The sequence below is a fragment of the Staurois parvus genome, unplaced genomic scaffold (genome assembly GCF_062004578.1).
Source record: "Staurois parvus isolate SC_StPar_1 unplaced genomic scaffold, SC_StPar_1.0 ptg000637l, whole genome shotgun sequence".
Classification (NCBI taxonomy): Eukaryota; Metazoa; Chordata; class Amphibia; order Anura; family Ranidae; genus Staurois; species Staurois parvus.
This window is the reverse complement of record NW_028318433.1, coordinates 415,966-488,054: the sequence shown is the minus strand read 5'-3', so window position 1 is coordinate 488,054 and position 72,089 is coordinate 415,966. Positions and strand designations below refer to the sequence as shown.

At 46.2% G+C, this 72,089-nt stretch overlaps 1 pseudogene; it reads right to left on the bottom strand.

Annotated features, from left to right (window-relative positions):
- Positions 1–14,584: 14,584 nt before the first annotated feature.
- LOC149449080 (uncharacterized) lies at positions 14,585–71,790 on the bottom strand (annotated as a pseudogene).
- Positions 71,791–72,089: the final 299 nt, after the last annotated feature.

Sequence of the window (72,089 nt, the reverse complement as noted above, 5' to 3'; positions counted from 1 at the left end):
ATCCTGAGGTAATACATGACCAACACTGCCTCAGTACCAGAGACTAGGATGGGATCTATTATCTTACCAAGTCTCTTAAGCCTCAGTGGGAGAGTCCATTCCAGGTTCTTCTGACTATTGATACATCATCAGCCAGGCTTGAGGTCTCCAGCTAAGCCCACCTTGTCCACTCTTCCCATTACATGTTCCATCTCCTCTCCCATTATCAATGCCTTCTTTCCACATTTCATCTTCTCTCATTATTATTATTATACAGGATTTATAGTGCCAACAGTTTGCTCAGCACTTTACAATACAACGGGAGACAATACAGCAACAATAATGTTAAATACAAGAGGGATAGGAGGGCCCTGCTCCTCGGAGCTTACAGTCTAGGAGGAAGGGGCTAGTGGTACAAAAGGTAGTAACTGTGGAGGATGGACTGGTTGGAAGAGTAGAAGATTCCATTATTAGCTGAGGGCAGGATAGGCTTCCCTGAAGAGAGAGGTTTTCATAGATCGCCTAAAAGTGAGCAGAGTAGGCGATAGTCTGATAAATTGGGGTAGAGCATTCCAGAGGATGGGGGAAGCTCTGGAGAAGTCCTGGAGATGAGCATGGGAGGAGGAGACAAGGGAGCTAGAGAGCAGGAGGTTGTGAGAGGAGCGGAGAGTACGGTTTGGGGGATATTTGGAGACAATATTGGTGATGTAATTTGGATCAGAGTTATAAATGACTTTATATGTTATTGTTAATGTTTTGAATTTTATCCGTTGGGCAATGGGAAGCCAGTAAAGGGATTGGCAGAGGGGGGTGGAGGACACTGAATGGAGGCCAGTGGATGGATTGGCAGAGGGGGGTGGAGGACACTGAATGGAGGCCAGTGGAGGGATTGGCAGAGAGGGGTGGCTAATACAGAATGGTTAGTAAGGTGGATGAGTCTGGCAGCAGCATTCATGATAGACTGAAGAGGGAATAGCCTGCGATGTGGTCGGCCAATGAGGAGGGAGTTACAATAGTCAAGGCGAGATATAACAAGGGAGTGAATAAGTTGCTTAGTGGTTTCCGAGGTTAAGAACGGCCGTATCTTGGAGCTGTTGCGGAGGTGAAGTCTACAAGATTTGGACAGTGATTGTATTTGGGACTGAAAGGACAGATGGGAGTCTAGGATTACACCTAGTACCCTGGCATGAGGGGAGGGACTGATGATTGTGTTATTGATCTTGATGGAGAAGTCAGGGAAGAGGGCACAGGCTGGAGGGAATACTAAGAGCTCAGTTTTGGAAAGATTGAGTTTGAGGAAGTGGAGTGACATTCATGCCGATATGTTGCTTAGTAGGGTAGTAATGCGAGAGGAGACTGAAGGGGCGAGGAGAGGAGGAGACTGAAGGGGTGAGGTGAGGAGGAGACTGAAGGGGTGAGGTGAGGGATAGAAAGATAGATTTGTGTGTCATTAGCATAGAGGTGGTACTTAAAGCCATGGGAGTTTATCAAGTGACAAAGGGAGGAGGTGTAGATGGAGAAGAGTAGGGGTCCAAGGACGGAACCTTGAGGGACCCCTACAGAAAGAGGGAGTGAAGAGGAGGAGGCAGAGTTATAGGTAACGCTGATGGAGCGCTGCGATAGATAGGAGGAGAACCAGGAGAGAGCAGAGATTTGGAGGCCAAAAGAGTTGAGTTTTTTGAGAAGGAGGGGATGGTCAACTGTATCAAAAGCTGCAGAGAGGTCAAGTAGTAAGAGTACTAAGTAGTGGCCATTGGTTGGGATGAGTACGGAGTAGTGACCATTGGTTGGGATGAGTATGGAGTAGTGACCATTGGTTGGGATGAGTATGGAGTAGTGGCCATTGGTTGGGATGAGTACGGAATAGTGGCCATTGGTTGGGATGAGTATGGAGTAGTGGCCATTGGTTGGGATGAGTACGGAGTAGTGACCATTGGTTGGGATGAGTATGGAGTAGTGGCCATTGGTTGGGATGAGTACGGAATAGTGGCCATTGGTTGGGATGAGTATGGAGTAGTGGCCATTGGTTTTAGCAGTTAGTAGATCATTAGTGAGTTTTAGTAGGGTAGTTTCAGTGGAGTGTAGTGAGGGAAAGCCAGACTGTAAAGGGTCAAGAAGGTTGTTGTCGGTGAGGTGGGAGCTCAGGCGATTGTAGACTAAGAGTTCTAGGTGTTTAGAGGTAAATGGCAGCAGGGAGATGGGTCTTAAGTTGTTCAGGTTGGTGGGGTCCAGGGAGGGCTTTTTACGCATGGGAGTGATGTGCGCATGCTTTAGAGAGGAGGGGAAGGGACCAGTAAAGAGTGAAAGATTGAAGATGTGAGTGAGGAAGCATAGGATGGAAGAAGAGGGTGACCGTAGTAGTTGTGAGGGGACAGGATCCAGGGGGCAGGTAGTGAGACGGGCTTCTGAGAAAACCTTAGTGAGCTCTTTGGTAGTAGCAAGGTCAGAAGAGGAAAGTGTTGAGGGAGGTTTAGTATAAGGTATGCTGAGTGGGATGGATGTCTGTGCAGTGGAGTTGCTCCTACAAATTGCATCAATCTTGTTTTTGAAATGATTTGCAATCTCGTGAGCAGTGAGTGAGGTACTGGGTGGAGGTGGAGAAAGTTGAGAGTTAGAAGTAGAGAAGAGACGACGAGGACTGGATGACTAGGTATTGATGAGAGTGACAAAGTAGGCTTGTCTGGCAGCATGGAGGGAGGAATTGTATGTGAAGAAAGCAGATTTATATCGGGTGAATGCTTGGTGGGATTTGGTTTTACGCCACATTCACTCCAGCGCACGTCTATGTAGTTTAACCATTAGCCACCCGGCCAATGGCCGTTTGGCGGCTTCAAAACAGTCTCTGCATTCCGGGTGTACGCCATTTGGCGTGCTCCCGCACATGCGCCGTTTGCGCTAATGCAGAGTGGCGCAGCAGTGCGATCTGTCACCGGCCGTGCACCTCGGACACGACCGATGACAGATCCGAGTACCGGCTCCTGTTGCTGGTACCATGTGAGCTGCTGTGACCAATCACAGCAGGCCACATGACAGTTGTATACAATGGATGGCTTCATTCATGATGCCATCCATTGTATACTAGTGCCTAGCTGTGAATGGTCACAGCTAATCACATGCACATGTCATGTGATTAGCTGTGACCAAATCACAGCTAAGCACAAAAAAAAAAAGAAGCTGAATGAATCGATTTCATTCAGGTAAATGCTTGTTTATAGCAAAGTAATTCTTTGCTATAAGCAAATTGTGTAAAAAAAAAAAATACTGATCACTTCCCCAAAGTAGTAAAATGTTACTATGGTAACATTGTACTACTTTGGTCATAGTAAAATATGAAAAAAAATCTTAAAAAAAATAAAAAAAAATGTAATAAAAAATTAAATATAATAAAAAAATTAAAAAAAATGTCAGTGTCCCTGTTCACTGCCATGCCAGTTATATGATGACGCTGTACTGCACTGGTGACAGTATGTAAAAAAAAAAAATAGTGAAAATAATTTTTTTAATTTTTTCATTTTCCGAAAAATTATGACAAAAAAATACAACTTCAAAAAACTCGCCGTGCCTCTTATGAAGTACGTCGGACTGTCTACTCTGCAAAAAGGGGTCATTTGGGGATATCTGTACTGTTCTGACATTTGGGGGATATCTGTACCGTTCTGACATTCTTGGACCTCAAGAAATTAGATTGGCTGTCAGTACTTCAGGATTGATCAATATTCAGATCTATCCCATAGTTTGTGAACTCTGTAACTTTCCTACAAACTAAAAAATACATCCTAATTTGGGTTATTTTCACCAAAGACATGTAGCAGAATACATCTCGGCCTAAATTTATGAAGAACAATTACTTATTTGTAAACTTTTTTAACAGAAAGAAAAAAAAACGTGTTTTTTTCAAAAATTTTGGTCTTTTTTTGTTAATTTAGCAAAAAATAAAAACCCCAGCGGTGATTAAATACCACCAAAAGAAAGCTCTAGTTGTGTGAAGAAAATGATAAAATTTTAGTTTGGGTACAATGTTGTATGACCGCGCAATTGTCAATCAAAGTGTGAGAGCGCTGAAACCTGAAAAATGGCCGGGGCAGGAAGGTGTAAAATTGCCCGGTATTGAAACGGTTAAGATCTTTAGTGTTGTCAGTCTGCCAAGGTTGTAATGGGCGGGGCCTGATGATTCATGTTAGAGGAGCAAGTGAGTCTAATGTGGATGAAAGTGAACTGTTGTAGACAGCAGTGGCCAGGTCAGGGCAGGACAGGGGAGAGATTCTGTCATAGAGTTGGTCAGTTGCAGAGTGGAAAGGAGCCGGGTTCAAGTTGTGAAGGTTTCTGCAGGTGATTGCTGATTGGAGGGATAAGTGTTTGAAGATGAGGAGACTGTGAAGGTGATGAGATTGTGATCATAGAGAGGAAAGGGGGTGTTTGTGAGGTTGTAGGATATCCTCTCATGGGTGACAACCTTTCAGGCAGGTCTGTGTCTGTGACACCAGCTAGAAAGAAGTCTCTGTTCAGTGAGAAAACAACATCCCAAGCTGATGCAGGCCTTCCAATACTGAGTTACTGCTGATTTAGGGGATGTATTCAGCAGTAAAACGTAAGCCCAGCTGGCCACTTGTGTTCCATGTGGTTCTGCCAAATGGGATTCCATCAGGTGAAGATCAGAAATCCTTGTTCCATGTTTTCTCTTTCCAGCTATTACTCCTCTCCATAGACTAATCACACAATACAACTGCCAGAGATCTGAACTTACAAAGTGCTGAGTGTGCGGTCATATTCCTACCACTTCTTCCGGGGGACTGACATTCCTCTGATTGGGGTTCACAATAATCACTCTGAGTGCACACATCTCTTTTTGGTGGAAAGTTTGTAAAGAAAACTTCTTCTCCCTGGAAATATTACAACGTTGGCACCAAAGTGTAACTATGGGCAAAATCAATAATGACATTAATAATGAAATCTGTCATTAGCAGAGCAGGCTTTGTTTTTCTGAGTCTCTTTTTGTTTTATTTTTTGTTGTCCCTCCCAGTAGATATTTTTTGTCTACTTCCTGTAGAAGACCAAGTCTTTTGGGAAAAATGGCAGTTGGAGGGGTTGGGGCAAATCCTATAACACTGCTGGGGGTGCTCACAACTGTCAGTTGTCATTCATATGGGGGGTTGGACCTTATAGAGAACCTGTTGCTGTAACTGCTGTAGAAGCGTTAGCTGAAGTTGGGCTTTACTTGTTGTGTGTCTTATAATCTATCTAAGACTTCCCTGTACAGGGTGACAACGCTGCTGTGTAATGTTCCTGCAGAATGATCAGGGTTGTCACCCTGTTACAGAAGGTGGGAAAATAACAGATCTACAGACAGGACCAACAGCTGATACAACTATGTTGCAGAGGGAACTCTGGGAATGCTAATGACAGATTGCATTACACATTCAGTTAGCAGACTTCCTGCTGTTGGTCTGATGTTTGAATTGTGTTCTGATATTTACTGTCCTGCTGTAAAAGGTGTAAATGATCGCCCGCATGTTTCCTGTAGTAGCAGGGACTACAAACTCATATCAGGAATAGTAGGATGGGTACCTACCTGAGGGGGTCACCTTTTTGGATTTGGGGGAAACATTTCACATAGTTTCTTTCCATTAATGACACCGACAAGGGGAGTCTCACTTCACTAACAATAGGAGAGCCAATCACAGGCCAGTAACATTTCATGGTGTCTCAATGTATTGCAGAATGTTTAATCCCCATTGGTCCAATGGATTCCTAGTCCTTCCATATACATTGCTTCATGTGTGGAAGGAGCACCCTAAAATGGCTTCCCTTCAATTCCACCCATAGCTGTACTTTAGGTGATGTTGCCCCTCCCCCATATCTGTAAGGGAAAGCCTCAATTTCTCCCAATACTCCCCTGGCCTTCCAGTGAGAAGAAACATTTTCTCTGGAGTGGAGATGTTTTATGCAGTGAGCCCTTCATAGACGGGATGGGGAATCTAAGTAATCTAAGATGAGTAAGATGAACCGGTGTACTGGAGTCATGGATCAGATAACCAATGACACCATTGATGGTATAGCAGAGCTGACAGCAGAAGTGACTCCATCACCTAAGGTGGTGTCACAGAACTGCATGGCGGCTGACTATCTCTCAGAAGATCAAGGCGGAGCCTACAATCTGGTGTCAGAGAGTGTTGTACATTTATATTAGATCATGAGGATCTCAGAAGGGGATATCTACACAAGGTAAAGGAGTTCCAACAGTCACCTGGGTGGGGGGAAGTGGGATCCATTTTCTTGGATGGGTTTAGCTGGAACTTGGTTGAGTAATATGGTGGCTTTGCTTCTTAGGCCATTAGTTGCCTCTATAGATTTGATAATAATCGTATACATTGTTGCTGTTGTGTGTTTTGCTGCCAGTTGATTTTGCTTGTTTATGCACATGATTACATTCACATTGTTAGAACAGAAGATTATTTAAAGCCCCCTTTTATTTTCTGAAAGCAGAGACCCTGGAGAATAAAATGGTGGTGGTTACAATTTTTTATCACACAATATTAGCGCAGCTGTCTATGAAATGCATATTTTCAGTAAAAAACACTAACAATAATTCCAGTGCAGAAAAACACAATATATGACCCAATTTGATGAAAAATGAAAGATGAGGTTGGCATCAAGTATATAGATACCAAACATGTCAAGCTTTAAAATTGGCATGTGCTTGTGAAATGGTGACAAACTTCAGTACCAGATATTGTCCATAGGGGACGCTTTAAAAGCCTTTACAGTCATCAGTTTATATAGTGAACCATGAATGATGGCCCTAGAGTTATTCCTCTCCCTCTGGTGTGTGCAGAGATATGTACAATGTGTAGTGTGATTGATGGTTACATAAGTGGGCGGGGCTGGTGTTAATGAGGGGTGTGGCATATGTTCATCAGTTTCTTAGCATCCATGATATAAATAGATCCTTGAAATGTAAACAATCTATCTCTTTCCTTCTGTTGTTAAAGTGTCACATGTATATGATGAATAAAGTTGGGTGATATTTTCACCGCACAATACCGTGGTCTGGGTTCTTCTACAACACCCCCCCCAAAAATGTCCTCTTCCAGTTCTAGGAGTCTGGTGGAATTGGACACAAGCTGATGGTATCTCTAGGGCCCCTTGTACATGGGGGGTCCGACCCCTGTGGGTGCAATGCTGGCATTATAATACACCTGGTAGGCACAGGTACAGCGTCCAGCCCCGCTGCCTGCAGCCTGTCAAAGTCTTCACTACAGCTGGACGGGGCTCAATGCTGCACCACGTTTACCTCGTGTTTAGGGCGCTCTGTGTTCAGGGAGAAATGGCCGCCATCCTGATCAGACAAAGCATAGAGCAGATGTAGGCCGGTGCAGTCTGCTTCTTCCCCTGTAGGTGGCGCCTGACCAGAGTGACATCCCAACCTGGAGAGGAAGTCGGGGGACACTTGGCTTCTCTGGGGTTTCCCGGTTCCTGGAGACGGCGTGGAATGAAGGGGTCCATGGAGTCCTGGAGACATTTTTTGTTCTTTGTTTACACCTTTTAAAAATCATTTTATTCCTGAAGATCACTAAACCCCAAATCTGATGTATTCTTTGATAGCAGACACCCTATATAATCCAATGTTGGGAGTTGTCATTTTCTATGTTACATGATATTAGCACAACAGTTTATGAAAGGCAACATTTCAGGAACAATATAGTAACGTTTATTTCTGAGCACATAAATGCAATTCATGACCTATTTTCTGGTGAAATATAAAAGATGAGGTTGTGCCGAGGAAATGGGATTCCCAACATGTCAAGCCGTAACACTGTGTGCACTTGGAACGCTTTAATAGCCCCTCCAGGTCATCAGTATAGAGTTACACAGGAGCACTGGTGCTCCAATCATTGCTCTCCCTCCGGCGTGTGCGCTGATATGTAACGTGTGTGGGGGTCACTGTGTTCCTATGTAGGCACCCCAATGTACATGTCACGTCCTGGTCTGTGTATAGGAGGTCCGCTGAGCTCCCTCTGTCCTTCCCAGTGACACCCACCATGACAGCACCAGGCTCTGCTGTCCCACATGGTGTCAGGGGGAGGGGCATATCTTAATGGTGGGTGTGGGAATGATAGGCGACTTCACAGCCACTTGTATCACTTCCACATGACAGCCGACATTCGGATTTACTGAAGTCCACACACTCCCGGCTGTATAGCGGTGGGCAGTGTGGGGGGAAATAACACGTCTGCAGCATTGTTAACAATCCAAATCCCCAGCAAGTGTCTGAAGGTTCATATTTTACCACCCCCCATCCTGGCACCCTAAGATGGTTGCCTAAGCCTCCTTAAGGTGGTCATTGGATTTTGGGACCTGTATGTGGCAAGGCTGCCAGAAAGTCTCTCACTTGTGGTGTCCTCATACTGGGGAGAAGTAGCAGAATGTGTTTTGGGGTGTAATTCCACATCTCCCCATGGCGTGTGCCAGAAATAGCTCATTAAATGACAACTTGGTGTAAATAGATTTTGTTTTTCATTTTCCAATAACTTATGGCAAACACTGTAAATGTTCCATGGACACAACATGCCTCTCAGCACATACCTTGGGATGTATCCTTCCCATAAAGGGGACATTTGGGGATGTTTGTAAGGTCCGGGCATTTTACTGCCTCAAGAAATGTGATCGGCAGTCAGAAAGTAACAGCGACGTAAAAGCTGCATAAATTCCATTCTATATCCCATAGTTTGTAGACGCCATAACTTCACACAGACCAATCAATATCCACGGATTCAGCTATGCTTCTACCAAAGACACGGAGCAGAATACACGTTGTACTACATGTATGAAGAAATCTGATTTTATGGGATATGTTTTATAACAAAGTAGAAGATATCATTTGTTTTCAATATTAAAAAAATACCCCCCCCCCCCAGTGGTGATCAAATACCACTAAAGAAAGCTCTTATGTCAATATAATTTGTGTGTAGTGCTGCATGACCGCACAATTGCCAGTTAAAGTAGTGCAGTGCTGAACAGCAAAAAATACCACGGTCATGAAGGGGGTAAAATGTTCTGGAGCTGAAGAAGGTAATAAATCTTGCTGTCAGCCTACGCAGTTTGGTTTCATTTTCTTACATTTCTCAGGCTGCAGTTCTTCAAGGTGGTGATCACACATATACAGAGACAGGAAGTGAAGTCAGGTACAGACAGGAAGTGATGTCAAGCACAGACGGGAAGTGAGGTAAGCACAGACAGGAAGTAATGTCAAACACAGACAGGAAGTGATGTCAGGCAGAGGTGGGAAGTGATGTCAGGTACGGACAGGAAGTGATGTCAGGCACAGGAAGTGATGTCAGGCACAGCCAGGAATTTATGTCGGGCACAGATGGGAAGTGATGTCAGGTAAAGACAGGAAGAGAGATCAGACACTGCCAGGAAGTGAGGTCAGGCACAGCCAGGAAATGATGTTGGGCACAGACAGGAAGAGATGTCGGCACAGACATGGAGTGATCTCGGGCACAGACAGGAAGAGATGTCCGGCACAGACAGGAAGTGATGTCAGGCACAGACAGGAAGTGACCTCAGGCACAGACAGGAAGTGAGGTCTGGCACAGACAGGAAGTGATGTCAGGCACACACTGGAAGTGACGTCAGGCACAGACAGGAAGTGACATCAGGCACAGAGAGGAAGTGACGTCAGGCACAGACAGGAAGCTCCATGTGGGAGGAATTATAGAGGAGACGTTGCTGGAAGTGTGAGCAGAGGAGGTAATGAGATTGTATTTGATCATATCTCCCATCACTCTCCCTTGTGTGACACCATATTTCTCTGTCCCTCTTTGCCCTGTAAATGTCCCTCTTTTCGGTGTGATGTACACACAGACATATGAACAGACAATAGAACGGCCCAAAGTCTTCATATGGCTCTCAGATTTCCCTCAGATTTCACATTATTTCCCGTATTGAAGTGAAAACTCGGATAGAAAAGTAATAGTGAGATCAGACATAAGTGGGTGTCACTGATCACATTGTCCCCAAACGTCACCCCAGATAAACGTTTTCCCGGTCAGGCTCCGGTCACACCAGGAACTGCACGTGTCTCATGACTCCCCACAGCCGGTTTCCTCCTGCTCATGGGCCAATCGCACTGCACTTTGTGAATGGGCCGCCGTCCTCTGGGACCTGGGGGAAGAGAGGGAGGAGGACAGTACGGGGCCCCAAGTACTCATCAGTGAGGGACACTCACTTCCAGAGACTCTCCGCTCTCATCCCGGACTTCACTTCTATAGAAGAAAGGAGGAAACTCCAAATTCTACTGGGAGAAGAGGAGCCAATGGGGGAAAGAGCTGCACCACATGTGACACCATGCCACAGACTGAGAGGGACATGAAACACTGAGGACTTCATCATCCTTCCCATGGACCCCTCCCCCTTTATATTTCCCCTCTTCTCATACAAACTGCTTTGGCAATGCTACAATGTCCTTTGTTCCTGCCAATAAAGCTCATTGAATTGAGAGGGAAAGAGAAAGAAGGAAAGATGGTGTCACTAATCATGGTGGGACACCTCATTTGCGGAGTTCCCGGTTTTGTCCTCTAACCACCCGGTCACATCCAGCTTACAGTGAAGTCGTACGATTTCCAAGTCGGGGGAAATACCGATTTCAGGAGTGACACCGATGTCTATGCCAATCCCACCAATAGTAGTGCAGGGACGACTTTAGAAATTGCTGCGACTCCCACCAAGTCACACCCCCCGATATGACCCGTCATTGTGGGCAGTAGGGGGGCGACTTGTGATCTGCAAGAAGCATAGCATGGAAATGGCATGCCGAGTGACACCCCATGTGACCGGGGACTAAACACTGAAAGAAGCGGAGTTCTCTCTCAGCCCACCTCTCTCTGTATTTGTTTCTTCCATAGAGAAAACCCCGAGAGTCCTGGATGGGAATGATTGGTTTCCACAGAGAGACAACCAACAGAAAGAAATGTCCCGTTTTGGTGGTGTCACTGGAAGGAAAGAATGTCCTGTGTTGGTGTCACTGGAAGGAAAGAAATGTCCTGTGTTGGTGGTTTCACTGGAAGGAAAGAAATGTCCTGTGTTGGTGGTGTCACTGGAAGGATAGAAATGTCCTGTGTTGGTGGTGTCACTGGAAGAAAAGACATGTCCTGTGGTAAGTAGTACCGCCTGCTGGACGCCCCCCATTTCGGTGCAGGGGATGGTAATGGAATGATGACAGAATGGGAGGGGCCTGTGTTCAGGCTTCATAGAGACTCTGGGGGATGGAAGGGGACCATACACGGCACAATCTGATTGGACAATCTAATGTTCCAAAAATTGTGAATAAAATGTTATAGATCTGTAACTCAAACATCATAAATCCTCCAGCGTGCTCACAACTTCTGTGACAACAACGTTTGGATCCACATTCACCAAATGCTGAGAATTGATTGATCCAATCAGGTTTGTGGAGTCGTGATTTCTATACAAGAAGGCTTTCTATTCCGTGTTATAATGTGAGAGGATCGGGAGCGTCGCTGGAGGAGGAAACGTTTTTTTGTAGCCGCATCACGCTATTGGGGGATTTTTTAGTTTGCATTTTTCATCCGTCCATCCATCCGTCCGTCCATTCATTTGTCCATCCAACCGTCCAATCTTCCATCCATCCAACCTTCCATCCATACATACTTCCATCAATCCATCCATCCGTCTATCCACCCATCCATCCGTCCATCTATCCATCCATCCAAGTGAATTTGGGGTAAACTAAGGAGGAATCATGAATGAAGGCTTGAGAATAACAAGCTGGTCATAAAGTACCCCTATCCATCCATCCGTCCGTCCATCCATCCATCCATGAGAGTGAATTTGGGGTAATCTAAGGAGCAATCATGAGCGAAGGCTTGAGAGTAACAAGCTGGTCATAAATTACCCCCATCCATCCATCCATCCATCCATGAGAGTGAATTCGGGGTAATCTAAGGAGGAATCATGAGCGAAGGCTTGAGAGTAACAAGCTGGTCATAAATTACCCCCATCCATCCATCCATCCATCTATGAGAGTGAATTCAGGGTAATCTAAGGAGGAATCATGAGTGAAGGCTTGAGAGTAACAAGCTGGTCATAAAGTACCCCATCCATCCATCCATGAGAGTGAATTCGGGGTAATCTAAGGAGGAATCATTGACGAAGGCTTGAGAGTAACAAGCTAGTCATAAAGTACCCCTATCCATCCATCCATCCATCCGTCCATCCATCCAGCAGTGAGAGCTGGGAGGAAGTTAAGAATGGATTATCACCTTCTGACCACCTTCTGTGAGTGTAAGGAAGGGTGTGACATAAATGTACAGATGTGAGGAGCTGAGATGTGATCTGTAGCAATATGTAATCGTACATTTAGTTTCATTCCTTGTCATTAAAGATGTATTCAGTCATATAGTCAGTCATAGGTACTCAGAGACATATGGTCACCCATTAGCATCTGAAAGAGACAGAGCTTCCTCAGGCTGGAAGTGACACCTAAGTGCCAATAAGATTTGTCACCTATCTATAATCAGACTTTGCCACCTTCCTGAGGTATAAAAGAAGAACTCCAGACATTTTGGCTGCAGGAGACCAGGGGGGCTCCGATCTGTCTGGGGAGCTCTGACGTATATACACAGATCAAAGGGGAATGTTTCATCTCTCATAAAAGCTAAAATATTAGTTGCAGAGAGATGAAAATACTTCCTTCTGATTGGACACTCTGTGGGCTACATCTGCATGTAAAACTGTATTTGTGGCCTATGTAGAATGCCAGAGAAATGCAGGAAATGGTTATGTGGTGCCGGATTGCGACAGCTGAACAGTGATTGGTACTGTTGCGATCGGACTGATGCGCTGCTGTCGGAAATTCAATCCCCGACTTGGTGAATCAAACCTTTCCTGGTCCAATGGACTTTGGGCATTTCAGCACCCAGAACGTCCTGTGGGCTGGTACGGGAACACCCTCCAGGGTTGATTGGCCAAGGAGTAATGTCCCACCCACGTCCATATTCCCATAAATTGAGGACTTGAGGTGGACGTGATGATTCGTATGGAGCCGGATCTATCGACTATCGGATTGTGGACTTTCTCTGACTTGCTCCAGTCACAGGATAATTCTTGGTAAAAGTTTTATTTCTGTTTTATTTCCTTTTATTTTATAGTGAATAGTCATTTGTGTGTCTTCTTGTATTTCTTGTATTTTCTGTAACTTTTTATACTTTGTACATATTTTAGGCACCGCCCACTTTCAGAATATTAAATCATAAAAGTTTTGCCTCTGTTTTGATGTAAACACTGAAATCCTGACACACAGCGGCTAAATTCCTCCTATGAATGAAGACTCAGAAAACACTCAACTGAGAGGCTGTCAGTTATCTTTTGACCACTGAAAACGAATTATTCCTGCAAACCGTTTGAAGACGTTTAAGCTCTGATGAAGAAGGGATCTCCCCTCGAAACGCGTGAGTTGAGCAAGAGTTTATCTCCCTTCTGGATGGAACTCGCACGTGTGGTCTCACCCTGCGTTGGTGTTGGATGTTATATGCCTTTTGTACTGCTACTCTTGTGAGTATAACTTATTAATAAATACATGAATTGTTTATTGAGGTAATGCGCAAGGTTTTCTGGGAGTTCTGCCATCCCTGCTGTGTGCCAACCCTGTGCTGAGGATTTAACCCTTTGTCTGCCGGAGTTCTGCCAACCCTGTGCTGAGAATTTAACCCTTTGTCTGCCGGAGTTCTGCCATTCCTGTGGTATACCAACCCTGTGCTGAGGATTTAACCCTTTGTCTGCCGGAGTTCTTCCATCCCTGCTGTGTGCTAACCCTGTGCTGAGGATTTAACCCTTTGTCTCCTGGTGTTCCGCCATTCCTGTGGTATGCAAACCCTGTGCTGAGGATTTAACCCTTGGTCTCCTGGAGTTCCACCATTCCTGTGGTATGCAAACCCTGTGCTGAGAATTTAACCCTTTGTCTGCTGGAGTTCTGCCATTCCTGTGGTATGCAAACCCTGTGCTGAGGATTTAACCCTTTGTCTGCTGGAGTTCTGCCATTCCTGATGTATGCCAACCCTGTTCTGAGGATTTAACCCTTTGTCTGCCGGAGTTCTGCCATTCCTGTTGTGTGCCAACCCTGTGCTGAGGATTTAACCCTTTGTCTGCCGGAGTTCTGCCATTCCTGTTGTATGCTAACCCTATGCTGAGCATTTAACCCTTTGTTTGCTGGAGTTCTGCCCCTCTGCTGTGTGCACAGACTGTGTTAGGGACTTAACCTTTTGTCTGCTGGAATTCTGCCAACCCTGTGGTATGGATTGAATTCCTTTGCCGGCCAGAGTTGTGCCCCCCACTGTGCCCCCATCCTGTGTGTAGACTTAACCCTTTGTCTAACAGAACTCTGCTCTACCGGTCATGTGCTCCTATGTGTTTCAATAAAAGCCTTGTGTGTACTCCTGCTCTCCGCGTGTGTTCTGTTCCCCCCACACCTCCATCACAGGGCCCCTCTATGTATTACTCAGGAGGAGTAGAAGAAAGTATTCTGGAGTGTAATTGTAAGTATACCTAAGCCGTGTGTGAGAAATAACTTGTTAAAATGAGAACTATGTGAAGAAAACATCTTTTATTTACTTGCTTCATTTTCAAAAAAAGTGACACAAAATTACAACTACAACAAAAATAGCCACAATTCTTACTAAAGACCCCGGAGTGTCTACTTTCCAAAAACGGGGTCATTTGGAGGGTGTTTGTACTGTCTTGGCATTTTAGGACCTCAAGAAATGTGACCGGCCTTCAAAACATCTGGGTTGGTAACCTTGAAATACAGTGTATTTGCCATAGTTTGAAGACTCCATAACTTTCACACACACTAAATAATATATTTTTTTTTACCAAAAACAAAAGTAGAGTAATATACTTTGGCCTACATTTAAGAAGGAAGATTATTTATTTGTAAAGTTTTAGAGCAGAAACTAAGGGAAACTTTTTTTTCAAAATGTTAAGTAATTTCCTCTTTTCATAGAGAAAATACAAAAAAACAGTAATGATTAAATATCAGCAAAAGAAATGTCTATCTATCACAACACGGATATAAAATGAATTTAAGTGCAGTGTTGCATGACCAAGTAATTGTCAGTCAAAATGTCACGGTGCTGAAAACTGGAGAATGGCCTGGACAGGAAGAAGGTTAAACATGCCAAATGGTTCAGTAAGAGACAAAAAACATTCAAATCAACTTCAACTGACACTTGTAAAGCAGTTCCAGCAACAGTTTTGTTCCTTTCTACAAAGGTTTAGACCATATGAATAAAAGCTGACAGTTGTATGCACCCCAGCAGTGTTATTTGATTTGTCTCAACCCCTCCAACTGCCATTTTTAGGATGGTTTCCTTCCTTCAGGAAGTAGAAAAATAACGGCTCTACTGGCAGGATCAACAAGTCATAAAATGTTACAAGAAGGACTCAGAAAAACAACCACGTGAGTCTCAGCTGGGATAGTGGCTATTGGTCCCAGGGCCATATTAAAGCAGCACCGGTCTTACCAGATCCAGGTATTGGAGGCTCTGTAACAGCCGGCATTCAGCACTAAGCACACAAACCGGAATCATCACCCCCCCCCCCCCCCCGGGCTTTCAATGTTTTAACAGATCGCTGCATAGGAGAACACTGTAAAAGCAACAAAAACAGAATTCTTTTGCACTGTATTTACATTAGGAGTGTAGTGACATCACAAGTGTTACCTAGAAAAACAAATAAAATATATGTATCCACATTTTCTACCACATTAAAGCCCTCTGACATGAAAAACTGATGTATAATACATTTGGGTAGATTACAAATCCTAAAGGTGTAATGTGCTGAACTGGGACATCTCCATAAGTGGTTCAGGACAGATTGCACCCTTTGTGTAAATATTAATTCTAACCATAGTTACACTTTAGGGTCAACATCAGAATGTTTCTAGGGTCAAAAGAGGGTTCTTCACAAACAATATCTACCCAAAAAAAGAGAATTGACTATTCAGAGTCATTGAAGAGAACCCGAGTCAGAGGAATTTCAGTCCCCCAGAAGATGCAGTCGTAGTATGTGATTGGTCTATGGAGAGGAGCAATAGCTGAACAGAGAGACAATATAATAAGGAAGTCCAATCTTCTCCTGATGGAATCCCTTAGACTTGTGGCAGGACAAGATGGAACACAAGCAGCCAGCTGGGTGTAAGTGGTACTGTTGAACACATCCCAAACAAAGAGCAGTGAATTGGTGTTGGAAGGCCTACACCAGCTTAGGAATTTGATTTCTCACTGGACAGAGATTTCTCCATGGCTGTTGTCCCTGTTGCAGTCCTACCTGTAAAGCTGTCATCCATAAGAGGAGGAGGAACCTGGAAATAAGGCATTGATCACTGGAGGGGAGGTGGAATATGTGAAGGGAGGCATGGACAAGGTGAGCGTAGCTGGAGCCCTCAAGCTAGACGGATATTGGAATAGTCAGCAGAATCTAGAAAAGTCTCTCCCACTGAGGCTTTGGAGGCTTGGTAAGATGCCACTTGACCACTACCTAGTCTTGGTGCTGAGGCAGTGTTGGTAAAGCATTAGCTCAGGATCTGACAATGAAGAAAACATTTGGGAACACAGCTCAGTTAATGAATGATGAAAATATATTACATGTTCAGTCAAAGCTCCATAAAAAGGATAGAGATTTAAATCATTAGGAAACACAATTCACTGTTGATACTTGTCTGATGAAAATAGTCAAAAGGTAAAATAGTCTTGGGTTTCTACTCCTTTAAACCCCCCTTCTCCCCATTACCTCCTGCAGCTGAAGCCTGCGAATCCTCTGGTGTGTGATCAGCTGTGACGTATGTAAAAAAATCTGTTACACTCACAACACGGCTACGGCTTTTCTCTGGTGTGGACCCTCTTGTTTGTGTTAAGTTGTTCTCTCTGTGTAAAAGCTTTGCCACATTCAAAACACCGATATGGCCTCTCGCCAGTGTGACTCCTCTGGTGTGTGATAAGATTTGACTTGTATTGTAGAATTGGAAGGCCTGCATCAGCTTGGGATGTTGTTTTCTCACTGAATAGACTTCTTTCTAGCTGCCGTCACAGCCGCAGACCTGCCTGAAAAGTTGTCGCCCATGAGAGATGAAATGTGGAAAGAAGGCATTGATAATGGGAGAGGAGATGGAACGTAATGGGAGGATTAGACAAGGTGGGCTTAGCTGGAGACCTCAAACCTGGCTGATCATGTATCAATAGTCAGAAGAACCTGGAATGGATTCTCCCACTGAGGCTTCAGAGACTTGGTAAGATGACAATAGACCACATCCTAGTCTCTGGTACTGAGGCAGTGTTGGGCATGTTTTACCTCAGGATCCAGAAATGAAGAAAAATGCTTGGAAACACAACTCAGTTGGTGAATCATGAAAATGCATTACATGTTCATTCAAAGCTCCATATTAAAATATAAAGATGAGAATCATGAGGGAAGATGTTCAGTTATTGATGCTTATCTTAAATAAATTGTCAAAAGGTAAAATATTCAAATCCCTTCTAGTTGTGTATTGATGGACATAAGCACTAAACTCAGTTCATCCGATCATTACATTCCAGTTTGCTCAGATTTTAGTTTGTTTCTTTTAAAGTAATATTTTATCTTCTCCCTTCTTCTCTAGCTTATGGGATGACATTGGGGATGTGAAACTAACTTGTGACACCTGAAACTTCTTTAATATCACTTTTCTTCCAGAATATAGTCTATGCTGAGATTTGAATCCTCTAATGATAAATTAGACCGGCATTAACTGTAAAGGTTTTGTGACATTGATAGCATTAAAATGATTTCTCTCCAGTGTGAATCCTCTGGTGTCTGATAAGACTTGACTTCTGTGTAAAAGCTTTATCACATTCAGAACACTGATATGACTTCTCTCCAGTGTGAACCCTCTGGTGTGTGATAAGACTTGACTTCTGTGTAAAAGCTTTATCACATTCAGAACACTGATATGACTTCTCTCCAGTGTGAATCCTCTGGTGTGTGATAAGATTTGACTTCTGTTGAAAAGCTTTATCACATTCAGAACACTGATATCGCTTCTCTCCAGTGTGAATCCTCTGGTGTCTGATAAGATGTGACTTCTGTGTAAAAGCTTTATCACATTCAGAACACTGATATGACTTCTCTCCAGTGTGAATCCTCTGGTGTATGAGAAGATTTGACTTCTCTGTAAAAGCTTTATCACATTCAGAACACTGATATGACTTCTCTCCAGTGTGAAACCTCTGGTGTTTGAGAAGATTTGACTTCTGTGTAAAAGCTTTATCACATTCAGAACACTGATATGGCTTCTCTCCAGTGTGAATCCTCTGGTGTCTGATAAGATTTGACTTCTCTGGAAAAGCTTTATCACATTCAGAACACTGATATGACTTCTCTCCAGTGGGAATCCTCTGGTGTGTGATAAGATCTGACTTCTGTGAAAAAGCTTTGTCACATTCAGAACACTGATATGACTTCTCTCCAGTGTGAATCCTCTGGTGTGTGAGAAGATGTGATTTCCGAGTAAAAGCTTTATCACATTCAGAACACTGATATGGCTTCTCTCCAGTGTGAATACTCTGGTGATTGATAAGAAGTGATTTCTGTATAAAAGCTTTATCACATTCAGAACACTGATATGGTTTCTCTCCAGTGTGAATCCTCTGGTGTGTGAGAAGATGTGACTTCCGAGTAAAAGCTTTATCACATTCAGAACACTGATATGGCTTCTTTCTAGTGTGAACTCGTTGGTGTACTGTAAGCTCGCACTTGCTTATAAAAGTTTTGTCACATTCAGAACAAGGATATGGCTTCCCTCCATTGTGAACCTTCTGATGTGTGATATATTTTCTCTCCATTGTAAAATCTCCAAACAAGTAGTTTGAAATGACTCCTCTTATGCATACGTAGTTTGGACTTTACTGTAAAGCCATTGTCACTTCCAGAACACTGAAATTACTTTTCTCCTGCTGGATCAATGTGGAAGAGGATCCAAACCATGACTTTTAGAACACAGATATGACTTGCATCCCGTGTGAATCCTCCAGTGAACTGCAGTAAAGACTTTCAGTCAATTAAGACAACCATGTGTTTTATTTTCCATGTGACTCAGCTGTGACTCAGCTGTATTCATGAAGACCAAAATGTCCTAAAAACTTGGTTCATCAATCTACCTGTAGAGAAAGAAAAAAGATAGAATTCTATATAAAAGGGCTACAAAGTTTCTTTCTATTTTTAATGTTCATTACTAAATATATCTTATGAATAGAAAGAATATGTACAGCATTATCTACAGTATTTTTTAATCAAATAGATATTATTTAGAAAGTTTATAAGTGTGCACAGTATTCCCAACATTCAGCCCAGACAATGGAGTCATACATTCTCACGTATAGGCAGTTGTGGCACTGTTACAGATCATACAGAACAATAACTTGCTTTGTCTATGGTGTCACTTTTACCTTTTATAAACAAATGAACAGAGAAAAGAACAAACAGCCTAGAACAATTCAGCTGTACACGGCAAGTAACTCCCCCCAGTACATACATAGATAGCTGACACCGATCAATGGGGCCCGTGTCTCCAGGATCATACCCCAAGTATGGGCCCCCCATGTAGTCACCATTCAGTAGGATACAACTGGCCGTTCTCCTTCTATGGGGCTAAAAAAGCTAAGATTTTAAAAGAAGAACTAACTAGGAGAGAGCAAGGAGTATCCAGCCAGTTCTGCCAGACATACATCTCCTGGGGGAATTACAATGTTGGAGAGTTCATTTTTCACATGTTAATGTGGAGATCATCTGCTCAATCCACTGTTGTCTGCTGGGAGTTTGAGATGATAGCCAAGATCGGGATATTTTTTATGGTCAAGCAGCCTCACTATTGCTATATGACTTGTAATAGGAGGAGGTGTAAATAATTCCTCCTCTATTGAGACCAAGAGGCACACCCGAGGAATATTAAATACCAACATTACAATACTAGTCATATTGTTCCACTTTTTGAATAATTTTGGACATCTCCAAAAGATGTATCAAATCCCCGACATCACCACTACAATTGGGGTCATAAGGGGAAATCCCTCCTGTCCTAACTGAACAATTGAGCTGGAGTCCTGAAAGATCTATGCAAAAGAAATGACTGAGTTTCTGTGAAGAGGACAGAGAGATGAGAGGTATGGAGGTCACAATCACCTCCCACCACTCTCTATTATTTTCTCTGTCTGTTTCCCATTTCTTTCTATAACGGCTTATTTGATGGCTTCTTCTAAATGAGTTCCCCAAACTGGGAGTCTATACTGGAGAACCACTTACGAGGTGTCCACATGGGAGAATTTTGGAGTATATAGAGGAATTGTGGGGTTCATATCTTCTCTTGTTCATAGATTTTATTGGAAAGAGATAATAGTTTTACAAGGAGCTGATAACAATGTGATTGCAGGACTCACCAACAGTAAGTCAGAAGGGGTACAACCCTTAGAGGTAACGTACAGGTTGTAATTTGTACACTACAAATAATATCTTCATACATTAAAGTGGAGTTCCAGTGAAAATAAAAAATAAGTCAGCTGCTACAAAAACTGTAGCTGCTGAGTTTTAAAAGACTGGCACTTGAGGGGCGTGTCCAAGATGGCGACTGGAGCGGCTGCACAATCCTAATCTCCGACGCCGACTTCTGTAATCCGCTGCCATCCGGGCAGCGGAGGAACACAGCAGGACAGCGGAGGCTCCCGGGGGTATCCCCTGCCCCTGAGAGAGGGGCCACATATATTATTTCCGCCATCTGCGACGGCGGACTTCCACGGCCTGGCGCGGCCGCATGTTCCAGGGCTCCAGTGTTGGCCTGCATAATCCGCTGCCATCCAGGCAGCCACGGACCATAGCGGGGTGGCGGAGGCTCTTGGGCACATCTCCTTGCCCTGGGAGAGGGGCTCTGAGCGATATTACCGCCCTTGGTAACGGCGGACGTCCGAGGCCTGGCGCGGCCGCATGACCCGGGGCCTCGGCGGCAGGTGCCTACACCCATCCGAGCTGCAGAGGATTACTGAGGGCATTTTCTGCGCCCTCTGTGTCTGTGGGGGTGGCGCAGCTCAATATTTGCGTTCTCGTGGCACTGGACGTTCGTGGCCTGCTTCATCTATCACGGACCCCCTCTCATCCGGGTCACAGTGAGTACAGGGGGCTAAAGGGCTGACTGCCAATTGTCATCGGGTCCCCCCCCAGAGTTTCAGGGAACGGGGCTTCTATCTGCTGCCCCAAACACTACCTTCCTCTGTTATCACGGCCCCTGCTGGGCCCAGAGGCCTACTGAGGCCTATATAGTACTCCGGAGGGGTGTCGGGGCTCCCTGGATCCGCCCTGGAGGACCCGGAGCTCATCATTGGGGGACCTCTGTTCCACGCGTGCCCCTCATCCAACCCGGGCCCTGAGGTGGGAGCTGAAGCCATCATCCTGCTTCTGCAAGTCATTAATGCTATACCACGGCCTATGCCTTCTCCATGCCCTTACGGTTCGCTAAACGTTTTTACAATATAAAGTTTCTGCGGATAACCTTGTTAGCATCTATGTAACTACAATCCTAAACCTGTTTTGGGCGCTATAGCCCCCCTGGGGTTATTATCTCTTTAGGCTATCCAATTTTCAGTTGAACACCCCCAGGAGACTCCCTGTATGCCGTCCACCAAGAAAAAAAGGGGACAAGCTCAAAAGTCCCTCACGACATACCTACTTAAGACACACAAGATTTGCAGCATGTCTTCAGATAATACAGAACGAGCATCTCTGTCCGATCCCACGCAGGATACCACAGCTCCTTCATCGGCTCTGATTAATGCAGATACACAGCAACTCACAAAGGGGGACTTGTAATCTTGCCTGGAAATTATGTACACCAAGCTGGCCACTAAGTTCCAATCAGAATTACATAAAAGCACAAATGTTCTCTCTCAGGAAATCGCCGCATTGGGCTCCAGGACCGACCGCTTGGAAACCAAACACGATGAGCTCAGCCTAGCCTATGGTGAACTTTCCAGAGATCATGATCATTTACAAATGGCCTTTTCACAACTGCAGGCGCAGGTTGAGGACCTAGATAATCTAATATAATAACCTGCGGGTCAGGGGAATACCGGAGTCTATGTTGGATCTCTCGCAAACCATTACCAAGGTTTTCAAGTCACTCCTCCCAGATCGTGACCCTGGGTCCTTTGCTTGTGATCGCATCCATAGAGCCCTGCGTTCTAAACCTCCTATTGATAAACCACCTAGGGACATTGTTCTGTGTATGAAAGATTTTCTGACCAAAGAGGATATTCTTAGAGCAGCTCGAAATACCCCAACGTTCTCCTTCGATGGCTCGGTTTTGCAAATCTTTCCAGATGTTTCTCCGGCTACGTTGGAGAAATGCAGAAAAATGAAGGAAGTTACAACTGCCCTTTTCTCTGCCCGTATTCGTTACAAGTGGGGCTTCCCTTTTAAGCTGATAGTTCCACATAATGGGAGCACATATATAGCCACCTCCCTTCCTGAAGGCAGAGAAATCTTGGCCAAGCTGGGACTGGCGGATGCCCCATCACCTCACCGCCCATCCTCCACTCCTCGTGTCTCCCCTATTTGGCACACTCCATCCCCACGGAGGGATAGAAGAAGAGTCCGACAAGAACCGGGTTGACAGGACCTTGCTCACTTGTCTATTACTCATTATTTTGACAACCCTCAATCCTGATCCACAATTTACTATGACTGAGACAAACACCGGGATATAGGGACTTTGCCCATTTGTACCTTTTTATACCTTAAGGATGTGCAATTTTGTGGTCACTGTTGTGCAGTTTCAGTGTTTCTGAGACCTATGTATGCTTTCTCATTGATAACTGGATGTGTTGAAACTTCACAAGGGTCTTTGGACCCTCTTAATATCGCCCATTAACTCATGGTTTCATAACCCCTAAACACGTTCCCCCACCTTGCCGCCTGACATGGCCGGAGGTGTCACTGCCAGATTGTGGGGTGGCAGCTCCATTTTCCATGTTTTGCGAAGGCAGGGTTATGGGCCCATTTGGCCCATTGAAGTTTGAAATCTATGTTTTTTCAGGTATGGCATACTGCCTGCCTGATCCATGTTTTTCAGTTACCGTTATAATTATAGGAGCTATTAAAGCTTCATCTTTATCATTCTTTCACCTTTCTCTTTTCAAAACTTTCGTACATGATGTTGGATTCTTGCCTGCTTGTGGACGTCATGACCCCTGTATTGGGATCTGGATGTCCCCTATGCTGGTACTATTGCCTGTCAATCTGTCTGATGTAGACTCACGGGTCCTTGTGTCTAGCCGAATAATTCTGGGTGATGTTTTTGCAATGTGTATTTTTACGCTGATAACCACAACTTTTGTATGCTATGGCGATTCATTGTATTTTGCATAATGTCCACGGTTTCAACTCACCAAATAAGCGCAAAACAGCCTTTCTTCAATATAAGCGATTAGGGGCTAAAATGATTTTATTACAGGAAACACATTTTGCAGCTGCAAAACACCCGACATATTTTCATAAATCCTATAGGCAGGGGTATTATACTTTACATTCCTCCAAGAGCAGAGGAGTGGCTATCTTTTTACATAATTCATTCCCCTTTGAGGTCCAACATGTATATCGTGATCCGGACAGTAGGTTTATCATTCTTAAAGGCACCCTTTCAGGTCGAGAACTTACTATTGCAAATATCTATGCACCGAATTTGGCACAAGCGTCTTTTTTTTCAAACTTTTTTGACGTTCTAGATAGGTTCTTGTCCCCCCATCTATTGGTGGGTGGAGATTTTAACCTGGTAGCAAACCCTCTTTTGGACCGGAGCTCCTCCTTGCAATCTTCCCAGGCTTTCCCAAAATCCCTTACTAAAAAACTAGATGCCCTCCAGTTGGTGGACACCTGGAGAGCGCATAATGCAGGAGCTAGGGATTATTCATTTTATTCTCACCCACATGACTCTTACGCCAGATTAGACTATATCTATTGCACCCCTATTCTATTAGCGAATTCTAGGTCAGCTTGCATTCACCTGAGCCCCTGGTCGGATCACGATATTATGGCTTTATCTATCACGTTTATAGGATTGGCGCCTACCCCCTTCTCTTGGAGACTTAATGACTCTATGCTTACTGATATTGACTCTCGCCATGAGGTGGTTACTTCTCTCCGGGAATACTTTCAGTCTAACTCTACGCCTGATATATCTTCAGCCACACTATGGGTAGCCCATAAGGCAGTCCTACGTGGCCGCCTTATCTCCATGGCCTCCACCAGGAATAGAAAACGATGGCAACAAATACTACTTCTTACCCGAGAAATGGAAGCACATTATAGACGTCATGTTGCTAGTCCATCTCTCCTTAATAAACAGTTGCTGTCTCAAAAGCGTTTAGAATTGAATACCCTACTTTCCCAAAAGACTGAAAAAGCTCTCCGCTGGTCGAAGGCCTCGTACTTGTTACATAGTAACTCAGCATCCACCATGTTTGCAAGGAAATTGAACCACTCTCTGCGCCCCCCACACGTCTATAAGTTGTGCACTGCCTCGGGCACTACTTCGTCTCTACCTCAGGAAGTTTTGGGTATTTTTGAAAACTTTTATGCTGGTCTTCTAGCTTCTCCCCAGTCGGACTCTGTTTCTTCATCTGACTCATGGCTGGACTCTATACCCCTCCCTGCCCTTACACCTTCTCAGCTTGCCTCTCTTAACGCCCCCTGTACAATAGAGGAAATTACTCGTGCAATTAGCGCGCTAAAAAGATCTACTGCACCGGGCCCTGACGGATTTACCGCTAGCTATTCTAAACATTTTGCCTCTACGTTGGCTCCCTATTTGATAACATTATTTAATGATGTTTTGCAGGGGGGTAAGTTTCCTGAGGAGATGCTGTTGGCCAATATGTCTTTAATACCCAAACCACAGAAAGATCACTGTTTACCACAAAGTTATAGACCAATCTCAGTAATGAATAATGATCTGAAAATATTTAGCCGCATTTTGGCGGACAGGTTGGCCCCTATTATCTCCTCTTTGGTCTCCCCAGACCAATCGGGTTTCATTCCTGACAGATTTATTACTGATAACATTCGCCTCACTTTAAATGTTATTCAAGATGCCAATCTTCATTCTAAAGAGGTTCTGTTGATGAGTCTAGACATAAACAAGGCCTTTGATAGTGTGCTTTGGCCTTATTTGTTCTCCTTGCTATGGAAAATGGGCTTCAGTGATGGGTTTTTGGCTGGTGTGCATGCCCTATACGATTCCCCTAAAACGAGAATCAGGCTCCCTGGCTGTAACTCTGACTTTTTTACGTTGGGTAGAGGCACCCGTCAGGGTTGTCCTCTTTCACCCCTCTTGTTTGCGCTGGTGTTGGAACCCTTGGCAGTGGCGATTAAATCACATCCAGATATTTCTGGCTATCCATTATTAATTTCACATTTCAAAATAAGCATGTATGCTGATGACGTTATGCTTTTTCTTACTAAACCATTAACCTCATTGCCTAATTTATGTGCCTTGTTGAACGATTTTGCTGTGGCGTCAGGTCTCACTGTTAATTTCACCAAATCGGTGATTATGCCTGTTAATGTTCCTGATTCCCTAAGTGCATCTCTCCGTAGTTCTTTTCTGTTTCGTTGGGCCACGGATCGTATATCCTATTTGGGGGTTAATCTCACTCCCAGATACTCGGATATGTTTGCTGCTAATTATCCACCGTGTTTATCACGTCTCTCTACTCTACTGAAGATCTGGCATGGTTACCCTATTTCCTTTCTGGGTAGAGTCACGGCTGTTAAAATGAATATTTTGCCTAAATTACTTTATCTTTTCAGAGCACTTCCAGTCCTGGTCTCGAAAACGTTTTTAGACCGCTTTCAGCGGACTATTAACAATTTTATTTGGGGTAATAAGCGTCCACGCTTTGCTTCATCCATTTTGTACCGCTCACAACGCACTGGAGGTCTCGGTCTTCCTAATTTTTGGATATATATTACCTCTCGGCCCGTTTTGCGCAACTATCACAATGGGCGACTATTAATTCCCAGACCCCATGGATCAAATTTGAATCTCAGTCTATACGCTCATTCTACTTACAGGGTATTCTTTGGTCCAAGGCCTCTCCCCGATCGCTAACCTTCCATAACTCCATAGTGACCCATTCACTGACGCTTTGGTCCAAGTATAAAATTAAATTGAATCTAGTCTCTCTTATTCCCCCAGGGGTTTCATTTGTTGGTGATCCTACTTTTGTTGCAGCTTTTTCCTCCCCTCAAACGTTTCGTTGGTGGTATGATTGTTCCCTTATCAGATTATCTGATTTCCAGAGAGGAGGATCATACATTACTTTTGATATGCTTCGCGAGTTTTTCGATATCCCTCTTCGCGAGTACCATCGCTACCGACAGATTAGACACTTTTTTCATTCACATTTTGGCCTTATACCATCCTCCCCGATTTCCTTTTTCGAACGTATCAGCCGTGACTCTCCCAGGAGTAGGGGTCTTATTTCTGACCTTTATCATCAATCTTTGACTTGTCTTTTTCATACACCCCCTTTATACAGACAAAAATGGGAAGAGGATAATGGCGTTACCTTTTTGGATGAGGATTGGGATTCCATGATGGATAACATATGTAAGTGCTCTAGATCCCTTTCTGTTCGTGAGACGGCCCTTAAGGTTTTGACCAGATGGTATTATACACCATCAAGACTACATGTACTATTCCCACAAACGTCCCCCTTCTGTTTTAAGGGCTGTGACCTTACGGGAACTTTGGCTCATATATTCTGGGATTGCCCAATAGTATCTGTGATTTGGTGCAGGATATCTGAGGTGGCTACCTCATTGGCGGGTACCCAGGTACAACTGTCTATGCAGACCTGCTTACTGGGGGCTCATATTCCGGGGGTCTCTGAGGCCACAATGAGATTGATACATACCATTTGTATTGCCACTTTATGGTCTATTGCCTTGCATTGGAAGTCCAATGCTGTACCCTTGACCTCCGTTTTACACAGAATTGATACTGTAATGCTCATGGAACGCATTCATTATACCCTACTGGATAAGATGCACTTGTTTGATAAGAAGTGGGAGTCGTGGAAGGATTGTAGACATTTATTGCATGATTAATAATATTCCTAGAGAGAGTTGAATGGTGTATATTGTTGACAGATGTATCATTTAATCTACCTCATCATTTACACATTTCATGTTCCTGCAATCTTTAATTTTTTTTTTTTTTTTCCTTTTTCTCTCTCTTCTTCTTTTCTTTTTCTGCATTAATATCCTTTTCTGTATTGTACTATTCAAAAGTGCCTTGATATTGCTGTAAATTATATATGAAAATGTGCTGTTGTTTTACAGTCTACCTTCATATAATAAAATCATTTGTAAACAAAAAAAAGACGGGCACTTACCTGTCCCTCGATCTCGTGGTGTCCTCCCCGCAGCCCATTTCACCGGCCAGCCTGTGTTTCCAGTGCCGGCATCTTCAGTGTGGGCACCCAGCTGTGACAGCTTGCAGCTTCACATCTGGGTGCCCACTGAGCATGTGCAAGTATCTCTGTGCTTTGTGAATGGTCCCGTAGTCTTCTAGGACCTTTCATGTGTCCCAGAACACTACAGGGAGGGAGGGGGGAGGACAACTTCTGCTTCTGATCACCTAGGTGATTGCAGCAGAAGTGGGAGCGGGTACTTGTCAATTTCGGTTATCCCCCCAAAAAGGTGCCAGTGGGGTCCTTAACCACTAGCCTACCAGGCACTTATACCCCCTTCCTTAGCAGGCCAATTTTCAGCTTTCAGCATTGTCGCAGTTTAAATGACAATTGCGCGGTCATGCAACATTGTACTCATATGAAATTTTTATAATTTTTTTCACACAAATAGAGCTTTCTTTTGGTGGTATTTACTCCCCGCTGGGTGTTTTATTTTTTGCGCTATCAACAAAAAAAGAGCAAAAAACGTGAAAAAAAGTTTCTTTGTTTCTATTATAAAATTTTGCAAACAGGTAATTTTTCTCCTTCACTGATGAGCGTTGATGAGGCTGAACTGATAGGCAGCACTGATAGGGAGCACTAATGAGACAGCACTGATAGGTGACACTGATGAGCTGGCACTGACTGGCGGCACTGGTGGGCTCTGACTGGTAGCACTGCTGGGCAAATGTGGGTGGCACTGCTGGGCACTTGTGAGCAGAACTGGTGGGTGGCGCTGCTGGGCACCTGATGATTGGTGCCAATCCCTCCTCTGACAACTGCCCGCAGTACTTTCCTCATGCTCTGACAGCTTGACGAAAGTGCAGTCAAGAACCGGCAATTGCATTTCCCGGTGACCAGCGTGTCATAGGACACGGCAATCACGGAGATCGCCGGGGGCATGCAGGAGAGCTCGTTCTGGGAGGACGTCATATGACGGCCTCTCAGAACTGGCCGGCTGCGGTGCAGCCATCATTTGGCTACCTGCGGTCATCAACTAGTTAAAGCAGGACTTCCCCTTTTGGGTGGAGCTCTACTTTAACTTAAGCAAGAGATAACAGTGCTATAGTATCAAGGGAGGAGTGAATGTAGGGACTGAAACATGTTATATACTCTATAGTATCATTCCTGGTACTCTCACAGTGGGAGTATAGATTTAGTGCTTCTACCTGTATGCAGATACCAGTGGCAGACGAGTGGGTGACCTGTCCGCCTCACTGAAAATTCAAACTGATAGTGTAGGTTCCCCCAATTGCGAAAACCCCATAAAGGGATAAAGCAAGAGTAGTGAAGAAAGAGGTACAGATAAGGGGGGAGGAGAGGAGGTCCCCAGGGGGGGAGGGTGTGTGCCTGTATAGAGTAGCAACTGAGTAGTGGGTTACCTAATGGACTCAGGACTACAAAGAGAGTAAGGTTTCATCAGAGTTTGAGGGTAGGAAATGGTCAACCCATGGTTGCCATAGTTGTTCATTTTTATGCACTCTGTCTAATAGGACGGCTTCTACTTTGACATGTATCGTGGCTCGAGTGACACTATTCTTAGTTTCAGTGGTATTGAGGTGGGGGGATTTCCAGGCCTTCGCTATGGTTTGCTAAGCCGTGGTGGTGACCTACAGGAGTAGCTTGAATTGCCAGTGTGTCACTTCTTGGGCCTTATGCACGTAAAGGAATGGACGCTGGTCAACCGACCAAGTCCAGTGTTGAGGAATGGCCTCAGCTGCCATTCTAGCCATGCCCTCTGATGCATTTCACCCCGCCCACTTGGGCTTGGTCACACTGCATCCATCCCCTTACTTGTATTGGCTGACACTGGAATTGCTCTGACTCATGCTCCCCTCTTCTCACTTGCCGGTGGGGTGATCCCTTTCCTTCCATCCATAGTTTGGAGACACACCATAAGGTATACTTCTTGGGGCTTGTTATTAAATGAGGCAGTGGCCGGATGGATATATATACTGTAACTTCTTCATAAAGAACTACAGGCATATGGAATATTTTGCACCAATACGTTTGAACAACTGGGCAGGTCCACCACATGTGGATACCTGCTTCAGAGCAGCCACATAAACAAGTCAGGGATTAGGGATGGATTTAGCGATCCGGGCAGGGACCAGGTACCAGTGCATGAGAGTGCTGTGGTTAGTCTCCATAGCAACTATATTTTGGGAGGAGGATTTTGCAGCAGACCATATGTCTGCCCAATCGCTTCCAAATGAAGATTTAAATCCCATTCCCACTTGGATGTATATGGTATAGAAGTGTAAAGTGGTGGAGCTGGTAACTGTGCATATAAGGTGGAAATCAAAAGTCTGGCATGGGGGGGGGTCACATTTACATATGTGTCCAAACCTAGTCATGTCTAGGACAGAGGTGTTCATGTGTAAGTGGGAGCAATACAAGTGTTTGATCTGAAGATATCTAAACATTTCAGATGTAGAGATTTTGTTGGAGTCACATAGGGTTTGGAAGGGTATAAAGGAGTCTGGTGTTGAATTAGACTAGCTCTAGGACAAGCATGAAAAGAAGATGGAGGCATCCATGCCGGATAAAAGCCTGGATTGAGGAGGTATGCCATGAGTGGGTTATGGGGTGACTGTAAGGTGTATCAGAACTTTAGACTGTCCCAGATAGATGGGTAGTGTTGAGTAATTGGGTGTTGGAGTGAGCGACGGTCTCTTGGGTGTAGCCATAGTAAATTGGCAACTCATGAGGGGTTACAATCTACTGACTCTATAGTGACCCATAGGAGGGGCCCACTTTTACCGCGTGATATTTAGGGAGTTGAGCAAGATGTCCAGTTTGGAAATATTTTGCAAAGTTTGGAAGCCCCAGACCACTCTAAGTTTCAGTAAGGTATGGATGGACTGGGGTAGATGCAGTTTAACAGTGCCCCATACATAAGTGGTGGCATGACACTGTAATATGCAGAGGAAACAGGAAGGTATATTGTGACGGAGGGTAGGCAGGACAGAACACGCAAGGTGGATGGCAAACACACAAATCTTTATTAATACAAATGGCAGTCACTCAATGGGGGATTGCAAGGGGGGTGGCAGTGCCCAGTATGGGAAATAGCAATGAAGGGGCCCAAAATAATTGTAGTCCAGCCCCAGGGGCAAAGTTAATGTCTCTACAGCAGTTTGTAATCCAAACAAGGAAGTGGAGAGTGTAGCAAACTTGCTCATCAGAGTTGGACACGGAGTTCCCCTTTTTCTATTCCTCAGCCCTCATTCCCTACTCCCTCCCTTCCCGAGAGGCAAACGTGATCTCCTGACAGATGGTGTGGGTCAACCAGGTTAGGCTGTAGACTTTTTGGGATTCACAACCAGGTCCGAAATCACTGCAAATTGGTCCAGGCATTGGAGAAGGTTGGGTGCTGAGATCAAAGGAGAAGACATGAAGAGGAGATTGTCATCAGCGAAAAAGCATAACTTATGATGATGACTGTCGCAAAAGCGCGCATCAGAGATGGACGTGGGTCAGCCATTTAGGTTTCAACCTTCATCTTGGCGAAGGGACTAACCATCCTAAAATATATTTTCCTGCATCCTCCCCCCTTTCCTCTCTGTTCAGCCACAGCGACATCTGGTTGTGGGTCACTGGCAGGCTAGAGCAGCAGGGGTCCCAGAGCTACAAAGCCCCCCAAGAGAGCCAGAGTCTCTCTGCCAGAGAACCTTTGTAATTTCTCACCTCGTAACTGAGATAAGGCAGCTTTTCCCAGGAATTGAAAGAAATTGTAACCTCATAAAACCAGCTCAGTGTAGGTGGCAGGATCAGATAACTTCTGGTAAAATCAGTTTTTCCCCTATGCTTCATATCTTGAAATATGGAAGACTTACATAAAAACTGGGCACCTCATCAGATAGCCAATGCACAGACTAACATTTTGATTGGTCACTCGTCCACCTCAGATCATCAGGGGAGCCAAAACATAGAACTCGTACACCGTGTAACATACAATTTCATAATTCATATCTACATGATCCTTAGACTTATCTGCATAATAAAACACCCGCGGAGAGATTGTCGCTTGTGCAGCTGGGAAGTTATAGGCCAGAAAATGAATTATGAAAGATGCTGGTTCTAATTTTGGGCTCCTCCTGCCAGTCCCTCCCTAAACAGAGTATTGGTCAGTTACTCAGAGCCACCCCCCTGCTGGGGGACTTTAAAAAACAGGCTAGCAGGCCTAAAAAAAAGTTAAAAGACATCTCCCAATTCTTAACATCAATATACCACCCGGGGAGACCTTTTGCTCTGAAACATGGTCTGCTTCCATTCAAGGCTTAAATGACAAGTAACTTAACCCTTTAACTTCTCCCTGTTATCTCTTTGCTGTGCTGTTATATATATATATATATATATATATATATATATATATATCTTAGTTACATCTTTTCTGTAAATATTATTATTGCACGTTTGAACCTTTTAGTAATAAATCTGTCTTCTGAACGTGTTGAACTGTTCCTATAGCTCTTAATTGCAATTCACGAATCCCTGCCTTTGAAGAGATGCGACTGTTTGTTTTAACCTCTGTATAACCGGTCTGCAGACCGTTTTATACAGACAATTATTTCAATCATTATAGTGTATTAGCTGAACCCCGAGTTTCCTCTTTCTCTGATAAAAAGGAGGTGGTGGCAATGAATGGTTAATTGAGTGATTAACCTGACCCAGTAACAAGCGCTATGAGGCTGCAGGCACAGATTGTAGTCCATTAGCTGGAAAATCGTTGTGCAGGGTGTAGATGGGTGTGGCAGTGTTATGCACGTCACATAGTGGTTTTAGATCGGCCAATCCTTCGGTCATGAGTTTGGTGAGAAGGTCTGGGGTGTGACGCCGCGATCATGACATATTGGACGTCGCGGTCGTGCGATCGTCGCATGTTGAGGGTGGCGATCATGCGATCCTTGACAATGACCGCCAAGTTCTAATCCTTTAATATTTGTGTTAGTTCTTATCAGCTGTGCTAAAGGTTAATTCGCTAGAAAAGGAGGGGGGCAAGGGGCAGCCTTGCCTCATTCCCCTTGTGTGGAAGAAAAGGTCTGACTTGTAACCCACGTACCTTAAGTAAGCCCTTGGGGAGGTGTAAAGGGGTGATATCCATTGGAGTCAAAGGCTTTTTTTATGTCTAAGGAAAGAAAACAGCCGGGAATGCGGCGTATGCAAGCTGCATGTTCTAGCAAAATCACTCTGTGGTCTCGGCTTGGCAGAGGGCGGTTTAAAACCCATCTGATCCTTGTGTATCAAGGTGCCTATGATAGAGTTCAGCCATGCAGATAGGATTTTTCTAGGATTTTAACATGTAAAGTTAAGAAGGGAGATTGGTGTGTAATGAAGCCATGTGGTGTGATCTGATTGGGGTTCAGGTAGCATAGAAATGACTGCTGTTAGGGAGTCTGAGCAGAAAGAATAACCTTTGAGTAAGGCATTAAATGCATTAACCAATAAAGGTGGAAGGAGGTTAGTAAATATTTGGAATATAGGGCTGTAAGCTGTCTGGGCCAGGCCGCTTATTAGACTTTAGGGACTTGATGGAGTTCGGGACCTCAAGTTCTGTAATAGGTGTTTCCAGGGAAGAACATTGAGAAGCTGAGAGTGTTGGTAGAGATAGGCTTGAGAAAAGTTCAGTGGCCTGCGATTCATCATAGGAGCCGGTCTCAGAGTATAATTCTGCTAGATGTTTGTGGAAGACCTGTAATATTTTATTAGGATGGCTGGTGTGTGAAGTTTTTGTAATCTTTAAATGGACAAGTCTGTGTGTGTGGTCTGAGGTTCGCAGTCCCAGGGCTAGAAAAGTGTCAGGTTTGTTTGTGTTCATATAATGTTTATGCCTGGATTGGCGTAGAACTTTCTCATCTGATTCTGTCAAGAAAACATTTATTTCTAGCCTGGTCTTGTCCAGGACAATCTATGAGAAGGTGAGGGGTCTGATTGGAAGGCTTTGTTGGCCTGATGAAATGAGGTTTCTAAGCGATGGATTGCTCGTTGTCCTTTCTTGAGATGTGAGGCTTGGCTGATACAGGCTCCTCTAATTCCAGACTTATGGACTTCCCAAAAGGTCAGGAGAGAGATGTCATCAGTTGTGTTATGTGTCAGGTATTCTTTGATGGCTAGTTCAATGTCCAGTCTGTGGGATGGGTGGGCCATTTAGACTCCATGTACTGCTAGTTTGTTGGGGTACTAAGGAGGAGAGGGTCAAGAGGACAGCTTTGTGACCAGTCCAGGGGTAAGGTATGATGGTTCAGGATAAGAGGGCTGGGGACATACCTCTAGTCAGAAATATATGGTCAAAGATTTATGTGGATATGAGTAGTATGTATAGTGTCTTCTAGCTGGGTTAGCTTCTTGCCATGTGTCTATGAGAGAGCGTTGTTGGAGTTGTTGCTGGAAGGAGGATGTGGATGGATAAGAGGTTATGGGGGATTTGTCTAAAAAGGGATAAACTAGCCAATTGGAATTGCCACATAGTAAAAGTGTACCTAATTTATGGGAATATATTACTTGTAGAAAATGGGAGTTAGGATTGGGATTGGGGCATAGTATGACGCTATAGTGACCTCTGAGTCAAGGAGGTGACCCACTAGAAAATATAATGGCCCTCTGGGTCCCAGATCCCTGCCTTGGGTGTAAAGGGAGTAGAGCAGTGGAGCGCTTTGAGTACACCTGTGTGTTTAGTTGCGGCAGAAGCCATATAAACCTGTGGGTAGGAAGAGCTGAGATACTACCAACAAAGTAACTCAATCAATCAAAGCATAAATGGTCCTTATTGATCTAGTAAATGCCTGTGAGTTCTCCAAAGTTCCCATTTTCTGTCAAATAAATGCATCTTATCCAATAGAATATAATGAATTCTCTCCATGAGCATCACCGCATCAACTCTGCAGAACTGTGGTCAATGGTACTGTGAGGGATTTCCAATGTAGGGCAATAGCCCATAGGGTGGATATACAAATGCTATGGATTAGCCTCATAACCTCAGTCTGAACTCCCGAGATAGGGGCTCCCAGTAGGCAGGACTGCATAGACAGATTCACCGGAGCACCTGCCACTGCAGAGGCAACTTCAGAAATTTTGTGCCACACCAATGAGAGGCTTGGGCAGGCCCAAAATATATGCACTAGAGTACCAGCAAGGCCACAGCCCCAGAAACAAAGGTGGGACGCCCCTGGATACATGGCATGTAGTCTAGATGGGGTATGATACCATCTGGTTATTACTTTGTGGGCCGTCTCACGGACAGAAAGATCTAGAGCTCTTACACACATTATCCACCATGGAATCCCAATCCTCATCAGAAAAAGTGACATCACTATCAGCCTCCCATTTCTGTCTATAAAGAGGGGGTGAGGGAAAGAAAGTAACCAAAAATTGGCGATACAAATCTGAAATAAGACCCCTGCCCCTAGGAGAGTCACGGCTAATACGTTCAAAAAATGAAATCGGAGATGAAGGTGTAAGACCAAAATGTGAATTAAAAAAAAGTCTAATCTGTCGATAATGATAATATTCACGAAGCGGAATATCAAAAAGTATGCGTAGCATCTCAAAAGTGATACAAGATCCTCCTCTCTGAAAGTCAGATAACCTAATAAAGGACCTATGTCAAGGATTTGTCAACGATCACCCTGTCACGTGTCCCCCACACGCCGCACCCACAGCAACTAGCTAACCGAGACGCGTGCGTGCGGCCGCGACAGGGTGGTAAAGAGGGGATAATAAAGGGATTAACACTTAAATATCTAAAACCGTATATAAGATCAGCCGTGATACCTTTTCACAGCCCGCACTACCTCTGGCCACCACCAGATGGAGACTCCACTCCAATCCAGCTGGTCGACCACACACTGGCCGATACGATCTTACATACAACCTGGTGCCCTGATTAGAGTTGAGGACCAGCTTAGTAATCACACCCTTCTAAGGTCCCTTCAGCTATCCTAGCTTGAACCCCGGTGTTGATAACCCTTCCACTGTCCACACACCCCCACACCAGACGCACCACGAAGGTAGCCTGCCACCACCCAACAGTTTATCCGCAGAACGGTCTGTTGAGACACCACACACACACAGATCTCCGTCTGGCCGATCTGTTACCTTTGCAATCTGCGTGCAATCTGCCCACTCACAGTGCAGTTGCATACAGATTGGCAATGAGCTTAACCGAGCGTTTTAAAGGCACTAAAATACAATACAATCTAGTCTCTCCGATCTAGTCTCTCCGGAGATATGAGCCCGAGCTTAAATACACAGAAGTTCACTAATTAATTTTAAGATTTAATTTCCCAAAAGTGGGCGGGGCATAAAATATGTACAAAATATAACAAGTTACAGAAAATACAAAAGATATAAGAAGACACACAAATGACTAATTACTATAAAATAAAAAGGGAATAAAAAGACAAAATAACACTTTACCCTGCGGCTGGAGCAAGCCAGAAACTTAGCAATCCATTGGTCGATCGAACCAGCTCCGTACGGATCACAAATGTCCAAATGTCCGTGTAACCAATTTATTGGGATTAGGACATGGGCGGGACATTAGTCTTTGGCCAATTGACCCTGGGGGAGGTGGTCCTGACCTGCCCACAAGAGGTACTGTGTAAGGACCTGCCCAAGTTCAATTGGGCCAAGACTGCCATGAACACCAAGTCGGGGATTGGATTTCTGACACCAGCGCGTCAGCCCGATCGCAACAGTACCAAACACCATCAGACTGTCGCACCCCCGCATCATCTAATCATTCCATGCATTTTCCTGGCTTTCTCCCCAAGCCACAAATATGATTTTCATATGCAAATGAAGCGTACAGAATGGCCTACAAGAAGGGAGTATGTTCACCTCTCTGCAACTAATATTTTAGCTTTTATGAGAGATGAAACATCCTTCTATGATGTACTTAAAGAGCTTTCCACATAAGGCAGACAGTCTGTCTGCTGTCCTTCACTCCAAACCTGTTTTCCCAGAAAGTGATAACCTGATTGACACACAAAAGGTGTCACCTCCAGGAACCTGGCTTTTGACTAATTTATGCTAATTAATCTGGATGGTTCTTATTCCTTCTGATGATGTACGTGTGATACGAAACGCGCGTCAAGGAGGAGCCCTTGCTAGCCGTGACGTCAAGCCGCCGGATCAAGGAGGTCCGGCGGCCACTCTTCTATACCAGCTGGTTAGTGTGTCCTTCATGATATCCTTAGTGCACAAGGATTGATTTTATTTTCATACTCATGTTAAGTGTTTTGCTCTAATATTCAATAAATCCGTTTTAAATTTGATTTAAATACTACACTATGGGTATTCCTTTTTGCTCCACATCGAGCATTTGATCCCTCAGGACCACCAGGTGACTATCCTAAGGCCCAGAGTAACGTTCAGCCTATCCTGTTTGGAGCCTGGTCTACCATAAGGAACCCCCAGATGTGTTACCCCTCATCACGGAACTACCTGTTCAGAGCTTCCTTCCATCTACAGCCGGAGTGATCCTTGGTGTATGAGATATAAACGCACAATTTAAATTGTGCTTCCGGTGAGTGCGCAATTTATTCATTTTTTCTGCACAACGCCGGACTATATACATCAGAAGGATCTTATCAAGATACATCTATCTGTGCTGTTTCAATTACTGGACTATATTGTACATTTATATTGTGCGTTCTCATTGTGAAGTAAAGCCGTGTGGAGTACACGTCATTACTTCCCCCCTTTGTTTTCATCTCGTGGGAAGGTCACATATAATATATGTGGCCTACATTAGTTGACATTAAGTAAGGGATATCGCACTACCTCATATACTAGTGCAGTCATATATCATCTAGCACTGCACTATTTGTTTTATACATCTTCACGGGGGACAGATCTTGGGGGGGGGGGAAATGACAAGGGGGGCAGATCTTCACGGGGTACTGATCTTGGGGGGGTAATGACAAGGGGGGCAGATCTTCACGGGGGGACTGATCTTGCTGGGGGGGAATGACAAGGGGGGCACATCTTCATGGGGGACAGATCTTGGGGGGGGGGAAATGACAAGGGGGGCAGATCTTCACGGGGGACTGATCTTGGGGGGGTAATGACAAGGGGGGCAGATCTTCACGGCGGACTGATTTTGCTGGGGGGAATGACAAGGGGGGGCAGATCTTCATGGGGGACTGATCTAGCTGTGGTTATGGACAAGGGGGGCACATCTTCACGTGCCACATTATTGGTATCAGTTGGGGGAGGAATAGTGCCCCATGGTTGGTGTTAGTGGGATAAATAGTGCCCCATCATTAGTATCAGTGACACCAATGATGGGGCACTATTGCTCCCACTTACACCAAAGACACTTAACATGCTGACCCCTGCGCCAGGGTAGGTGCTGCTGGAGGCAGCATACCTGGTTGCAGCAGCACCATCTGCACAGCACACTTACCGGGCGGTCAGCTGTCCTCTTTCATTCACTCTGGCTGCTCCCTCACTCGATGCTGTGGGTCCGTTCGGCTCCGGCTCCTTGCATGTGATTGGCCGCCTGTGTGCCTTTCCTGAGCTACAGTTCTGTTGCCCAATCACCGGTGAGGAGGCGGAGCCGAGCAGCAGCGCGAACATGAAGTGAGGGAGCGGGCGGAGTGAATGAAGGAGCAGCGCTTCCTGGACTGCATCATCGTGGGACTGGGACACGGAACCAGGTAAGACACAGCAGACCCCTTCCCGCTCCGGTACACAGTGTCCTTTCCATTGGATGGGGTGGCGGCAGCACCGAGCCAACCCCCTAAAAAGTTCCACCCTAGGTAAATGCCTTGTTTGCCTCGCAACAAATTCGCCCCTGGGTACAGTGACATGGTAGGGGGAGAGTTCAAATTTGAGTGGGGCAATGATATGGGGGTTGGCAGTGATATGGGGGGGCATTACATATGAGGCACATTGACATGTGGTGGCAGTGACATGGTGGGGCTTGACATGGGGAGGACAGTGACATATGGTGTTGCCTGACATGGGGAGGACAGTGAAATGTGAGGGGGCAGTGACATGGGGAGGACAGTGACATGTGAGGGGGCAGTGACATGGTAGGTCCTGACATGGTGAGGAAAGTGACATATGGGCGGACAGTGACATGGTGGGTCCTGACATGGGGAGGACAGTGACATTGGGGGGTCAGTGACATGGGGAGGACAGTGACATTGGGGGGTCCTGACATGGGGAGGACAGTGACATGTGAGGGGGCAGTGACATGGTAGGTCCTGACATGGGGAGGAAAGTGATATATGGGCGGACAGTGACATGATGGGTCCTGACATGGGGAGGACAGTGACATTGGGGGGTCAGTGACATGGGGAGGACAATTACAATGACATGGGGAGGACAGTGACATTGGGGGGTCAGTGACATGGGGAGGACAATTACAATGACATGGGGAGGACAGTGACATTGGGGGGTCAGTGACATGGGGAGGACAGTGACATTGGGGGGTCAGTGACATGGGGAGGACAATTACAATGACATGGGGAGGACAGTGACATTGGGGGGTCAGTGACATGGGGAGGACAATTACAATGACATGGGGAGGACAGTGACATTGGGGGGTCAGTGACATGGGGAGGACAATTACAATGACATGGGGAGGACAGTGACATTGGGGGGTCAGTGACATGGGGAGGACAATTACAATGACATGGGGAGGACAGTGACATTGGGGGGTCAGTGACATGGGGAGGACAATTACAATGACATGGGGAGGACAGTGACATTGGGGGGTCAGTGACATGGGGAGGACAATTACAATGACATGGGGAGGACAGTGACATGGGGAGGACAGTGACATTGGGGGGTCAGTGACATGGGGAGGACAATTACAATGACATGGGGAGGACAGTGACATTGGGGGGGTCAGTGACATGGGGAGGACAGTGACATTGGGGGGTCAGTGACATGGGGAGGACAATTACAATGACATGGGGAGGACAGTGTGGTTGAGTTGTAGTCTGGATGTCGGTCAGTCTGTGTTGTCAGTTGCTTGTGCCCATGTTTTATGATCAGTTGTGGAGTGTTGCTCGTGTTTGCTAGGAGTCTGTGTTTTTGTTTGGGGTGCAGGAAATGTTTCATTTTGTCCTGTAATCAGGTTGAGGTGACGTGTGTCAGGTTGTCAGTCTGTTGTTTCTGTTCTGTTGGATTGGGATCATCCTTGGACTTCTGTAGGTAGATATGGGGGGGTGTCAGGCTGCTTGCGGTGTTGCTCTGTAATTATTGGGTGTCATGGCCGGTGTGTTTAGTCTTCATGCTGTTGTATGTTACATTGTTCATGTATGTCTGTTATCCTGTGAAATATCATTGTTCTATGTGTTGGTTTCTAACTCTTCTCTTTGTTCTCTGTTTTAGGTCCAGGCTTTGTTGGCTGTATACGGCATTGTTGTTGCTATTGGGTGTGCCCTTGCAGATCTTCAATGGTCACATCAACCTGTGACAGGACGTGTACTTATCCATGTGGATAGAGAACTTGGCTGATAATGGTGTATCCAGATCACCTTTCCAGAATTCTGCTCCTGTGACTTCTGGATAATTCATCTCCTTCATCTGTTTTCAGGCATCAATGTCTCACCTTGCAATAGTGTAGCCTACTTCCTCTGGTCAATAGCAGGAATAGACTGACCATTTTTAAACTCGGGCACTGCCCCAGGGCCAGGGGACAGTAGGGGGCCCCATGAGATGCCCCTGGTACCTTTTCCATAGGCTTTTTTGTTTGGGCAAGGACACAGGGGCCCCATGAGTGGTTAGTCCACCCCTGGCCAACAGTGAGAAAAAATAAATGAATGGACTATTGTTGTTATAGCAGTATTCAAGCATTCATTTATTGTTTAATGTGTTTTTTTTTATCTTTTATATGATTTAAAATATATTTTCTAACATTTTTTGAAATCAAATGTTTTTTGTTTCACCAATAAAAGGGCCATGGCCTATTGTATCCTACTATCTAGTCATGTTTTGTATGTATCAACATTGTTATGGCTGATATTTAGATTTATGTTGTGCTTATCCACTTGTTGTCTGCAAGGTTTTACCTCCATGACGACAGCCTTTCTAGCTATTCATTACAGCGCTACTTTAACTGGCCGTTGCAGAGTCATGTAATATTGTAATAACATTGAATTTGATTACCAATATATATATAAATATTATTTTTATTATTTATTTACTTTGTATTATTTTGCATCACCACTGTTTATTTTCCATGATAAATTGATTTTAAAGGCTTACGTTCTTTCAGCTTCATGCATTGTATGCATGCATTACAAAACATGTATGCTGCAGTACACCCATCCCTGCCAACCCCCCCCCCCCACAATATTTACTTGATCCCCATTGATATCAATGAATGGCCACAACAGCCTTGGCTGTCCCTTTTCTCTGCCTTGTCATTGGCTCCCACTGCTGTAAATCCCAGGCAGTCATGTAATGAAGTAAGAGGAGGCGTGGCCAAGCCGTGGCCTGTGTGTGAATGGACACATGGACCATCATCTTGCCAATGCACCTGCTTGGGTGTCTCCATAGGAAGTTAAGTATCAATTTTTTTCTTAGTTTCAAAAGAAAATTAAACTTTCATATAGATTTTGAAAAGACTGGAAATATGTAAAATTAAAAAATACTTTCTACTCCAATAAAATCCTATTTCTTTAGATGAATGTAGGCAATAATGGATCATCCGACATGTCTTTTCTATGTGTTATTAATTGGTTGGGGGGAACAATACAGTCTATAACTATGTTCTATACAATATATCTGATCATTCGTCAGTCATGATGAACTCTTGTCTTCTTTTTCTCGAGGCTCTAAAATGCCCAAATGATATCTGTATGGAAATTAGAATCTTTTTTTTTTCTTTTTTTTTTGTTGTGAAAATGTTTTGATTAACTAATTGCCAACAGCAGATATCCGAATGACGGCTACACTGCGTCCGGCCAGTTCTGGGTGGACATCATATGACGTCCTCCCAGAACGCGCTCTCCTGGGCGCCCCCTGGTCCGCACACCCGGCGATCTCCGTGATCGCTGTGTTCTACGTACACGGCTGATCATGTAATGTGTTAAAAGGCCAATTATGCCTGGATTTCAGCACCTGATCAGCCGTGTACAATGACACACTGATCACCGGGAAATGCCATTGCAGGTTCTCTTTCCTCACGCTGTCAGAGCACCAGGAAAGTACTGACGAGAACCGGCAGTTGTCAGAGCGGGGATCGGCACCGATTATTAGGCCAGTGATGATCAGTGCCCAGCAGTGCCACCCACCAGTTACGCCCACCTGTGCCTAGCACTGCACCAATCTGTACACCCACCTGTGTCAGCCACCTGTGCCCAGCAGTGTACCCACCAGTGCCACCCACCTGTGCCCACCAGTGCCACCCACCTCTGCCCACCAGTGCCACCCACCTGTGTCCACCAGTGCCACCCACCTGTGCCCATCAGTGCAGCCCAGCGGTTGCACCAGTCAGCGCCCAACAGTGATGCCAGTCAGTGCCACCTATCAGTGCTGTCTATCAGTACCCATTATCAGTGCTGCCTATCTGTGCTACCTCATTAATGCTGCTTATCAGTGCCATTGAGTGCTGCTTATCAGTGCCCATCACTGCTGCCTATCAGTGCCCATCACTGCTGCCTATCAGTGCCCATCACTGCTGCCTATCAGTGCCCAGCAGTGCTGCCTATCAGTGCTCAGCAGTGCTGCCTATCAGTGCCCATCAGTGCTGTCTATCAGTGCTGTCTATCAGTGCCCAGCAGTGCTGTCTATCAGTGCTGTCTATCAGTGCCCAGCAGTGCTGCCTATCAGTGCCCAGCAGTGCTGCCGATCAGTGCTGCCTCATCAACGTACATCATTGACGGAGAAAATTTACCTTTTTTAAAAAATTGTATAATAGAAACAAAGCAAGTTTTTTTTTTTTTGTTTGCACTTTCTTTTTTTATATTGCAAAAAGTAAAGTGCCCAGCAGTCCTTAAATACCACCAAAAGAAAGCTCTATTTGTGAGAAAAAGATAACCATTTCATATGGGTACAATCTTGCATGACCGCGCAATTGTCATTCAAAGTGCAACAGCGCTGAAAGCTGAAAATTGCCCGGTAAAGAAGGAGGTATAAGTGCCGGTAGGGAAGGAGGTACAAGTGCCCGGTAGGGAAGGAGGTACAAGTGCCCGGTAGGGAAGGAGGTACAAGTGCCCGGTAGGGAAGGAGGTACAAGTGCCCGGTAGGGAAGGAGGTATAAGTGCCGGTAGGGAAGGAGGTACAAGTGCCGGTAGGGAAGGAGGTATAAGTGCCGGTAGGGAAGGAGGTATAAGTGCCGGTAGGGAAGGAGGTACAAGTGCCGGTAGGGAAGGAGGTATAAGTGCCGGTAGGGAAGGAGGTACAAGTGCCGGTAGGGAAGGAGGTATAAGTGCCGGTAGGGAAGGAGGTATAAGTGCCGGTAGGGAAGGAGGTACAAGTGCCCGGTAGGGAAGGAGGTATAAGTGCCCGGTAGGGAAGGAGGTACAAGTGCCCGGTAGGGAAGGAGGTATAAGTGCCCTGTAGGGAAGGAGGTATAAGTGCCCGGTAGGGAAGGAGGTACAAGTGCCCGGTAGGGAAGGAGGTACAAGTGCCCGGTAGGGAAGGAGGTATAAGTGCCCGGTAGGGAAGGAGGTATAAGTGCCCGGTAGGGAAGGAGGTACAAGTGCCCGGTAGGGAAGGAGGTACAAGTGCCCGGTAGGGAAGGAGGTATAAGTGCCGGTAGGGAAGGAGTTACAAGTGCCGGTAGGGAAGGGGGTACAAGTGCCGGTAGGGAAGGAGGTATAAGTGCCGGTAGGGAAGGAGGTATAAGTGCCCGGTAGGGAAGGAGGTACAAGTGCCGGTAGGGAAGGAGGTATAAGTGCCGGTAGGGAAGGAGGTACAAGTGCCGGTAGGGAAGGGGTTACAAGTGCCCGGTAGGGAAGGGGTTACAAGTGCCCGGTAGGGAAGGGGTTACAAGTGCCCGGTAGGGAAGGAGGTATAAGTGCCGGTAGGGAAGGAGGTATAAGTGCCCGGTAGGGAAGGAGGTATAAGTGCCGGTAGGGAAGGAGGTATAAGTGCCGGTAGGGAAGGGGTTACAAGTGCCCGGTAGGGAAGGAGGTATAAGTGCCGGTAGGGAAGGAGGTATAAGTGCCCGGTAGGGAAGGAGGTATAAGTGCCGGTAGGGAAGGAGGTATAAGTGCCCGGTAGGGAAGGAGGTATAAGTGCCGGTAGGGAAGGGGTTACAAGTGCCCGGTAGGGAAGGAGGTATAAGTGCCGGTAGGGAAGGAGGTATAAGTGCCGGTAGGGAAGGAGGTATAAGTGCCGGTAGGGAAGGAGGTATAAGTGCCGGTAGGGAAGGAGGTATAAGTGCCGGTAGGGAAGGAGGTACAAGTGCCCGGTAGGGAAGGAGGTACAAGTGCCGGTAGGGAAGGAGGTACAAGTGCCGGTAGGGAAGGAGATACAAGTGCCGGTAGGGAAGGGGTTACAAGTGAATGTGGAAGAAACATATTATTATTATTATTATTATTATTAATAAATGTCCCCCGTGTAGTACGGGGTCATCCTCTGACTGGTGGAGTCTGATCTTGTGTGCTGACTCTTGTCATTATCTTTTCATTTAAATTGAACTCATTTTTTTGCAACATTTAAACATGTAACATGTTAGGAACGTTGTGCTCACCCTTCAATGTTGTCCTACAAGATCATCAATTCCATCTGTATCTGTTATCCTGTGTAATTCTTTATCCCCTCACTGACATGTCCTGTTTTATGTCATGCATTTAGGGTGCAGGCTGCCGTGGCAACCAAACATTGGCTCAAACACCCCTCCCCCCACAACCAGAGAGACACTGACCCCCCCCCCTTCAACCACAAAGAGAGCCTGACATTGAACAACAAGACCCCACCCCTACCCGAGAGAGCCCTCCACTACCACCACTCCCCATACACTGGCAACACCCCTCCCCCCACAACCAGAGAGACACTGACCCCCCCCCTTCAACCACAAAGAGAGCCTGACATTGAACAACAAGACCCCACCCCTACCCGAGAGAGCCCTCCACTACCACCACTCCCCATACACTGGGAACACCCCTCCCCCCACAACCAGAGAGACACTGACCCCCCCTAGAGAGATGATGTCATGAAGATGAGGTAACACTAGGGGAAAGGCTGCTGATGAGGTCATCATCATACATATGTCTGCAGAAAGCAACACCTTGTCATAAGATCAACAGCTGCCATCTGCTAATTTCACCTCTTCAAAAACAAGACAAAATGTTTTTCTATCAGAATACTTCTCATTGCAATCCCAAGTAAACATTTCTCTTTACCATTGTGTCATTTATAAACTACATTCATGTCACATGCAGGGGCCAAATCACCATTTGGAAACTCGGCCAGTGCCCGAGGGCCCGGGGTCAGTATGGGGTCCCATGAGATGCCCCTGGTACCTTTTTCATAGTCTATTTTGGAGTTTGGCCAAGGACACAATGGCCCCATGGTCCCCTATTGCCCAGGGGCCCCATGAGTTGTCAGTTTGCCCCTGGTAACCTAGTACTATATGAAATGAACATTGATGAGACAATGCCACCCACCTTTGTCACCAACCTGTGCCCATCAGTGCCACCCACCAATGCTCATCAGTGCAGCCCAGTAGTTCTGCCACTCCTTGCCCAGCAGTAGCCCCAGTCAGTGACACCAGTCAATGCCGCCTAGCAGTGCCGCCTATCCGCGCCATCTCATTAGTGCTGTCTATGAGTGCCCTTCAGTGCTGACTATCAGTGCCGCCTATCATTGCCCATAAGTGATGCCTATCAGTGCCGCATCATCAACACACATCAGTGAAGGAGAAAAATTACCAGTTTTCACAATGTTTTAATAGAAACATAGAAATGTTTCGGGGGCACTATTATTGATTATAGAGCAAACAGTTAAACACACAGTGGAGAGTACATACCACGAAAAGAAGGTTGTATTTGGGACAAAAAATGATAAAACTTCAGATGGGTACAGTTCTGCATGAACAACCAATTGTAATTGAAAGTGCGGCAGCGCATAAAGCTGAAAATTGTCGGGGGCAGGAAGGGGTAGAAGTGCCCTGTAGGCAGGAAGGGAGTAGAAGTGCCCGGTGGGCAGGAAGGGGGTAGAAGTGTCCTGTAGGAAGGAAGGGGGTAGAAGTGTCCTGTGGGCAGGAAGGGAGTAGAAGTGCCCTGAAGGCAGGAAGGGAGTAGAAGTGCCTTGTAGGCAGGAAGGGGGTAGAAGTGTCCTGTAGGCAGGAAGGGGGTAGAAGTGTCCTGTAGGCAGGAAGGGGGTAGAAGTGTCCTGTAGGCAGGAAGGGAGTAGAAGTGTCCTGTAGGCAGGAAGGGGGTAGAAGTGTCCTGTAGGCAGGAAGGGAGTAGAAGTGCCCTGTAGGCAGGAAGGGGGTAGAAGTGTCCTGTAGGCAGGAAGGGGTAGAAGTGCCCTGTAGGCAGGAAGGGGGTAGAAGTGTCTTGTAGGCAGGAAGGGGGTAGAAGTGTCCTGTAGGCAGGAAGGGGGTAGAAGTGTCCTGTAGGCAGGAAGGGGTAGAAGTGCCCTGTAGGCAGGAAGGGGGTAGAAGTGCCCGGTAGGCAGGAAGGGGGTAGAAGTGTCCTGTAGGCAGGAAGGGGGTAGAAGTGGCCTGTAGGCAGGAAGGGGGTAGAAGTGTCCTGTAGGCAGGAAGGGGGTAGAAGTGTCCTGTAGGCAGGAAGGGGTAGAAGTGTCCTGTAGGCAGGAAGGGGGTAGAAGTGTCCCTGTAGGCAGGAAGGGAGTAGAAGTGTCCTGTAGGCAGGAAGGGGGTAGAAGTGCCCTGTAGGCAGGGAGGGGGTAGAAGTGCCCTGTAGGCAGGAAGGGGGTAGAAGTGCCCAGTGGGCAGGGAGGGGGTAGAAGTGCCCAGTGGGCAGGGAGGGGGTAGAAGTGTCCTGTAGGCACGGAGGGGGTAGAAGTGCCCGGTAGGCAGGAAGGGGGTAGAAGTGTCCTGTAGGCAGGGAGGGGGTAGAAGTGTCTGGTAGACAGGAAGGGGGTAGAAGTGCCTTGTAGGCAGGAAGGGGGTAGAAGTGCCCGGTAGGCAGGAAGGGGGTAGAAGCTGAAAATTGTCGGGGGCAGGAGGGGGGTAGAAGTGTCCAGTGGGCAGGAAAGGGATAGAAGTGTCCTGTAGGCAGGAAGGGGGTAGAAGTGTCCTGTAGGAAGGAAGGGGGTAGAAGTGTCCTGTGGGCAGGAAGGGGTAGAAGTGCCCTGAAGGCAGGAAGGGAGTAGAAGTGCCCTGTAGGCAGGAAGGGGGTAGAAGTGTCCTGTAGGCAGGAAGGGGGTAGAAGTGTCCTGTAGGCAGGAAGGGAGTAGAAGTGTCCTGTAGGCAGGAAGGGGGTAGAAGTGTCCTGTAGGCAGGAAGGGGGTAGAAGCGCCCGGTAGGCGGGAAGGGGGTAGAAGTGCCCGGTAGGCAGGAAGGGGGTAGAAGTGCCCTGTAGGCGGGAAGGGGGTAGAAGTGCCCTGTAGGCGGGAAGGGGGTAGAAGTGCCCTGCAGGCAGGAAGGGGGTAGAAGTGCCCGGCAGGCAGGAAGGGGGTAGAAGTGCCCTGTAGGCAGGAAGGGGGTAGAAGTGCCCGGTAGTTAGGAAGGGGGTAGAAGTGCCCAGTAGTTAGGAAGGGGGTAGAAGCGCCCTGTAGGCAGGAAGGGGGTAGAAGCGCCCGGTAGGCAGGAAGGGGGTAGAAGCGCCCGGTAGGCAGGAAGGGGGTAGAAGCGTCCTGTAGGCAGGAAGGGGGTAGAAGTGCCCATTAGGCAGGAAGGGGGTAGAAGTGCCCGGTAAGCGAGGGGTTAATGGAATTAGGTATCCATTCAATGTATCCTCTGATAATCATAGAGGCCATGAAATAATGTATCACTTTAATTCATGATACTGCAGAATGTGAAATTGTAGCCACTGAAATATCGGGGTGCCAATTGTGACCCCTAAATTTCTGTAACACGACCTACCAACCACAGACATCCACAACAAAACTACCACAAACAATTATTGACAGACTTCCGCCCCTTCTGCCATAAACAGCACCCCTACCAAAGTAACACCATCAAGTGACAGAACTGCAACTGCACTGACATCCGTGTGCCCATATGAATGGCGTAGTGTGCAAAGGGTTATATATTGTGTACATGTGCCCCCCCTTGTCATCCCCCCAGCAAGATCAGTCCCCCGTGTAGATGTGCCCCCCTTGTCATTTCCCCCCAGCAAGATCAGTCCCCCGTGAAGATGTGCCCCCCATGTCATTCCCCCCAGCCAGATCAGTCCCCCGTGAAGATCTGCCCCCCTTGTCATTCCCCCCCAGCAAGATCAGTCCCCCGTGAAGATGTGCCCCCCTTGTCACTCCCTCCAGCAAGATCAGTCCCCCGTGAAGATCTGCCCCCCTTGTCATTCCCCCCCAGCAAGATCAGTCCCCCATGAAGATCTGCACCCATTGTCATTACCCCCCCCTCACCCAAGGATCAGTACCCCGTGAAGATCTGCCCCCCATTGACGCAAACATCCCCCCCTAGCAATAAGCTCAGTCTCCCTTGCTGCAAATCCCCACCCCCATGTGACTGGCACCCACGTGTAACTGCACCACCAAAACATGTTATGGCCCCCCAATATCACTGATCCCCCCACATGTGACTGTACTTGCCATGTCACCCCCCAAGCAGCTTGGCGACATCAGGATCGTCAGCAGCAGTGATCCGAGGGATGTGACTCCTGTAATATCGGGATCGTCAGCAGCAGTGATCCGAGGGATGTGACTCCTGTAATATCAGGATCGTCAGCAGCAGTGATCCGAGGGATGTGACTCCTGTAACATCGGGATCGTCAGCAGCAGTGATCCGAGGGATGTGACTCCTGTAATATCGGGATCGTCAGCAGCAGTGATCCGAGGGATGTGACTCCTGTAATATCGGGATCGTCAGCAGCAGTGATCCGAGGGATGTGACTCCTGTAATATCGGAATCGTCAGCAGCAGTGATCCGAGGGATGTGACTCCTGTAACATCGGGATCGTCAGCAGCAGTGATCCGAGGGATGCGACTCCTGTAACATCGGGATCGTCAGCAACAGTGATCCGAGGGATGCGACTCCTGTAACATCGGGATCGTCAGCAGCAGTGATCCGAGGGATGTGACTCCTGTAATATCGGGATCGTCAGCAGCAGTGATCCGAGGGATGTGACTCCTGTAATATCGGGATCGTCAGCAGCAGTGATCCGAGGGACGTGACTCCTGTAATATCGGGATCGTCAGCAGCAGTGATCCGAGGGATGTGACTCCTGTAATATCGGGATCGCCAGCAGCAGTGATCCGAGGGATGTGACTCCTGTAACATCGGGATCGTCAGCAGCAGTGATCCGAGGGATGTGACTCCTGTAACATCAGGATCGTCAGCAGCAGTGATCCGAGGGATGCGAACCCTGTAACATCGGGATCGTCAGCAGCAGTGATCCGAGGGATGCGACTCCTGTAACACCGGGATCGTCAGCAGCAGTGATCCGAGGGATGCGACTCCTGTAACATCGGGATCGTCAGCAGCAGTGATCCGAGGGATGTGACTCCTGTAATATCAGGATCGTCAGCAGCAGTGATCCGAGGGATGTGACTCCTGTAATATCGGGATCGTCAGCAGCAGTGATCCGAGGGATGTGACTCCTGTAATATCAGGATCGTCAGCAGCAGTGATCCGAGGGATGTGACTCCTGTAACATCGGGATCGTCAGCAGCAGTGATCCGAGGGATGTGACTCCTGTAATATCGGGATCGTCAGCAGCAGTGATCCGAGGGATGCGACTCCTGTAATATCAGGATCGTCAGCAGCAGTGATCCGAGGGATGTGACTCCTGTAATATCAGGATCGTCAGCAGCAGTGATCCGAGGGATGTGACTCCTGTAACATCAGGATCGTCAGCAGCAGTGATCCGAGGGATGCGACTCCTGTAATTGCAATCCAGCATGAAAGGAGTTAACACTTTCTCAGAGCGAGATCGCTGATCGTCTGCTTATGCCTGAAACTGGCACATGCGCAGATACATCAAGGGGGGCAGATCCTCAGCTTCCATATCAGACTAAGGGAAAATGGCCGCTGGAGGAGGGACAGGCGGGCTACAACAAAATGGAGGAGGGAGATCTAACCCACTGCACTGTAATGTGATAACTGTGTTTCATTGATAATAGACCAGGAAAAAATTGCCACCAAAGGAGGTACAGGTGGTCTACAAGAAAATGTAGGAGGGAGATCTAATCCACTGCACTGTAATGTGATAAATGAGATATAAATGAAATTAGACCAAGGGAAAATGGCCACCAAATAAAGGACAGACAAGCTACAACATAATGGCGCCCGATTAGTCTATTAAGGATTATAATGGTATATATAGGCAGCTGTACGTCCGATGGCCAACTCCTGAGGAAGTCACGTGATGTGATGTAACATGTAGAGTGGGACAATGACGTCAAGCTGTTAAATGAGAAGATTACGAGCCGCCATCATCTTTTGCTTTTCAGGTTTTTTTCCTGTTGTTTTATTCTATTCAGCTTTTTTTGTACCAGCACCATCTAGTGTCTGCTCTCCATACTGCACCCTCTGTATAAATCTGTCTGCAGTTACTTCCTGTCTGGTGTCACTTCCTGTCTGTGTCACTTCCTGTCCTGAGAACACTTTCTTCCTCTCAGCCATTTTAGATCAGCTTCAAGAAGGTCCAACAGAATCGGTCTCCATCCTGAACACATGGCCACCATAGGGCCAGCATGGGATCTTCTCCATGTCAGAGCACATGGGTAAGTCAGGTGGATCTCCTATTTCTTGTCCCGGCTCCTGTCCCTGCTACAGACGGACCAATCATCTATGACTGAACCTTCCTCCTCGTCATCGATGATCTGGGTGTATTATTATTATTTATTCCAGGTACTTATATAGCGCCGTCAGTTTACATCTATATTGTACATTCCCATCAGTCCCCGCCCCCGAGGAGCGTACAATCTAGGGGCCCTAACTCACATTCATACATACACATACTAGGGACAACATAGGAGACAATTCACCTCCCAGCATGTCTTTGTAGTGTGGGAGGAAACTATAGTACTTGGAGAAAACCCACGCAGGCACAGGGAGAACATGCAAACTCCAGGCAGGTGGTGCCATGGTTGGGATTTGAACCAACAACCCGAGTACTGCCAGGAGGAAGTGCTAACCACTCAGCCACTGTGCTGCCCCGTGCTGTATATATCTCAGCATGTACTTCTCAGTGTTGGTTTCCTCCTCATTGCCGGCCATTAAATGGGCCTCAGAATGGCTCCGGTATTCCCTCCTAGGAAGGACATTCAGGCCGATCTCCCACCATGTTCCTCTGATGTGTCCGAGACAGAATAACAGGAGAGACACCAGGAGAACCCGCTGGGACCTGACACTCCGAGAACCAGAGTTATGGTGGAGTATAGACCCTTCCTGAGATACTCCTCCCTGGGAACGGTCATACCTCCGTACTCCTCTCCTGTACGTACCCATCACTGTCATACCTCCGTACTCCTCTCCTGTACATACCCATCACTGTCATACCTCCGTACTCCTCTCTTGTACATACCCATCACTGTCATACCTCCGTACTCCTCTCCTGTACACACCCATCACTGTCATACCTCTGTACTCCTCTCCTGTACATACCCATCGCTGTCATACCTCCGTACTCCTCTCCTGTACGTACCGATCACTGTCATACCTCCGTACTCCTCTCCTGTACGTACCCATCACTGTCATACCTCCGTACTCCTCTCCTGTACGTACCCATCACTGTCATACCTCCGTACTCCTCTCCTGTACGTACCCATCACTGTCATACCTCCGTACTCCTCTCCTGTACGTACCCATCACTGTCATACCTCCGTACTCCTCTCCTGTACATACCCATCACTGTCATACCTCCGTACTCCTCTCCTGTACATACCCATCACTGTCATACCTCCGTACTCCTCTCCTGTACCTACCCATCACTGTCATACCCCCCACACTCCTCTCCTGTACATACCCATCACTGTCATACCTCCGTACTCCTCTCCTGTACATACCCATCACTGTCATACCTCTGTACTCCTCTCCTGTACATACCCATCACTGTCATACCTCCGTACTCCTCTCCTGTACATACCCATCACTGTCATACCTCCGTACTCCTCTTCTGTACATACCCATCACTGTCATACCTCCGTACTCCTCTCCTGTACATACCGATCACTGTCTTACCTCCACACTCCTCTCCTGTACATACCCATCACTGTCATACCTCCGTACTCCTCTCCTGTACATACCCATCACTGTCATACCTCCGTACTCCTCTCCTGTACATACCCATCACTGTCATACCTCCGTACTCCTCTCCTGTACATACCCATCACTGTCATACCTCCGTACTCCTCTCCTGTACATACCCATCACTGTCCTACCTCCGTACTCCTCTCCTGTACATACCCATCACTGTCATACCTCCGTACTCCTCTTCTGTACATACCCATCACTGTCATACCCCCCCACACTCCTCTCCTGTACATACCGATCACTGTCATACCTCCGTACTCCTTTCCTGTACATACTACCCACCATCGTATCATCTGCAACTCCTCTCTTACATTTACTACCTGCAGTTATGCTCTTCTTCTTAAATTGGGGAATAACTCGATGACTTACATACTTTTCGGACCTTGTGAAATATTCTTGGCTGTTTTGAAAATAATACACTTTAATTTGTATTAAATGATAAATCCTGCCTCATCTCTGCCTCTCTACCTGCAGCCTAACAATGAGGCGTGCATGCAGCCACTGATCTATTTCTGGCTTTTGTCTCTCAGACATTCTAATGTTCATTTCTCCAAACGTCCTCCAGGACATCCTTCCTGAGACAGAGCTCCTCCCTCTCGGACAGGAAACACATAAGCACAGTACTATAAAAGGCGGACCACCAGGCCTCCCTCCTGAGTTTTTAGTGTTTCCTCTGCAAGGATGGGTGCAGTCATCAAGGAACTGATTGTCGAAGCCCTGGGCCCTAGAGCTTGCTGGTGGCTCCTGGTCTGTCTTACTTCCTCCTGCCCGATGTGATCCCTTCAGGGGAAGTGGGGCTGCGCTCCTGATATTTTTCCATGCCTCAGTGGATGATGACCATCGGGTGTGTCCTGGGGGATCCAGGACATTTGATGCCTGTCATTCTCCTTCCCGTGCGGGGGGGGCTCCAGCATCCGATGCACAGTGGGGCAGAGTGACTGCCAATCTGGCGTGCGAGTAGCTGCAACTTCTGGGTGCTGTCCAGGTACCAGAAGTTCCTGCTGCGGTGATGTCGTCAACGGGCGCCTGAGACTCGTGGTTCCAGTCTCCATAGCAGCACTAGCATCTGGTTAGGCAGCCAGTCTGGTGTACAGACCCAGCAGAGCCTGTGGCGCCACCACAAGAGGGATGGATGGAAGGCACTGACAGTACTCAGGCATATCCTGGTCATTCAGGCACTGGCTCCTCTAAGGTAAGCTTGGGGACTCTGATGCCTCTTGCTGACCCTGGTGGGCACACTTCCTTTTCTTGCTCCCCCAGCACAGTGGTTTTGTATGAGGGGCCCTGGGCTGATTATTTTCTGTACTGTTTTTTTTCTTGCTTATTGTAGGTTAAAGTCCAGGACAAGGTGCAGAGTCAGACCCCCAAGAAGAAGTGTGCAGTTTGTGCAGCTAAATTGGGTTCAGCTTGGGAAAAACCCTTAAGCTGCAATTGTGTGGCTAGCCTAATTAAGGATAAGTCATTTACAGCGTGCCATAAAGTGCTCACCTCCATTAAGGATGACATGTTGTCTACATTTCAATCCTTTAGATCCCTATTGGAAAAATGCAGCCACCACTGGATCCTTGGACCCAATCGGTGGGTTTGGAGGTAGCAGATGCATTAAAAGGGGAGCAGGACCCAGAGGAGGATCCTAGGTCCCGGGTAGATTCAGGCTCATAAGATGAGGATGGTGAAGTTTGATCCTCCAGAGGTTCCAGGAACAAATTGCCCCTGGAAGATGTGGACAACCCCCTTAAAGCTATCTATGAAACCTTAGAGATCAAGGAGGAGGACGTTTGCCTATCTAAGCATGACCTCATGTATCAAGGTTTGCATGCTAGAAAGACTAGTGTCTTTCCAGTCCATAGTTCCCTGGTTGATACCATTAGGCAGGAATGGGAAAGCCCTGAGAGGAAACCCTTTTTCTCAAGTAATCTTAATAGGAGGTTTCCATTTGAGGATAACTGGTCCCAGCAATGGAACAAGGTTCAGAAATTAGACACCCCCTTATCTAAAGTCTCTAAAAGGACAGACTTAACATTTGAAGATATGGGGGCTCTGAAAGACCCTATGGATAAGAGGGATGAAGTCTTACTCCGCAGGGCCTGGAATTCCACTTCCATCAGCTTTAGGCCAGCTTTCTCGGCTACCTGTGTCACCAGATATCTGGAATGCTGGCTTACACAGTCACTTCTCTCGGCAGGAACCTCCAGGCAGCAAATCCTGAAATAATTTCCTTTGCTGTTTATAGCAGTTGGTTTCCTTGTGGATGCCTTGGCCAAGTCAGTTAAGCTAGCGGCTTGAACCTCTGCCCTTGTGAATTCAGCTAAAAGGGCATTTTGGTTAAAAACCTGGGCAGGGAACTCAGCATTCAAACTGCACCTTTGTGCCTTACCCTTTATTGGCGATAATCTTTTTGGTCCAGGTCTTGAGGAGGTTCTGGAATGTACAGCCCATAACAAGAGGACATTCCCAGAGAGTAGGAAAAGGTCCAAAATGACTCCAGATCGTTGTGCAGGTCTGATCTGCAACTACAGGAAACGTTTGGTTGAGGGTATTGCTGCCAAAGGAGGGTCAACCAGTTATTAAGTCCAAAGGTACACATACTTTTTCCTCCCTGCACTGTGAATGTTTACATGTTATGTGCAATCAAACCATGGCAACATCTAATGTTTGTGTAGTATTATGTTCAGCAGACTGTGTTCTTCTATTGTTGTGATTTAGATGACGTTCAGAGCACATTTTATGCCCAATTCATGCAAAACTCCACGTATTCCCAAGGGGTTCACATACTTTTTCTTGCAACTGTATAATGTCACAATATAGGTGCTGCCAGGGTGCCCAAATCTGTTATATCTCCCTCCCAAATATAGTACATTTCAGCCCCTCAAATAAAGTGCATTCCAGTCCCAATTTCATTAGCCAGTTTCCCCCAATTCCCTTAGCACATTGTAATTTAATTAATAAAGCTCAGCTCCCATTTCAGTAGTTGTTTCCCCCCTGTCAGGATGACCTTCCCCCCCCCCCCTGCTGCCTCTCGTCCTGCCGCGGCTTTTTGAAGCCGAACCACGCAGGACAAGAGGTGTGGCTCCTCTCACCTCCGCCACTATCTTCTCCCCATCCTGCGAGGCATTAGGGGAAAAGATAGTGAGGTTCACACCTGTCTGCGGAGAGGTACGAACCTCCTGCGGAGAGGTTCTAGACCGCGGTGTCAGAATGACGCCGCACGGTCCCGACATCTGCACTGCATGCACAGGGAGTTCCCGCTCTTGCGGATGCCACCGGACAAAGGCAGCGCTCCGTGTCCAGGGGGGCGTGCCTCATTGCCGAGCAACGAGGCTCACTGCCCACGGCCCGCCCGCCATTGCCAGGACGACCAAGAAGCGTCCTGCATCGGTTTAAGAGACCGATGACAGGCTCTTCCCGGTCATCCATTTCACTGGCAAGCCACCGAGGGATCCCAGATGAGACGGGACTCTTGTGGCCACTCTGCATACACCCCCCCAACGGATAAGGGGAGCTGCCGCACTGCACACCCCAAAGCTAAGGGGGAGAATCATGCCAGCTGCCCACCGCAAGCCCCAGAGAAGGGGGAGACCTCCACAAGCTGCCACTCTGCAAGCCCCAAGGATAGCGGGAGAACTACACCAGCTGCCTTCTGCAGGCATCTAGGACTCGGGGGGATTATTACCATGGACTATGCCACGCATACTCCGGTTTCAGGGCAAGTACTTGATGGCATACTGCCTTGCTCCCTTGTGGACCCGGGCACCCCTGTCTGATCTGTGAGTGAATGCCCCCCTGTTTTCCCTGAACTGTTCTTGTACTCCCTCTCCACCTCCCTGTTTGGATTACAAACTGCTGTAGAGATTTTAACTTTGCCCCTGTGGCTGGACTACAATTATTTTTGGTCCTCTTCTTGCTATTTCCCATACTGGGCACTGCCACCCCCTTGCAATCCCCCATTGAGTGACTGCCATTTGTAATAATAAAGCTTTGTGTGTTTGCCATCTGCCTTGCGTGTTCTGTCCTGCCTACCCTGCGTCACAATATACCTTCCTGTTTCCTCTGCATATTACAGTGTAATGCCACCACTTATGTATGGGGCACTGTTAAACTGCATCTACCCCAGCCCATCCGTATCTTACCGAAACTTAGAGTGGTCTGGGGCTTCCTAACTTTGCTAAATATTTCCAAGCTGCACATCTTGCTCAACTCCCTAATTATCATGCAGTAAAAGTGACCCCCTCCTATGGGTCACTATAGAGTCAGTAGATTGTATCCCCTCATCAGTTGCAAATTTACTATGGCTACACCCAAGAGATCGTCGCTCACTCCAACACCCAATTAATCAACACTACCCATCTATCTGGGACAGTCTAAAGTTCTGATACACCTTACAGTCACCCCATAACCCACTCATGGCATACCTCCTCCATCCAGGCTTTTATCCGGCATGGATGCCTCCATCTTCTTTTCATGCTTGTCCTAGAGCTAGTCTAGTTCAACACCAGACTCCTTTATACCCTTCCAAACCCTCTGTGACTCCAACAAAATCTCTACCTCTGAAATTTTTAGATATCTTCAGATCAAACACTTGTATTGCTCCCACTTACACATGAACACCTCTCTCCCAGACATGACTAGGTTTGGACACATATGTAAATGTGACCCCCATGCCAGACTTTTGATTTCCACCTTATATACACAGTTACCAGCTCCACCACCTTACACTTCCTTACCATATACATCCAAGTGGTAATGGGATTTAAATCTTCATTTGAAAGCGATTGGGCAGACATATGGTCTGCTGCAAAATCCTCCTCCCAAAATATAGTTGCTATGGAGACTAACCACAGCACTCTCATGCACTGGTACCTGGTCCCTGCCCGGATCACTAAATCCATCCCTAATCCCTGACTTGTTTATGTGGCTGCTCTGAAGCAGGTATCCACATTTGGTGGACCTGCCCGGTTGTTCAAACGTATTGGTGCAAAATATTCCATATGCCTACAGTTCTTTATGAAGAAGTTACAGTATATATATCCATCCGGCCACTGCCTCATTTAATAACAAGCCCCAAGAAGTATACCTTATGATGTGGCTCCAAGCTATGGATGGAAGGAAAGGGATCACCCCACCGGCAAGTGAGAAGAGGGGAGCATGAGTCAGAGCAATTCCAGTGTCAGCCAATACAAGTAAGGGGATGGATGCAGTGTGACCAAGTCCCAGTGGGCGGGGTGAAATGCATCAGAGGGCATGGCTAGAATGGCAGCTGAGGCCATTCCTCAACACTGGACTTGGTCGGTTGACCAGCGTCCATTCCTTTACTTGCATAAGGCCCAAGAAGTGACACACTGGCAATTCAAACTACTCCTGTAGGTCACCACCACGGCTTAGCAAACCATAGCGAAGGCCTGGAAATCCCCCCACCTCAATACCACTGAAACTAAGAATAGTGCCACTCGAGCCACAATACATGTCAAAGTAGAAGCCGTCCTATTAGACAGAGTGCATAAAAATGAACAACTATGGCAACCATGGGTTGACCATTTCCTACCCTCAAACTCTGATGAAACCTTACTCTCTTTGTAGTCCTGAGTCCATTAGGTAACCCACTACTCAGTTGCTGCTCTATACAGGCACACACCCTCCCCCCCGGGGACCTCCTCTCCTCCCCCCTTATCTGTACCTCTTTCTTCACTACTCTTGCTCTTATCTCTCCATTGCTCTCTTCCTTTTCACCTTTCCTCTCATTAGCTCTTTATCCCTTATGGGGGTTTTCCCAATTGGGGCAACCTACACTATCAGTTTGAATTTTCAGTGAGGCGGACAGGTCACCCACTCGTCTGCCACTGATATCTGCATACAGGTTGAAGTACTAAATCTATACTCCCACTGTGAGAGTACCAGAAATGATATTATAGAGTATATAACATGTTTCAGTCTCTACATTCACTCCTCCCTTGATACTATAGCACTGTTATCTCTTGCTGATGTTAAAGTAGAGCTCCACCCAAAAGGGGAAGTCCTGCTTCAACTAGTTGCCGACCGCAGGTAGCCAAATGACGACTGCACTGCGGCAGGCCAGTTCTGGGAGGCTGTCATATGACGTCCTCCCAGAATGCGCTCTCCTGCATGCCCCTGGGGGCGCACACCTGGCGATCTCCGTGATTGTTGTGTTCTATGACATGCTGGTCATCGGGAAATGCAATTGCCGGTTCTAGACTGCACTTTCCTGAGGATCGGTGCCCATCAGCGCCACCCACCAGTTCCACCCACAAGTGCCCATCAGTGCCACCCACCTTTGCCCAGCAGTGTCACCAGTCAGTGCCCAGCAGTGCTGCCTATCAGTGACTATCAGTACCCATTATCAGTGCCGCCTAACAGTGCCAGCTCATCAGTGCTGCCTCATCCAACAAGATAAAATGAGTGCTGGATAAACATAGAAATGGAGCAGCTGGCATGAAAGGTAAGAACCTCCAAACCCTCTAATCAATAATAAATAAAACACATGCAGCGCTAAAGGTATGAAAAAATGTAAAATCCTAAATATCATGAATGAAATGTATGTAGATACAATGGATAATATAAAAGTGACCAACTATGATCTCCATATCAATTATAGTGACATAAATAAATACACGCACTGAGGCGTATGGTGGAGTATAGATGTGATAAACGTCCCAAGTTGGCGTTTCAAAGTGCATACGTGAAATATAAAAACGGTTAGTCTCTAATCCGTGTAATCAGTGCTGCCTATCAGTGCCCATCAGTGCTGCCTATCAGTGCCCATCAGTGCCGCCTCATCAACGCACATCAGTGAAGGAGAAAAATTACCTTCAATTTGCAATATTTTATAATAGAAACAAAGAACTTTTTTTTTCAAATGTTTTGCTATTTTTTTGTTTATAGCGCTAAAAATAAAACAGCCATCGGGGGGTAAATACCACCAAAAGAAAGCTCTATTTGTGTGACAAAAATGATAAAAATTTCACACGAGTACAATGTTGCATGACCGCGCAATTGTCATTTAGTGTGGCAACGCTGAAAGCTGGAAATTGGCCTGGTAAGGAAGGGGGTATAAGTGCCTGGTCCGCAAGTGGTTAAGGACCCTACTGGCACCTTTTTGGGGGGGTAACCAAAATTGACAGGTACCCGCTCCCACTTCTGTAAGTGGCTTCCAGTTTGGGGAGCTCATTTAGAAGAAGCCATCAGCTAGAATCAAACTCACTACTCTACAGTATGGTGAAGACCAAGGAGGCCTAGCAATACCAAATGCTAGACTTTATATTATAGCTGCCCAACTTCAACATCTTACCAGGTGGGACTTAGTAGACACATTAGATCCCATCCATCGGTTTCTACTTCCATCAGATACAGATTTCACATCACTCTCACACTTGTTAATGGGCTTCAGATGGCACCAGTGGGAAAGGCATGATCTCTCATATATTTATTCCAGTCTTTTGACTCTTACTGAAGACTTATAGAAAGAAATGGGAAACAGAGAAAATAACAGAGAGTGGTGGGAGGTGATTGTGACCTCCATACCTCTCATCTCTCTGTCCTCTTCACAGAAACTCAGTCATTTCTTTTGCATAGAGCTTTCAGGACTCCAGCTCAGTTGTTCAGCTAGGACAGGAGGGATTTCCCCTTATGACCCCAATTGTAGCGGTGATGTCGAGGATTTGATACACGTTTTGGAGATGTCCAAAATTATTCAAAAAGTGGAACGATATGACCAGTATTGTAATGTAGGTGTTCAATATTCCTCGGGTGTGCCTCTTGGTCTCAATAGAGGAGGAATTATTTACACCTCCTCCTATTACAAGTCATATAGCAATAGTGAGGCTGCTTGACCATAAAAAATATCCCGATCTTGGCTATCATCTCAAACTCCCAGCAGACACCAGTGAATTGAGCAGGTGATCTCCACATCAACATGTGAAAAAACGAACGTATCAACATTGTTATTCCCCCAAGAAATGTATGTCTCTCTAGCAGAACTGGCTGGATACTCCTTGCTCTCTCTTAGTTAGTTCTTCATAGGCTTTTAAAATCTTAGCTCTTTTAGCTCCATAGAAGGAGAACGGCCAGTTGTATCCTACTGAATGGTGACTACATTGGAGACTGATACTTGGAGAATGATCCTGTAGACACAGGCCTCATTGAATGGTGTCCACTATCTATGTACAGTTGTGTTCAAAATAATAGCAGTCAGACATCACTAACCAGATCAATCACTGTTTTTGGTAGAAATGATATTTCTACATGGCAAATAATTTCCTAGCAGGTGTAGTAGAGTCATAGAAATCCAACAGACCCAACAGTCATGACATGCATGCTGCTGATTCTGTGTCATTGAATCACTCATTGAAAGGGGCGTGTTCAAAATAATAGCCGTGTGGAGTTCTATTAGTGAGGTCATTCATTCTTTGAGAAACAGGTGGCAATTATTGCCCTTATTTAAGGAAGGAAGGAAGCAAATGTTGTACATGCTGGTTACAGTGCATTTCTCTCTGAAATTCTGAGGAAAATGGGTCGTTCCAGACATTGTTCAGAAGAACGGCGTACCTTAATTAAAAAGTTGATTGGAGAAGGGAAAACATATAAAGAAGTGCAGAAAATGATCGGCTGCTCAGCTAAAATTATTGCAAATGCTTTAAAATGGCAACCAAAACCTGAAAGACGTGGAAGAAAGCGAAAAACTACCATTGGAATGGATAGAAGAATAGCCAAAATGGGGCGGACTCAGCCAACAATCAGCTCCAGGAAGATGAAAGAAGGTGTGACGTTCCCTGTGAGGAATGTTACATTACATTACATTGAGTTTATATAGCACCAAAGGGTTTGCTCAGCGCTGTACAATAGAGATACTAATAGTTACAATTAGAAGACGCTGATGTGAAGCCAAGCTATCTGCAAGAAGTCCCCGCAAAGTCCCACTGTTGGAAAAAAGACGTGCTGAAGAGGTTACAATCTGCCAAAGAGCACATTGACTGGCCTAAAGAGAAATGGCGCAACATTTTGTGGACTGATGACAGTAAGATTGTTCTTTTTGGGTCTAGTGGGCGGAGACAGTTTGTCAGACGACCCCCAAACACTGAATTCAAGCCACAGTACACTGTGAAGACAGTGAAGCATGGTGGTGCAAGCATCATGATATGGGGATGTTTCTCATACTACGGTGTTGGGCCTATTTATCGCATACCAGGGATCATGGATCAGTTTGAATACATCAGAATACATGAAGAGGTCATGCTGTCTTATGCTGAAGAGGAAATGCCTTTGAAATGGGTGTTTCAACAAGACAACGACCCCAAACACACCAGTAAACGTGCAATATCTTGGTTCCAGACCAACAAGATGGACGTTATGGAGTGGCCAGCCCAATCCCCGGATCTTCATCCAATAGAAAACTTGTGGGGTGACATCAAAAATGCAGTTTCTGAGGCCAAACCAAGAAATAGAGAAGAACTGTGGAATGTGGTCCAATCATCCTGGGCTGGAATACCTGATCACAGGGGCCAGAAGTTGGGTGACTCCATGCAACACAGATGTACAGCAGTTCTCAGAAACAGTGCGACTACAACCAAATATTCATGAAGTCATTCAAAGGAAAGCAAAATCTTCAAACATTTCTCAGTTTATATAGTGAATGTTTGAGTTTGTAAAGAAGAATACAAACACTGCAATTTTTTTGAACCGTCTAATATTCACTTTTCTTCCATTTTTTTTAGAGGAACAACACAAATTTGATGTATTTTCTTCATGTTGTGATTTGGAATAGAATGTGTCGTGTTCCCAATGCATTTGTGTGGATGGAAATAAAAGCTATTAGAAGGATTTTCAGCTTTAGTCACTTTTTTCATCACACGGCTATTATTTGGACACAACTGTATGTGGTGCAGCACTCATGTGTTATAGTGCCCCTCATACTGCTGGTCAATGGAGGATAAATGCTTTGGATCTTCGATCATCGGGATGAAATGTCCTCAGTGCTGCTGTGGTCAGAGGGAAGGGAAATGCCTTCTAATCAGTGGGGAAAAGAAGTGTTCACTAGACCATTTGAATTTGAAGCATTCTCCATCTCTTGGAAGTGATTTTACGAATTGCTTCATCAATCCCAATTTTATGTGGAGAGGTGGTAGAAGAACTTTATGGAAAGGTACCAAAGTTACCCTCGGCTGTCACCTCTTCTTGGTCCAGTGATTTTGTCGGTCTCGGCTGTCCCATAGACACAGAAAACAAGGGTATTTGGTATCCCACCCACTGGATTCTTCAGGAAAGATTGACCCCTTCTACCATTAGAAGCACAGACTCAGAGCTGAGGCTTGCCCTCAGTAGTCAGACATGTCACTCAGAGCAGCATATGTATTCACCCCCTTTGCAGGGAGGGAGGGGCTGAGATTGTTTACCTGCAAATTATTATTATACAGTATTTATAAAGCGCCAATAGTTCGCTCAGCGCTGTACATTACAAAGGGGGACAGAACATGTGACAGAACAATACCAATACAATGCAAAACGTGAGGGGATTGAGGGCCCTGCTCTTTCGAGCTTACAATCTAGGAGGGAGGGGATGGTCTCACAGGAGGAGATAGCTGTGGGGGATGGAGTGGTAGGAAGAGTGGAGGAGGTCGGTCAAGTTAGGAGGGGGTGGGGTAGGCTTCCCTGAAGAGATGGGTTTTCAGGGTGCGCCTAAAGGAGAGGAGAGTAGGTGATAATCTGATGGGTTGGGGCAGGGAGTTCCAGAGGATGGGTGACACCCTGGAGAAGTCCTGGAGGCGGGAGTGGGAGAAGGAGACCAGGGAACTAGAGAGGAGGAGGTTTTGTGAGGAGCGGAGTGTGCGTGCTGGGTGGTAGATGGATATTAGGTCAGTGATGTAGTTCGGGGCAGTATGGTGGACAGCTTTGTACGTCAGTGTTAGGATTTTGAATTTGATCCATTGCGCAATTGGAAGCCAGTGGAGGGATTGGCAGAGGGGGGTGGCGGACACTGAGTGGAGGCCAGTGGAGGGATTGGCAGAGGGGGGTGGAGGCCAGTGGAGGGATTGGCAGAGGGGGGTGGAGGAGATGGAGCGGTTGGTAAGGTGAATGAGTCTGGCAGCCCTATTCAGGATCGACTGAAGCGGGGATAGCCTGTGACGAGGCAGGCCAGTGAGCAGGGAGTTGCAGTAGTCGAGTCGTGATATGATGAGGGAGTGGATGATCTGTTTAGTGGTTTCTGTAGTTAGGAACGTGCAGATTTTGGCGATGTTGCGGAGGTGGAGTCTGCACGAGTTTGTTAAAGATTGGACTTGGGGCTGGAAGGATAGGTTGGAGTCCAGAATGACACCAAGTACTCTGGCCTGCGGGGCGGGTTTGATGGTGGCGTTGTTGAATGTGATGGAGAAGTCAATGGGGGGGTGGTGTCCGGGCAGGGGGGAAGACAAGAAACTCGGTTTTGGAGAGGTTCAGTTTAAGGAAGTGGAGTGACATCCAGTCTGATATGTCGCTCAGTAGGCTTGTGATTCAGGCGGAGACTGAGGGGGTGAGGTGGGGGTTGAGAGATAGATTTGTGTCGTCGGCATAGAGGTGGTAGTTGAAGCCGTGAGAGTGTATGAGTTGGCCAAGGGAGGAGGTGTAGATGGAGAATAGAAGGGGCCCAAGGACAGAGCCTTGAGGGACCCCAACAGAGAGGGGGAGTGAGGGAGAGGTGGTAGCATTATAGGTAACGCTGAAAGAGCGTTGTGATAGGTAGAATGAGAGCCAGGAGAAAAAAGAATCTTTGAGGCTGAGGGAGTGTAGTTTTTTGAGGAGGAGGGGGTGGTCGACTGAGGCCGCAGAGAGGTCAAGGAGTAGGAGCACTGAATAGTGGCCTTTAGCTTTGGCGGTTAGCAGGTCGTTGGAGAGTTTGAGTAAGGCAGTTTCGGTGGAGTGTAGGGGACGGAAGCCAGACTGTAGGGGATCGAGGAGGTTGTTGTCATTGAGGTGAGAGCTTAGGCGGGTGTAGACTAGGAGCTCGAGGAGTTTAGATGTAAATGGGAGCAGGGAGATGGGTCTGAGGTTGTTCGGGTCATTGGGGTCCAGGGAGGGCTTTTTAAGTATGGGGGTGATGTGTGCATGTTTCAGAGGGGAGGGGAAAGTGCCGGAGGGAGAGATTGAAGATGTGGGTGAGGGAGCGTAGGATGGAGGAGTTGTGAGGGGATAGGGTCGAGGGGGCAGGTGGTGAGGCGGGCATCAGAGAGGATCTTGGAGACTTCCTTGATGGTAGTAAGGTCAAAGGTGCAGAGTGTTGGGGGAGCTTCAGTATGAGGAATGTAGGGTGGGGTGGAAGTGGAGGTCAGAGCAGTTGTGGGGCCGTGGGAGAGGGGTGATGAGGGGGTAGCTGAGTGAAGGGGAACGGGGTTGGAGGGAGTTTGAGCAGCGACGAAGTGCCTGCGGGTTATGTCGAGGGGGAGGGAGGATGAGGGGGTAGATGTGTGAGAGGGGACAGATTGAGAGGGCGTGTGAGTTGCAGCGATGTCCTTGCGAATTGTGTCAATCTTGTTTTTGAAGTGATTGGCAGTCTCAAGGGCAGTGAGTGAGGTGCTGGGTGGAGGTGGGGGTGGCGAGAGTAGAGAGTTGAAAGTGAAGAAGAGTCGGCGAGGATTGGAGGAGAGGGCCTTGATGAGGGTCAGGAAGTAGGCTTTTTTGGCTGTGTGGAGGGAGGAGGTGTATGTGTGGAAGGCAGATTTGTAGCGGGTGACGGCTTGTTGGGATTTGGTTTTGCGCCATAGTCGCTCCAGGGCACGACTGTGTCGTTTGAGGGTGTTGGTGTGATCAGTCTACCAGGGCTGGAGCGGTCGGGGTTTGATGTTGCGTGTGGTTAAAGGCACTAGTGAGTCAAGGGCTGTTGACAGCGCGTTGTTGTAGGCAGTCATAGCCAAGTCGGGGCAGGACAGGGGGAGGATGCTGTCATGGAGTTGATCAGCTGCAGAGTGGAGGGGGGCAGGGTTAAGGTTGCGGAGGTTACGGCTGGTAGTAGTGTGACATTTGGAGGGGTAGGCGTTGGAGGACGAGGAGATAGAGAAGGTAATCAGGTTGTGGTCAGAGAGAGGGAAGGGGGTGTTAGTGAGGTTGTGGGGAGCGCAGCGGTTGGAGAAGACGAGATCAAGGATATTACCGTCTGAGTGGGTGGTGGATTGTATGCACTGTGCAAGTGCAAAGGAGGAGGTTAAGTGGAGGAGATGGGATGTGTCCGGGTTGTCGAGGTTGACAGGGATGTTGAAATCCCCAAGGATGATGGTGGGTAGCTCAGAGGAGAGGAAGAAGGGTAGCCAGAAGGAAAAGTCTACCAGGAAGCGGGTTATGGATCCAGGAGGCCGGTATATCACAGCAATCTTCAGGGGGGTTGGGGAGAATAGTCGGATGCAGTGGGCCTCGAAGGAGGAGGATAGGGAAGGGGGTTTGGGAGGACTTGGAAGGTGCTCTGTGGTGACAGGAGCAGACCAACCCCACCATCTCTACGACCGTTGGGCCTGGGTGAGTGGGTCCAGGTGAGACCTCCGTAGGAGAGTGCAGCAGGGGAGGTAGAATCAGTGGGCTGGATCCAGGTTTCTGTGATCGCTAGGAGGTTGAGGGAGCGGGAAACAAAGAGGTTGCAGATGGCGGTAAGCTTGTTGCACACCGATTGGGCATTCAGGAGTGCACATGAAAACAGGGGGGAGATTTTAGGGAGCAGGGGGACAGATACTAAGTTGCAGGGGTTGCGGCGGGACGTGGAGGCGGAAGGGTGTTGCGCGTGTGAGGGAGGTGGTGGAGGGCCAGGATTGGGGGAGATGTCCCCCGCGGTTACGAGAAGGGTGAGAAAGGTGGCATGGGAGCGGGATGTGCAGGAGCGTGAGAAACTACTAGTGGAGGTGTTCGGGTCAGTGGGAGAGTGGAGTAATAGGAGGAGGTGGTGGGTGCCATAGAGGAACGAAGGAAGCAGTGAGGACACAATATACAATTGTTTGGGAGGGGCAGAGGGATATAGTGAATGGATTTTGGGAACGGAGGAGAGGAAAATGAGGAGGAGTGGAAGAGGCATTTTGGGGAGGTGATGAGAGCAATAGTAGGGAGATGATAGCAATGAGGGGGAGATGTACAAGTTTTGGGGTGGAGCAGAGGGGTAAAGAAATGAGATTTGGGAACAGAGGATAGTAATATGATAAGGAGAAGAGGGGTGTATTATATAAAGGTACACGGAGTGGGACTCAGGCATGTAAGAGATGTTTCCAAGGGTGTTTGGTGGCAGTCTGTCCAGCATGCAGTAGAGTTTCTTGCTGTTGTGTCTTCCTGCTGCTGAAGTTCTCCTGCTTTAGTTCCAACTGCTGTGTTTAACTGCATCGCACTCCATCAACGCAGCACTCGCTCAATGCAGAACCCCCATCAGAGACTGTGCCCCCCATCAGTGATCTCCCCCCATGAGCTGATCTAAATTTATAGGGAGATGCTCAAATGAGCATTCAACTCCACCCCAATTAGAAGCTGATACGGATCACATGAATAGTGGGGGATGTTTCATTGGGAACAGGCTACAGTCGTAAACCTGAGTGCAGCTGGAGGTGAGGAATGGTCAACATACACAAATATAAATACACCATTTGATCTGAATTTAACAGGAGTCAATGCGTTTTTCTAGTTAAGAGCGGAGATAGGAGATAGATGCATTTACCCAGAGGAAAGCAGCAGGAGTCAATGCGTTCTCCTAGTTAAGAGCGGAGATAGGAGATAGATGCATTTACCCAGAGGAAAGCAGGAGGAGTCAATGCGTTTTTCTAGTTAAGAGCAAATAACAACAAAGGGCCAGAAGAGAACTAGGGAAATGAGGAAATAGAATTTGTTTCCCTAAAACTTGCTTAGCTTATGTATATATTGCTGACCATCAGATTTACAGAGCTATATTTCTTTTTACATAATTTGGACAACCCCTTTAAGGTTTTTTTTGGCATTTTATATCTTAAATGCACTTATGTGAATTAATAGTAATTTGGACTTTAAATTTGGTTAAAAACCCATAATATAAACCCCCCCAAAAAATTATTATTTTTTTATAAATTTGAAAACAATTTTGCATTTTGTGGCAAATCCTGACGTCTAGGAGTTTTTTCAATATTTTATTTGTTTTCAGCACACCAAAATACATGGAAATTAGATGAAAATAATCAAACAGCTTTTTAGTCGCAGACCTGAGTTATAAGTAAGACACACAACAAGTAAAGCCCAACTTCAGCTAACACTTCTACAGCAGTTACAGCAACAGGTTCTCTATAAGGTCCAACCCCCCATATGAATGACTACTGACAGTTGTGAGCACCCCCAGCAGTGTTAAGGGATTTGCCCCAACCCCTCCAACTGCCATTTTTCCCTAAAGACTTAGTCTTCTACAGGAAGTAGACAAAAAAAAAAAAAACAATCTACTGGGAGGGACAACAAAAAAATAAAACAATAGGAGACTCAGAAAAACAAAGCCTGCTCTGCTAATGACAGATTTCATTATTAATGTCATTATTGATGTTGCCCATAGTTACACTTTGGTGCCAACGTTGTAATATTTCCAGGGAGAAGAAGTTTTCTTTACAAACTTTACACCAAAAAGAGATGTGTGCACTCAGAGTGATTATTGTGAACCCCAATCAGAGGAATGTCAGTCCCCCGGAAGAAGTGGTAGGAATATGACCGCACACTCAGCACTTTGTAAGTTCAGATCTCTGGCAGTTGTATTGTGTGATTAGTCTATGGAGAGGAGTAATAGCTGGAAAGAGAAAACATGGAACAAGGATTTCTGATCTTCACCTGATGGAATCCCATTTGGCAGAACCACATGGAACACAAGTGGCCAGCTGGGCTTACGTTTTACTGCTGAATACATCCCCTAAATCAGCAGTAACTCAGTATTGGAAGGCCTGCATCAGCTTGGGATGTTGTTTTCTCACTGAACAGAGACTTCTTTCTAGCTGGTGTCACAGACACAGACCTGCCTGAAAGGTTGTCACTAGAGATGAGCGAATTTCTCAAAAATTCGATTCGGCTGATTCGGCGAATTCCAGTGTGAAATTCGATTCGATGCGAATTTCTTCGCTACGAAGATGACTTATAAAAAGGGTTTCTAGGCTTCAGAGAGCCTTTAAATTAGTGCAGAACACTCTACCTTTAATTTAAATGCCCTTGGAGAAGGATGAGAAGAAAGAGAAGGATGAGAAGAAAGAGAAGGATGAGAAGAAGGAGAAGGATGAGAAGAAGGAGAAGGATGAGAAGAAGGAGAAGGATGAGAAGAAGGAGAAGGATGAGAAGAAGGAGAAGGATGAGAAGAAGGAGAAGGAGAAGGATGAGAAGAAGAAGGATGAGAAGAAGGAGAAGGAGAAGGATGAGAAGAAGGAGAAGGATGAGGAGAAGGAGAAGGATGAGAAGAAGGAGAAGGAGAAGGATGAGAAGAAAGAGAAGGATGAGAAGAAAGAGAAGGATGAGAAGAAGGAGAAGGAGAAGGATGAGAAGAAGGAGAAGGATGAGAAGAAGGAGAAGGATGAGAAGAAGGAGAAGGATGAGAAGATGGAGAAGGAGAAGGATGAGGAGAAGGATGAGAAGAAGGAGAAGGAGAAGGATGAGAAGGAGAAGGATGAGAAGAAGGACAGATCTGTGACAGTTTCTGTCTATTTCTGACAGTTCTGGGACATTCACTCCATACAGCGGTTGAAACATTGTATCTATTTTTTTTCCATAAATGACATTCTGCAGATACACTTAGAGGAGCGCTGCAGATACACTTTTTGCCGGCTTGGAATTAATCTTATTTTCATCCTACTTCTTCTTCTTCATCCTCATCCTCATAAGAAGAAAAAGAAGAAGTAGGATGAAAATAAGAATAATTCCAAGCCGGCAAAAAGTGTATCTGCAGCGCTCCTCTAAGTGTATCTGCAGAATGTCATTTATGGAAAAAAATAGATACAATGTTTCAACCGCTGTATGGAGTGAATGTCCCAGAACTGTCATAAATAGTCTATTTCTGACAGTTCTGGGACATTCACTCCATACAGCTGTTTCAACCGCTGTATGGAGGGAATGTCATGGAACTGTCAGAAATAGACTATTAATGACAGTTCTGGGACTGTCCTTCCATACAGCGGTTGAAACATTGTATGTATTTGTTTCCATAAATGGATCCATTTATGGAAACAAATAGATACAATGTTTCAACCGCTGTATGGAAGGACAGTCCCAGAACTGTCATTAATAGTCTATTTCTGACAGTTCCATGACATTCCCTCCATACAGCGGTTGAAACAGCTGTATGGAGTGAATGTCCCAGAACTGTCAGAAATAGTCTATTTATGACAGTTCTGGGACATTCCCTCCATACAGCGGTTTCCGGCAAAAAGTGTATGTGCAGAGTTCCTCTATTCTGCAGATACACTTAAAGGAGCTCTGCACATACACTTTTTGCCGGCTTGGAATTATTCTTATTTTCATCCTACTTCTTCTTCTTCTTCATCCTCATCCTCTTCTTCTTCTTCTGAGGATGAGGATGAAGAAGAAGAAGAAGTAGGATGAAAATAAGATTAATTCCAAGACGGCAAAAAGTGTATGTGCAGAGCTCCTCTAAGTGTATCAGGAGAATAGAGGAACTCTGCACATACACTTTTTGCCGGCTTGCAATTATTCTTATTTTCATCCTACTTCTTCTTCTTCATCCTCTTCTTCTTCTTCTGAGGATGAGGATAAAGAAGAAGAAGAAGAAGTAGGATGAAAATAAGATTAATTCCAAACAGGCAAAAAGTGTATGTGCAGAGCTCCTCTAAGTGTATCTGCAGAGCTCCTCTAAGTGTATCTGCAGAATAGAGGAACTCTGCACATACACTTTTTGCCGGCTTGGAATTATTCTTCTTTTCATCCTACTTCTTCTTCTTCTTCTTCATCCTCATCCTCAGAAGAAGAGGATGAGGATGAAGAAGAAGAAGAAGTAGGATGAAAAGAAGACTAATTCTAAGACGGCAAAAAGTGTATGTGCAGAGTTCCTCTATTTCTGACAGTTCTCTCACAGCTTCTTCACATGTACAGTGGTTGAAACATCTGTATCCTAAATGTAAACTAATAGATACAATGTTTCAACCGCTAAACATGTGTTCCTTCTGTCAGAGAACTGTCAGAAATAGCGGAGCTCACTGCAGGGACACTTTTGCCGGCTGATCGGGAAATGTTCGATTCGCGCACCCGAAGTAGGCAAAATTTCGGTTTCGCCGCGAATCGAATATTTCCTGAAATTCGACTCGAATTCAACCAATGGCCACTACTCCGTACTCATCCCAACCAATGGCCACTACTCCGTACTCATCCCAGCCAATGGCCACTACTCCGTACTCATCCCAGCCAATGATCACTACACTGTACTCATCCCAACCTATGGCCACTACTCCATACTCATCCCAACCAATGGCCACTACTCCATACTCATCCCAACCAATGGCCACTACTCCATACTCATCCCAACCAATGGCCACTACTCCATACTCATCCCAACCAATGGCCACTACTCCATACTTATCCCAACCAATGGCCACTACTCCATACTCATCCCAACCAATGGCCACTATTCCATACTCTTACTACTTGACCTCTCTGCAGCTTTTGATATGGTTGACCAACCCCACCTCCTCAAAAAACTCCACTCAGTTGGCCTCCAAGACTCTGAACAAGCTCTGCAATAGGTAGGAGAACCAGGAGAGAGCAGAGTTAACTATAACTCTGCCTCCTCCTCTTCACTCCCTCTTTCCATAGGGGTACCTCAAGGTTCAGTTCTTGGACCCCTACTCTTCTACATCTACACCCCCTTCCCCATACTGCCATGGTTTTAAGTACCATCTCTATGCTGATGACACACAAATCTATCTTTCTACTCCTCACCTCTCCCCTTCAGTCTCCTCTCGCATTACTAACCTACTAAGCGACATATCGGAATGGATGTCACTCCACTTCCTCCAACTCAACCTTAACAAAACTGAGCTCTTAGTATTCCCCCCCAGCCTGTGCCCCCTCCCTGACTTCTCCATCAAGACCAATAACACAACCATAAGTCCCTCCCCTCATCAAAAAATGTCAAAACATAAAATATTCAAATCCCTTCTAGTTGTGTATTGATGGAGATAAGCACTAAACTCAGTTCATCCGATCATTAAATTCCAGTTTGCTCACAGATTTTAGTTTGTTTCTTTTAAAGTAACATTTTATCTTTTCCCTTCTTCTCTAGCTTGTGGGATGACATTGGGGATGTGAAACTAACTTGTGACACCTGGAACTTCTTTAATATTCCTTTTCCTCCAGAATTTAATCAATGCAGAAGTTTATGAAACCTCCGGTGATAGATTAGACCGGCATTAACTGTAAAACTTTGTCACATTGAGAGCATTAAAATGGATTCTCTCCAGTGTGACTCCTCTGGTGTTTCATAAGATCTGACTTCCGTGTAAAAGCTTTATCACATTCAGAACACTGATATGGCTTCTCTCCAGTGTGAATCCTCTGGTGTCTGATAAGATTTGACTTCTGATTAAAAGCTTTATCACATTCAGAACACTGATATGACTTCTCTCCAGTGTGAATCCTCTGGTGTGAGATAATATGTGATTTATCTGTAAAAGCTTTATCACATTCAGAACACTGATATAGCTTCTCTCCAGTGTGAATCCTCTGGTGTGTGATAAGATCTGACTTCCGTGTAAAACCTTTATCACATTCAGAACACTGATATAGCGTCTCTCCAGTGTGAATCCTCTGGTGTCTGATAAGATCTGACTTCCGTGTAAAACCTTTATCACATTCAGAACACTGATATGACTTTTCTCCAGCGTGAATCCTCTGATGTCTGACAAAATTTGACTTCTTTATAAAAGCTTTATCACATTCATAACAATGATATGACTTCCCTCCATTGTGAACCTTCTGGTGTGTGATATATTTTCTCTCCATTGTAAAATCTCCAAATAAGAAGTAGTTTGAAATGACTCCTCTTCTGTATATTTGGGTTGGACTTTATTGTAAAGCCATTGTCACTTCCAGAACACTGAAATTACTTTTCGCCTGCTGGATCAATGTGGAAGAGGATCCAAACCATGACGACTTTTAGAACACAGATATGACTTGTATCCCATGGGAATCCTCCAGTGAACTGCAATAAAGACTTTCAGTCAATTAAGACATCCATATGTCTTGTTTTCCATGTGACTCAGCTATATTCATGAAAACTAACATGACCGAAAACTTGGTTC